The sequence below is a fragment of the Carex rostrata genome, chromosome 11 (genome assembly GCF_964058835.1).
Source record: "Carex rostrata chromosome 11, lpCarRost1.2, whole genome shotgun sequence".
Lineage (NCBI taxonomy): Eukaryota > Viridiplantae > Streptophyta > Magnoliopsida > Poales > Cyperaceae > Carex > Carex rostrata.
The window spans coordinates 1,750,170-1,806,708 of NC_135928.1; the positions used below are offsets into that span (position 1 = coordinate 1,750,170).

Sequence of the window (56,539 nt, forward strand, 5' to 3'; positions counted from 1 at the left end):
CAATAGGATAGACAAGTAGAATAGCATAGTCTCTATTATAAGAGAAAGGAGGTGCAGGAATTGAAGATGGTGTGCATGAGAGAAGAGACCATCTAGGCGTACCCCTTCTATTTCTCTCTTTTGTTGTTTTTATTCATGTCTCTTGTATCTTTTGTTATTGAACCCACCATGAGCGACTAAGCAACCCTTTTCTAGGATGAAGACGTGTAATCTTAAATTCTTATGAGTTTAATCTAGAGGTTTATTTATATTTATTATTTGTGTTTGATCTGAATTCTTTCTATGATTTATTCTTTATATTACTACCTAACTTGGTGCATTTAACCTCGACACCATGGAGATGTACACTCCATGGTAGGCGTAAATAGGATTGACCGATAGAAATATGGTACAATTATCTTAGATTCAATGAGAAAAATAGACGTACATGTTGATCCCTTGTGATCCAACCTCAGTTAAAGATATATTGGAATATAGATCTGCAGACGAATGTCGCATTCTATAAACTAATAGTGGGGTAATCTCGATTATTTCAACTACGGAAGGTATAAATGAATGACGTAACTCTGAACTTAAATCCTTCTAGTCTTGGTAATTGAGACTTATCATTAATTTTTAAGCGATTGATTAGGGTGAGACTAGGGTATCATTCCCTTAGTAGTCCTTCTCAATTTGGGTGCTATAGCGTACCTGTGATTAGCACTAGAACATAATTAGCAATTCTCATATTGCACTTGATACCAGTACAGGTTGCACATGGTCCTGATCAAACCGCATGCAATTTTGATTGGAGTAGAAACCATAATTGATAGGTTTGCGCAATAGCATGTGGACAGTGACAAAGCCGCATGCAATTGCTCATTTGACCATAAACTAGATTAAAAGAGTATGAATGATAGAATGTATGAGCCTTAGAAGCTTATCTTCTAATCAAACATATTGCATTGTTGTAACTGAATATTACAACCAAACAACTAAACAATCAAACAACCAAAACAACCTAAAGAACCGATAACCTAGACTTGATTAGTGATTAGATCTCTTAATACACTATCCCTGTGTATCGACACCCAGATCTATAATATACGATAGATTTATACGATTGTGAATCAATTGTAGAGTAGACAATTAGAGTTATAAATATTATTAGCTCTGATTTTGACCCATTACACTACTCATGGCCAAAATACTCTAAAATAAACAAAAGAAAAACAATATTGCATGACAAGACTGTTGATGGTCAGAACAACTGACAATAACATATGATTAATCCCATAGAAAGATCCGTTGGACCCCCTTGCAATATATACTCCAGTTAATGCGTCTCTGTTTCTCTTTCAAAAGTAAAGAGGAAATGCTTGACCTCCAATTTACAAAATTTTTATTTTCAGAAAATTAAAAAATATTGATTATTTTTCTTTCCTTCCAAGATCAGTAAGGACCGAACCAATATTTTGGTCCAGGCATGAGGTGATCAAAATTTTAGTTTGGTCTCTCTCCTTTGATATGAGGTGACCGATACTTTAGTTCACCCTGGCTTTGAAACCCGAATATGAGAGGTGACAAAATATTTGGTCGGTCCATTCAGTTTTTGAAATACGGATACGGAGGTGACTGAATATTTGATTTGGTCCACTCAATTTTAGAAATCATGTATAATCCGTAGTATATATGTTGGTATGAAAAGGGAGAGATCAAACCAAAATTTCGATCAACTCATTCCTGCACTGAAACTTTGGTTTGGTCCTTTCTATTTTTAGAGGAAAAAAAAACAATCAATATGTTTGCTAAGAAAGTAATTTGTTATTTTCTAAATATTAAAAAAGAATCCAATTTACGTATGAATGATTCCTTTGTTAGAACGGAGTAGGTCCATCCATTTAACAGTTCTAATTTTAATAATAGTACAACAAAATAGAGTTCTAAGTCTTGAAATTCATTCACATCAAAACAAGCATATTTACTATACGGAGTACGAACACCACTATGTTTTATGAGGAGGGTTCAAATGCATTCAAATTTTTGTGCACCCAAATGCACCCTATCCTTTTTCTCCGTTTTCAAAGTCCGAATAGTCAATCCGAACCGTTAGATGCGATATACATATTAAGATGTGCTTGGAGACCAAATTTTACATTTTTTTGGAATTTTTTTACTATTTATTAAGCCACTTTGAAAATTACTGATCCAATGGTCCAGAAAATGTAAAATCAGCGATTTTTAAAGTGGCTTAATAAATAGTAAAAAAAATTCAAAAAAATGTAAAATTTGGTCTCCAAGCACATCTTAATATATAGATCGCATCTAACGGTTCGGATTGACTATTCGGACTTTGAAAACGGAGAAAAAGAATTTGAAAGATAGGGTGTATTTGGGTGTACAAAAATTTGAGTGCATTTGAACCCTCCTCATGTTTTATATAATAATTTTCATTGTTATACAGTTCTTTTTTTTTAGCGAAGCTAAAATATCAAATAGTTACCAGGGTACAGATGAAGTTTGCAAAAAGGAAAGTCATGTTAATAAAAAAAATGGCAAAAAGAAGGAAGTCATGTTAAAAAAAAAAAAAAAAAAAAACAATCAAGTGAGTACTAACAACGGAAAGACATGCATCTCACTGAGCAATGAGCATTAACCACTAATGGGCATCTTTTGTTTCAGCGCTGCACATCGCTTTTGTTGTTTTCCTTGATTTGTCTAGACTCTTTCCCTCTCTGGGTCTGTGATGCCGTGGTGTGAAGTTCGGAGACAATGAGCACAAACCACTGATACTAAATGCTTAAATTTCAAAGTTTGGGTGATTGTGTCGACTATTTGTTTCATAGATTCTAAAGGCAAAAAATAAAATAAAATGAAGAGTACCTGTTTCATTATGATTTAGCCCCTTTGTTCTTATATCATATTTCTTAAAGTAAAGCTAGGATTTCACGTGTGCATGCACCGAATTTTTTTTTATCTGTAGCATTTAAAAATAAATTAATATTGTACTTTGTAACATCAAATCAGTTCCGATGCTGCAGATAATTATTTTTTATAAATTGTACATGTAAACGGAACTTATTTACTTCAAAGTGTTTTTCATTTATAGACTATGGTTATATAAATAAAAACACTTTGAAGTAATACTAGTACTTATTATATTGTTAATATAACAATTAATGATAATGATATATCTTTGAGGATATAGGCTATAGGGTGCGTTTGGATGGAGCAAAAATAACACTATTCTTTTGAACTATTTGATGTTTGAATGGAGCAAAAATAACACTATTCTTTTGAACTATTTGATGTTTGAATGGAGCATAAATAGTACTAACTCACTATTTTTTGTTTGTTTTATATGAATTAGCTCACTATTTTACTAATTTAACCAAAAGTTAAATTAGCTATTATTCTCAAACTTGAGATTAGCTCTATTCTTACTCTATTCCTTGTTTCACCCAAACTTAGAATTAGCTCTATTTTGACTGTCAATGGAAAGACAAACAAAAAAAGACTAGAGAGAGAAGCACCAGATTCCAAATTCTGAAACGAGAGTTGGAAATTGAAGTGTCTGCAAGTGATGATTGTGGATTTCCAAGTACACACTACACAGGGCATCCGGCATGCATTATGCTGCACATTTCACAGCAGATGCTAGCCCTGCATGCACAGTACTGATGAGATTCCACCACTGCTTTATTTTCTAAAAAGAACCAAAACTCAAGATGCCTATGTCTATATTTGCATTTGATCATGGATTGTGCTTGTACTTGACCTGTATATTGACCAGTCATTTGGATGCTCTCTTGTTGCATCCTTCCATGAATGCAAAATGCTTTGTACAATTGTTTTCCTTCCAACATTTATATTTTTTTTTTCATTTTTAATTTTCATATACTCTATTCCTTTGTTTCTGAATGTTCTGGTAGTTAGCCAATTCTTGTTCGGGAGAGGTCTACATATCAGGCCATCTGATATGATCATATGATCAGATGATCGGACAGCATATAGCAGCATCAACAACAATTAGTCAGCTTTCGATTGAAAATCATGAAAATATTAAAGATGATGAATCTGTAGTTAAATCAGAAACAAGCAAAATAAACTCCAAAATCTAGTGAAAAGTTGATACTTTGGTTATATTTGTGTCAATATGGTGCCAAAAAACTGGCCGGTAAATTGAGTGTGCAATGCCCAGTTTGAACCAAAAAGAGCAAACATAAACAACGCATCAAGGCTTTAAACAGAGTTTACATTACTAGGTACAGTACACAGCTATACATATTATGGGCAAAGCAGCCATTGTAAGAATATAATATAATGAACAAAATGGCAAAAAAAAATGAGAGAACTTGAAATAAACTGATGACATCATCCCAAGACAATAACTTCAGTTCCTATCCTGTTTTATTTTACTCAAGTTTCTTCAGTTCTCTGACTTTCTGAGGCTTGAGAGGCTCAACAGGGAAGTACTTGATTCCCACAAGATCACCAACTTTGCTTATGACCTGCAAAGTATTTTTCAGAAGTACCCACATTAATCAGAAATGTTGAGATCAAAACTTAACAACTTGAATAATAAAACCATGTGCTGAAAATATTTATTTTCATTTATTGAGGGCATGCTTGATTGTCCAACGCTAGTTCCACCAGGAGAAGGTAATGTTCCCAACTATATCCCAACCCTGACACTGTTGAGTTTTTCTGCTTGGATATAGGACTTATCAGACACTAATCACCATACCAGTCAAATCTAGTACTGGGAAAAATTGCATAATAATTTTATTAAAAAATAATTATATTAAACTAAAAAAATGAAAACTGTTCACTAGTAGTCTGGTACTTGGAAAACTAACATATACCAAGACAACCCCATCAATGAGATAACTGATCCACATCTGAAATAGGGAAAAAAAATAAAAAGATACCTCCAATCCCTTGATGAGGTCCTCACGAGTATGTGCAGCAGATATGCATATGCGGGCCCTTGCCAGAAGCAATGGTGTGGCAGGGAATGCAACAGTCACAACCGCAACCTATAATGTATTTTAAGAACATTAGAAGCATATCATATTTTAGCATTTAGAGAGAGAGAGAGATGGTGTGTAGTGTACATTTTGGTTGAGGCATTCACGGGAGAAGGCAGGGATCTTGGCAGGGTTGTAGAGCATGATGGGCATGACAGGGGAGTCGTTGTCCCCCAGCACCTCAAACCCCATCTTCTGTAACTCCGACCTGAAGAAGTTGCTGTTCTCCCTTATCTGTGCCAGCTTCTTTGCCCCTGTTAGAATTTCAGTTCCATATCAGATAACAGTATGATACTAATTTGAATTTTGAAAAGTACAAACTTTGGTAAGGGGAATACATACCTCGGTTGGTGCCGTCTTCACCAAGGATTACTTGAAGAGCAGAGATGACTTGCTGAACAGCAGGCGGTGACATGGAAGTTGCATACAGATGTGCAGGGCATGTCCGCTTCAGGTGTTGGATTATTTCCTATAATAAATAAAATTAAAAAAAGACAACCAAAATTAATTTAATGACCACCATTCAGTTTATGTTTTTTGTTAATACAATAAATTAATAATTGTTATTATTCCAGCCTAACTGCAGACATCACATGATCATCCACACCAAAATACACCCATAACAGTCAATAAAACCAAAGCAACAGATAAATATAAAGCAAATCTAGAAACCAATCAAGGTTTGTTCCGATTGAGCTGACTGGTACAGGCTCTGCACCAAGCAACAGTCACCAGTACCTACAATTACCAGGCTGGGACACCGCAATACCAACCTCCATGAAAATAAAATAAGTGATCTTTGAAATTATTTATATGTTGCAATTTCACTCCGATAATTCCAAGTGATATACTGACCATTGAAAATTTTATAGTACTTCAGAGTTGAGACTAATGTGTAGTACAGTACTTACTTTTGATGCAGCAATATAGCCTCCACAGGAGCCAAAAGACTTGGTGAAGGTGCCCATCATGATGTCAACATCAGTGGGGTCCACACCTAGTAGCTCACAAACACCTTTGCCTGTTTTCCCTACAGCTCCAATGCTATGCGCCTCATCCAAGTATGTATAAACCTATTAACCATTAGAAAAACAGTTGAGAGAAATGATATGTATGCCAAATTAGACATCTTAAAACAGACCCCATATACCTTTTTCTTCCTTCTGACTCAGCAATACTTCTGATCTAGTATACTATATAGTTTATTGAACTGATACAATTCTTTTATCTAATATACTGTCTTCCAAATTCATTCATATGCCCATTTCTTAACTTGATATATATGGTGCTGGTATTGGACCTGACCTGTGCTGTATCCAGTACCAAAACACAATCAAGCTCACTTATTTATTTTGGTGGGTACCCACACAATACAAGTAAAAGCTTCACAGGACCTCTGGCAGACCAAGCACACTACTAAAATGAAAAGAAGAAAGAGATAGTTGGAGTAATTTCTCAAAAAATTGAACCTTATATTTCTTGCAAACAGCAATTATCTCCGGTAAGTTGCAAAGTTCCCCTTCCATACTATAAATGCCCTCTATTATTACAACTATTTTCTTCCAGGGCCTGTGTGTTCGTGGCTGCCCATGTGCAATCTGCTCTCTCAACAAGTCTTCCAAATGTGATGGGCCTGTAAAATATTTTTTGTAAAATTAGAGGTCCAATTTGCAAAGAAACAAAAGTACAAAACAGCAGGTACTTTTTGTTAAACAAATGTGTCCCATTGGTTAGAGAGGAATATAGTATGCTTTTAAGTCTAATACTCCTAAATCAGGAAGATCACTGGCTGCATATTTTAGATCACTAATTCATTTTCAGACTGCTGGATTAAGATTATCATGGATGCAATTGACCAATTCTATAGTGTCAGCTGGTTTTGAAGGCATTACTATGCAGATATTTGACGTAGGAGCTACTGGTACTGATAAGAACATGGAGGGAGACATGCTTGAGTACGAGTACTGCTCAACTGAAAAGAACCAGAGAGGCAGGACTGGGTGTTATGCAGGCTTGAGGAAAGGGGAAAATCAGACAAATGGTGGGCTGTGGCTTAAGTGTTAAAAAAAGCAGTCACTATATTCTTTTCATAGTGGTACTAACTTGGGTCATTGCAGGTAGGAATATTCTGTGTCAAAGAGGGTTGGTTTTTCATTATTGAGACTGGAACACCTCCCTTGAGGAAGGTATGTTAAAGGTTTGCCAAGTTGATGAAGGTTTTTACTGAGACATAATGGCAGCTTGTTTTAGGGTATAGATCATAGGTGGTAAGATTGTTCAGTTGGTTCTTGTGTTTGCTTTGTCAAAGATGGGTGTTTCATTTATGAAAACAGGTCCTATCTGTAGTGAGGTGTATCATCTACCTTAATCGGAGTTCCATTTTATGAGTTATTAAACCAAGTACAAGCTATTATTGTTACCAAGAAGTATTGTCATATAAAATACTTACTGTTATGTTGGAAAACCCGAACTGTTGCGCCAGATCCCCTTGCACCATTAACAATTGAATTATGGTTCAAGGAGTCACTAATAATAAGACTTCCCTGCATTTATCATAAATTAAGATCATCAATTGTGACTAAGTTTACTGTACCATTATTTTCTGCTTGCATCTTTATCTTCAAAATCAGGATACAAATTACTGTACAAACCTTGCTAACCAGAGCCGGAATAATGGCAGAATTTGTGACATAACCCATGCCAAAGAGAATAGCTGCTGGTTTCCCTACAAATCTCGCAACCAACTCCTCCAGCTCATTGTGCAATTTAGTTGTACCTTAATAATTCAATCCAGAGTTAAACTCGTGTAAGATACTAAAAAATTCAGTACTTAACATCAGTTTGATCAACTTTTCGCTGTATCTACTTGCATTCTGTTTAACTACATAATAGGGGCTAAGGTAAACCCTAATTCAGTCAACATATTAATATTTAAAAATAAATAAGGCCAGTGGTGTTCAAAATTACTAATGCTTATATGCATGAGAGTTTTCGGGTTAATTGGAGCCAAACAAAAGGAGGACAAAGTGGTTCAGGTTAAACAGGCATGGTAAAAGTGTAGTTGGTAGCTAGTTAACTGTGCATCTATGTAAAATACAATATCACGATGTATTTTGATTTAAAGGCACAATTTATAGTAACCTGATGCTTACTGGAGAGTGGTAATTAGTTTCATCTAAATTAGAAATATGAGTATTAAATGAGGCTAAGATGCTATTATTTTCGGCTTAATAGATCAGGTTTGACTGACTATAGCTTATTCGTCTGACTGAGGCATAACTTCAGTTTAATTGCAGAACTTTGGGGAACCTAAAAACAAGCTGAAATTTGAACTAACGATACCAAATCAGTACCCTTGTATATTTTTTCAGAAGTCAACTGCATTAGATTGATAAATTGTACCTCCATCAACTCTAACACTGCATGTGCTAACCGAGTATTCTTTAAGAGTCTCGATGACACGAGGAGTGCAGTATTCATCTGCTGCGGCAAATCCAAGGTAATTGTATGAACCCAGATTCAGGCACTTGGATGTCTTTTCAGTACGCCTGTTTTCATTAAAAAAAAATCATAATGTAAGGATTAACCACAAAAGAGCACAAAAAAGAAAGGATCTAACTAGAGGCAAATAAGAAATATCCTACACCCTACAAAACAAGAAAAAATATACCACTGCTTTGTGTGACAACTAGAATCTATGCCTAATCTTATTTTTCCAATTTTCTCACAGTTGTCCAAAGTGGACCTCTTTGTCTCTCATTGAAAAAGGACTGCCATGGCAGTATAAAGGAGATGAATATACTCCCAACATTTCAGTTTTAAGGGGGTACATCAGACAGTTTCATGTTCTGGATTTACACACCAAAGTATAATAAAAAAATATGTGCAAGCATACTAACTGGAGAGTCTTGTTATTGTCGTTGGAGTAGCGTTCAACCACATCAAACCAGGCATCAGGCGCGCTGGAAATCGGCCTCCCAAAGCAGTCCTGTCATGTCATCACTCCGTTAATTCCATTACTATATCAGTGATGAATTTGTGTAGTGGCCCAACATATTTGGTAAAATTATACAACTCTGAAGCATTTGCATATGAGGTTTTTGATTATGTAAGAATTAAATGAAGGTACATATACCAACAGCAGCAGATTAGCACAGTTCTACCATTATGAAAGGATAGGGGCACTATTTTTAATACTATTCACTTGTCACTAACTCCACAATTCCGGAGCAAAAAGTGGTACAGTTTTCGGAATAGCAACTTCAACAGGAAACCAGTATATAAAACAAAATTAGAAATTAATAACAACAAGCCTAGATTGTAATAAAAGCCCCACCTGAATTCGGAGATAGAGACGTCTTGTGTAGAAATCTTCTAGTCCTAAACATATTGGTGCATAACCCTGTGTCACAAGTAAAAAGCTAGTTGATACATCTAGTTTGCAAAGATATAAAGATATTGTGTATAGGCAAGGTAACATCAACAAATGAGTTGATGCATCTAGCACAAACATAAAGCATTTTCTATCATAACCACTAATGCCCACAAAATACTCCTCTCTATTACATTATTTGGGACATGGATCTCTACTGTTTGTTTTGCGTCACCAAATGAAGAAACCCTACATAAATTACGCAAAAAACGTGGTGATACCACAAAAGCAAGTTCGTATTGAAGTGTAAACATGAGTTTTGGGTATTTTACGAATTATAGCTCTATATACTTTAAATGAATTCGCTCTTAGATAATTTGTTCTAAATTCTAGTAAAACGGAGAATCAATAGATGATTCAGCATAGGTACAGGTAATGATAACTAATCGAATAAAAAAGGTAGGGTCACAACAGAAAGAAAATTGAACCTGAAGATTGTTGGATTTAGACGAATCAAGGAGCTTTCGAAAGAGATCTCTCAGCTGACCAAAAACGAAGAGGATTCCGTAACTGAGCAGCGTAGTCAAAGCGGTAAGATAAGGTAGCCTCACCATTTTCTCGATTTTCAAAGTTTTGAAGTTGTTTCACACCTTCTCTCCTCTTTTAACGAGATCTTTGAAAGTGTTAAGTGTTGCCGAGAAGGGATGGAGCGAAATGGCTTTTAAAGGTACATTGGAAGCGAGGATTTTCTCCTCTTAGATTCCTCGGTCGTCAATGGCGTTCGCAGGAGAGAGAAAGAGGAAGTGGCTCCGGTACAAAGACAAATTTTTGAGCCAAACAAAATTTCTTATTTAGCTGATGTGTAGCAGTAAATTAAAGAAAACCCATCACTCGTATTTCAGACTTGTGAGCATCGAATGATAGACCAGGAGCAACCAAAAATTTCCCAGTGGTGATGGGCTTGAACATTGACCAGAGAAACGCGGTAGTAAGGTACCTCATTTTTTATTGTGAATCAGATCCGTTCTGCATATACAAACACGAATCTTGAAAGTACCGTGTATTACAAGTTTGGTCGGATTGGTCCAGATTGAAACTTAAACAGTGTATTATCTCAGAGGATCAAGACTCAGTGGATCTACGTACTGGTTTTGTTTATTTCCTTGTGTCAATTGATTTATTAAATTTGTTGACGCTACACAAATTTGATTTCTCCGAGTCCGACGCTCCGACGTAGTAGTCCCGGTAAACTTTACTCTTTTGCACATTAGCCCACAAAACTTTTTTATTGTCAAATCGACATTTTTTGTCCGAATTTAAGAAATAAGAATCAATAAGAACATTAACAGGAATAAGAGGGTTAGCTATAATAAGAATTAATAAGAACATTAACAGGTTGGATTTTTAAGAATCGAATTGACGATCTTCAATAATAAAATGCAAGCGGATCTAACCCAACCCTTTAGTAACAGATTAGAAAAAATAAATGCATGATTCGGTCGAACATCATTTGTATAGATCAAGGATCAACATGATTCAATTTGAATAGATTAAAATTAGCATATCTATAGTTTCTTTTACTTTTCTACCACTTGTAATTTATTCTTCATATCTGAATAAAACATTTGAGTAGCAAAATAGTTAAAGAGTATTTTAGTGTGCAGGTGGAAGGTGGAATTCAAATCTCACATTTAAACTGTTTTTTTTTTCTTTTTTTTAATTTAAATAAGTCAATTATGTGCTAAAAACATATCATAAATTCCAATTTGATCTGGTTTTCAGAACATGAGAAATCTAAATTCATGATTTGATTCTATATGGAATGTGAGATTCCGAAAATAATACAACCAATGACACCAAAAAAAGAACTAGCATCGTCCAACTAATAAGAAAATTTTCTCTTATTCATCCGAACTATTGTTTATTTTATTTTATTTTTGAGATAAAGATGGAGTTAAAAGTTTTTCACTTTGAAATATTCATAAATAATTCTCTTGTTGATTTACTCAAAAAAAAAAAAGTATATGCAAGAGATCCAGAGAGTATACACAAATAGTATAAGGGTCAAATCCAACTAGCCGGAGATTTCAAGGGAATTTTTGTTAAATGACACAAGAGAATCTGCCCCAATAATTTGAAATATGCATGTGAACAAGGATTTATGAAATTCAACGATTGTTTATTATATAATGAATTTCGCATACTTTCATAGACAATATAAGTTAAAATATTCACATGATCTAAACAAATATTTGAGTCAATACTGATCTGCGTAACTGCGTTCTTGTTAATTTTGTTTGACATACAATTCAAGTTAGTCCCGGTAGACCATTTTGCTTACTTGACCTGTTATTGAATAAAAAAGAAGACCCAGTAAAACAAGACGCACTATGGAATTAATTAATTCCTATTTGACGCTCATTGACATGTGCTCAATTTTGCTTCGTTTATCGGTTTTTTTAAGAAAAAAAGGATAAATATATGTTTGTATTTAAAATAAGGGAAAATTTCATGTGTACCTCTAATTTTTGTTGAAATTATAATTTCATATTTACCCTTCTAAATTTCAAAAACATACAAATTTTCCTAATTTATTGTCTTTTCAATTAAAATTCATTTTAAATATATAAAGTACCCCATTTATCCTTTATTTAAAAATAAAATTATATAGATTGTGTAAGAAAAATGTATTGTCTTCCAACTGATCGGTTTCAATGTCAAAATATTATTTCTCTACTTGTGACACATACACAGTGACATTTAGAAATATGATTATTTGTACGTTCACAAGTAAGAAAATGAACTATTTGCTTTCACAACTTTTTTGAAAGTTAGAGGCTTTAATGCCTACTAATTAACAATTCAATTGATAAAAAAACGTATTTACAACGAGTCAAGCGACTATAATTCCTAACAATTCGATTGATAAAAAACGTATTTACAACGAGTCAAGCGACTCTAATTCCTAATTCTACTTCTTTATTCTCACGAAATCCTCTAAATTACTCTAATCACCATCTAAATTCTTAGATCTACTTTTTAGCTTAGATCTACTCTTCTAATCCTACTTATATACACTCATAATCACTCTAATACCTTAATTTATTCCACGACCAGATCGGCTCTTCCGACCACCGTCACACTCCGATGACCGGATTTATTCACCGGGGGTGGCGGCTGGCTCTCCCAAAGAGCGAACTTGCTTTCACAACTTAAACAGACTACTTTTTTTTTATAAATAATAAAATGTGTACTATGTAAATTTAAAATAAGTTTTAATATAAAAGACAATTAATTGGGTAAATTTAAAATTTGTGAGTTTTTGAAATTTTGAAGTATAAATATGATATTATAAATTTAGAGCGAAAAATATGTAATTTAAGTTTTTGAAGGGTATACATGAAATTCCTCCTTTAAATGATTATACAACTATGTGCTATTTTGAAAAAGAAATGCCGACTCTATTTTATTTTTTGACTTCACTCCTGAACATGCAAACAATAGTATGTGTCTATATATTTAAAAAGATAAAATAATTTAATTTCAAACAGTTCTGAAATTAGTACGGCCACTAGCACAAATCAGATTCAATTTTTAATATGCGTCTTATATTATTCAAGATAATGTTGATTTTCAAAGGAAAGGAAACAAAACGTACCATATAAAGACAAATAAGATGATGAATTGAAATGAGGACTAGATCCTTATTGTTTACTAAAAAAAAAAAATAAGCTGATAAATCGATAGAATAATCAATTTTTGATCTAGTAGAGAATGATATTATTTGTGTGAGAGATTATGAAAAATTGCAAGTTTGAAACTTAATTAAATGAAAAATCTTTTATACACATTAATTAGAAATTTAATGACTAGACTTCTATCTTTTTATCTCAGAAAAAGTTAAAGCTGGAAAATCAATAGAGAATGATGGATTTATTGTATTTTGTAGTATTGAAAATAGTTGAGTGTGTATTTTTAGTATTGAAAAAAATAATTCTTCATTCTCAAAAAGAAAAAAAAAATCAGTTCTCAAGACAAGTGTTGCGGTCATTTTTATTAAAACCCTAAAAAAATAGTTTTTACCAATCTAACTATCGTTCTGATTTTTTTTTTAAAAGTACTCAGACCGCTGGACATGGGGGCGGTTCACTATTCATAGCAGACTGCCTGACCATGGGGCGGTCCACTATGCATAGTGAACCGCCTGTGATAGGGGCAGTTTGCTACTCTATCAAGCCAATTATTGATTTGGAAGGTAAAACTTGATTTTTTTAATTGACTTGTTTTATGGAATTGACTGATGAGGTAATATTTTGGGATAAAAAAATGCAAGTTACTGATGAGGTAATTTTTTGAGGTAATTTTTTGCTACTCTATCCACTATGCATATTGAATTGACGTGTTTTACAGTTTACTTTTGCCAAGAGAAAAAAAATGCAAGACATTTCATTTCAGACTGAATCAAGATTTTTAATAGGTAGGTAAAATATTGAGACATAATTTTATAATTATTTTGAATATTAAGTATATATTTGTAATTTATTTATAATAAATTATAGAAGTAGGTGTAATATTTTGGGGGAAAAAAATTTAGATTGAGGTACAATTTTTAAATTTTTTAATTTTTTAATCTTATATATATTATTATATTTTTCGTTGAAATATTTTTTACAAATAGAAAATTAAAAAAAATGTTAGGGAGGTTGTCTCAATTGGAACAATAATTTTGGCATCTGTTCTTCTCTTTATTGTTGGATATTTTGTATCTGTTCTTGTCTATTTTCTGTTTAAAAAATCACAAAATAGTAATTTTTCTGCTTGCAACACTAAATACTACACGGTTAGAGAACAAAAATGTGTACATGAAATTATTAATATTTTTTTTTATGTATATATATTGAACACTAGATATCAAGTTGTATATTATATAATATATATACAACTAAATATGAAATCAACATCAATATGTTTTTTTTATATATATTGAACACTAGATATTTATTATATATACAACTTGATATCTAGTGTTCAATATATATATAAAAAAAACATATTGATGTTGATTTCATATTTAGTTGTATATATATTATATAATATACAACTTGATATCTAGTGTTCAATATATATACATAAAAAAAACATATTAATAATTTCATGTACACATTTTTGTTCTCTAACGGCATAGTATTTAGTGTTGCAAGCAGAAAAATTACTATTTTGTGATTTCTAGACAGAAAGTAGACAAGAACATATACAAAATATCCAACAATAAAGAGAAGAACAGATGCCAAAATTATTGTTCCAATTGAGACAACCTCCCTAACATTTTTTAATTTTCTATTTGTAAAAAATATTTCAACGAAAAATATAATAATATATATAAGATTAAAAAATTTAAAAATTGTACCTCAATCTAAATTTTTTCCCCCAAAATATTACACCTACTTCTATAATTTATTATAAATAAATTACAAATATATACTTAATATTCAAAATAATTATAAAATTATGTCTCAATATTTTACCTACCTATTAAAAATCTTGATTCGGCCTGAAATGAAATGTCTTGCATTTTTTCTCTCTTGGCAAAAGTAAACAGTAAAACACGTCAATTCAATATGCATAATGGATAGAGTAGCAAAAAATTACCTCATCAGTAACTTGCATTTTTTTACCTCAAAATATTACCTCATCAGTAACATCTGTCAATTCAATAAAACCAGTCAATTCAAAAAATCAAGTTTTACCTTCCAAATCAATAATTGGCTTGATAGAGTAGCAAACCGCCCCTATCATAGGCGGTTCACTATGCATAGTGGACCGCTCCATGGTCAGGTGGTCTGCTATGAATAGTGAACCGCCCCCATGTCCAGCGGTCTGGGTACTTTAAAAAAAAAAAACAGAACGATGGTTAGATTGATAAAAACTATTTTTTTTAGGGTTTTAATAAAAATGACCGCAAGTGTTGACAATTGTAAATATTCGTTTTGACATAGTCAAAATACATGACAGTTACTAAAGTGGTGTTCTTTTAAGTTCATCAATCCTATTTGTAAACTAAACTTTAAAATTTATTGAATTGTATTCAAATGATAAATTCGAACTGTTGAAATTCATTTATCTTACGAGTGATGTGTCTACATGACAAAACTTTAAACTTTCGAATTAATTTAGTATTAAGTTAAGCGGTAAAAATTAAAAATATAAATTAATTTTAATGCATCCATTTTTTGAAAGTTTTTGACCACTTGACTCTATACATAATTAATTCGAAAATTTAAAATTCTGTATGTAGACGCATCACACACGTAAGATAAATAAATTTTAACGGTTCAGATTCGTCATTTCAAACTAATTCAATATATTTTAGAATTGAATTGACAAAAGAACTTGATAAGCTTAAAAACATTCTAATTCTCCTCATTTATTTTTATTTAGAGAAAATATATGTGTGCGCGCGCACGCGCTATCCACCAGTGTTTTTTGAAACTCAGATAAATGTATATGTACTAACGACTTGATTCCTCGCTTCGATAATGATTATAATAATAATAATAATAGCTTAATACATATTGAAATCACAAATATGGATGTCACTATTTTTATTTCAATATTATAAAAGTTTGTCACGATAGCGTAAAAATTTAAGCATAGTATCTAATTATATTGGCTTAATATATATTACCTTGCATTTTGAACTATGCTAAGAGTTGTCTAGGACTCATGTACTAAGGTCCTCTTTCTTTTTGGGTAATCATTTAGCTTTCAATTTTGATGATCATGCAATTCTATTAAAAATCTCAATTTATTAAAGGCATCAAAAGAGAGACAGAACGCATTATAAATGATGCATACTATTTTTCATTGTATATATTTGTGAACAGCTCGCATAAATTTACACTGGTTAGTAAACCACCGAACATATTCTCAATTTCTGGATAATCGGACCATTTCTCCAAGTCCGGTCCCCCAGTCAGCAGAAAAAAGGGCCAAATCCGGTTATTTGGTAACCGGATTGGGTAGATTTTGAAATTCAATCGAAACTGGGGCATGTTTCGTAATTTGTTATTTTTTTTGGGCATTTATAAAAATTTCGGCTCTTTTGCTCTCTAACTCATATTAAAATACATATTTTTTTCTTATATGTAAACATTAATCAAATTTGTATTAATACTACTCATATTAGTAGAAAGTCTAGAGAATATTTACAGAGATTTCTTCAAAAGAGAATTGCGAGAGATGTATTGAGAGTTACCCTTTTTTAATCAATTTGGAGGATAGCAGATAAGCAGATGCTCGAGATCATACTCTGCTTAAGTTGTGGTTTTTCAGACTGTGAAAAACATGATGTGGTTCTAGTAATATATATCCACCAGCAATTAATTCTGAAGGAGACACGTGTGCAATTGAGGCTATTGAGCACTGAAGCAAATGGGACATCACTCAATGATAATTTCTGGTACAGTGTGAGTTTGATTTCATATTCATTTCTTTACAAACCAACTCAAAATCAATGGCATGATCTTAATTATACTCTCAAGTTAAGACAGATTTAATCTCCCCATGCAAAAAGAACATGCCATTGATTTTCAGTATAAAACTAGCTAGAAGTACAACTAATTCATAACTATAATGAGCGATTGGCCATGTTATTAGAATATAATAAACAATATGAAAAAATAATGAGGGAGCAGTTTTAATAAGCTGATTACATCTTAGAGAGCAACCCAAGACAATAACTTCAGTTCCTATTCTATTTTGATTAAGTCAAGTTTACTCAAGTCTTTAGCTTTGCGATTCAGAGGCCCAACAGGCAAGTACTTGATTCCCACAAGATCACCAACTTTGCTTATGACCTGAAAATTATTTTTTGAAAGGAATGTTGAGAAATCCACGAGTTACAACTTGAATAATAAAATCATGCCCTCAAAGGATTTCTCATTTATTGAGGGCATGCTTAAATGTCAAACTCTCGTACAAAAGTTTGTTTTTAGCAAACAGAAAATTTACTAGGAAAAAAAAAAAATCACCGTAACAGTCAAATGTAGTTTGGTAAAAAATTCATAATATTTTGATGAAAAATGTTTTCAAATAAAATTAAAGAAAATAAAAAATTGCATTTGAGTAGTCTGGTACCCAGAAGAATTGACAATACCAAGACAACTCCATAAAATGAAAATTAAAAAATTACCTCCAATCCCTTGATGAGATCCTTGCGTGTGTGCGCAGCGGATATGCATATGCGGGCCCTTGCCAGAAGCAATGGTGTGGCAGGGTATGCAACTATCACAACCGCAAGCTATATATGTATAAAGAGCATTAGCAGCGTATCATAAATTCATAATTATAATACAGTTAATACAACTTCCTGCACATTGTCGACCCAGAGACATCAGAAAATTCGCAAAAAAAATAAAAGAGGCAGCATCAACAGTTTTCAGATCATTTTTAGGCAGTTAGGTTTTTTCATATCCTTTTAGTTATTGTGGCAGTATTTGCTGTAATTGATTCATGTTTGTTAGTTAGATGTTGATGTTGTGAGTTTATGTGGCTTGATGCATGTATTGATGTTATTAATGCAACGTGATGGATGTAAATTTAATTTTATTAATACAATTAATTAACTTTTATCTATATGGTCAGCGTAGTCACAAATTTGAGGATAGGTACCTTTTTCTCGTATTGAATATTTAAGAATAGTAGAACTTAATTAACGCTAATAGATTAAATTTATTAAATTTTATAGAAAATGAAAACAATTAAATAATGATTTTAAAATTAATAGTGGCAGGGGTGCAGTGTACATTTTGGTTGAGGCATTCGCGGGAGAAGGCAGAGATCTTGCCAGGATTGTAGATCATGATGGGCATGACAGGTGAATCATTGTCACCGAGCACCTCAAACCCCATATTCTGTAGCTCCGACCTGAAGAAGTTGCTGCTCTCCCTCACCTGTGCCAGTTTCTTTGCCCCTATTAGAATTTCAGTTCCATATCAGGTAACAGTATCATACTAATTTTAGTTTTTGAGAAGTAAGAAGTATGGTGACTTCATTACCTCGGTTGGTGCCATCTTCGCCAAGAATAACTTCCATAGCAGAGATGACTTGCTGAACAGAAGGCGGTGACATGGAAGTAGCATACAGATGTGCGGGGCATGTTCGCTTCAGATGCTGGATTATTTCCTACAATATTTAAAATTAAATGGACAAACCAAGAATTAATTGAATTATCATAATTCAGTTTGTCAGTTTTGACAATACTATAAATTAGCTGCTATTACAAATTTAGATACCAGCCTAACAACAGACATCGTCATCATCCACACCAAAGTACATCCATGTCAGTAAACAAAACCAAAGTAATAGATAGATAAAAAGCAAATCTAGAAACCAATACAGTTTTGTTCTGATTGAACTGACTGGTACGGCCTTGCAGCAAGCTATACTCACCAATACCTACAATTACCAGGTCGGGACAACACAATACTCACCTCCGATAAAATAACATAAGTAATCTCTGAAAGTATCCATATGTTTCAATTTCACTCCAATAGCTCCAAGCGTTGTACTGAGCATTGGAAATTCAGTGACACTTTATATTTGAGACTAACTGTGTAGTACTTTACGTACTTTTGATGCAGCAATATAGCCTCCACATGAGCCAAAAGACTTGGTGAAGGTGCCCATCATGATGTCAACATCAGCGGGGTCCACGTCCAGTAGCTCACAAACACCTCTGCCAGTTTTCCCTACAGCTCCAATGCTATGTGCCTCATCCAAATATGTATAAGCCTATTTTTAAAATTAGAAATTCAGTTGAGAGAAATGATTTGTTCTTCAAATTGAACATCTCAAGGAGACCCCATCAACCATCTTTTTTTTTTCCTTTTTTTCATTTGACTTGGTAAGTCAGTAATACATGCTCTTTTATCTTATGTGCTGTTTTTCACCTCCACTGATATGCCTTTTTCTTAACTTGATATCGATGCTGCTGGTTTGGACCTGACCAGTATTATATAATCACATACCAGAGATACTATCAAGCTCTTGTAATTATGTTTGTGGGTAGCCGCACGATCTAAGAAAAAAAAAAAACAAGCTTCACAGGGACTCCAGTGGACCAAGCACAAAACTAAAAAGAATAAAACAAAAGAGAGTTGGAATATTTATTCAAAAAGAAATTGAACCTTGTATTTCTTGCAAATAGCCATTATCTCTGGTAATCTGCAAAGTTCGCCTTCCATACTATAAATGCCTTCGATTATTACAAGTATTTTCTTCCAGGGCCTATACTTGCGGGGCTGTCCATGAGCAATCTGCTCTCTCAACACCTCTTCCAAATGAGATGGGTCTGTAAAATAATTTTTGTAAAATACGAGGTCATATTTGCAAAAGAGATGAAAATAAAGATAAGCAGGTAATTCTTCCATTATAAAAATGTTGTAGCATTGGTTATAGAGGAAAATTAGTATGCTTTAATTCTAGTACTCCTAAATCAGGAAGAACCTTGCCTGTGTATATTATATCACTAGTTAATTTTGGGATAGCTGGATTAAGATTTTCATGATGGGGTTTGATCAATTATATATGTCAGCTAGTGTTAAAGACATTACTCAAGTGACAATACATAATTGTTAACTACTAATGTTTAATTGTTTATATATAAATCTAAAAAAATGTATATAAAATGATTAAACTTTGATAGTTAATAATTAACTTATTATAATAAACAAATAAGAAAGTGGACAGTAAGCTGAGCAACTGGTGGACCGACGGTTCATGTTTCTTTTTTGTTAATGAAAACAGGTCATACCTGTAGTATACCATTTTTTTTTAAGAAGGTGTACTATACCTGTTTATTAGGTTCTATTTTCAGGGTTTATTAAAACCAGTCAGCAGCTATTTCTGGTTCATATAAAATACATACTGTTATGTTCGAAAACCTGAACTGCTGCGCCAGATGCCCTTGCACCATTAACAATTGAATTGTGGTTCAAGGAGTCACTAATAATAAGGTCTCCCTGCATCCATCATAAAATTAGAAAACTAATTGTGAGCTTAAACCGTTCTTTTTCTGTTCGGATCTTTATTTCCTTTTAGAACCAGTAACAAAATTATTGAACAAACCTTGCTAACAAGAGCTGGAATAATGACCGAATTTGTGGCATAACCCATGCCAAAGATTATAGCTGCTGGTTTTCCTACAAATCTTGCAACCAGCTTCTCCAGTTCAGTATGTAATTTAGTTGTCCCTGAATAATTAAATCTAAAGTTAGACCTAGGCATGATATTCTGAGAAAAGAAAATCTCTTGTATTATGAATTTCTGTACTTCGTATCAGTTTGAGCAAATTTTTTTGTTGTATCTACATGCATTCTCTTTAGCTGCATGATTGGGACTAAGGTAAACCCCAATCCAATCAACATTTTTAATTTTAAAAATAAATAAGGCCAAACAATTGAACTTTGCATCTGTTTTTAAAATTTAACATCACCATGTATTTTGGTTCAAAGGCACAATTTACAGTAACCTGATATATCTAAACGGTCCTATCTAAATTGGTTTTATGTAAATTACAAATATGAGTGTTAAATGAGGCTAAACTGCAATTAATTTCGGCTTAATATGCCTGGTTTGACTGAATATAGCGTATGAATGTAAAAATTTCGCATCGTTTTATGTATATTTTAATAAAAAAAAAATTTCTTAAATGGGTTGGACCCGATCTGTCCTGAGGCTGGGTCCTACCCAGGCTGACCTGTCGGGTACTATCTAAGTGTTTTATTATGGTTAAGTGTATTTAATACTTCAACAGTTCAACCGAATAAATTTGTTACTTGTCTGGTGATGAAATTAAGGTTTTTGTTTTGACAGGATAGTAAAGTCGGAGTTGGAATCACAGCACCAGTAAATTTATAATAATTTTTAGAGAAATTTAGATATATACCCATCATAACTTCATTAATTAGATATTTACCCATCAAAACTTTAAATTTAGTTATTTCCCCATTCAAACTCATTTATTTTATTTATATACCCATTTTGTGATTTAACTAATTAAAAACACTACTTAACACTGATAATCAAATTAAATGACATTTTTGTCCTTATCCGACATTTGCTAATAACCGGCTCTCCTCTTTTCTCCATTACTCATTTCTTTTTGCAAAAGAAAAATGTCCTGAGTCACAATCAAATTCGATACCTAATTAGCAACGTCAGTGTTGCTGATCGTGCTTGCATTTATCCAAATTATCTCCGATTTTAAAAGAGTTCAATCAAGGTATAAAACAAAGAACCAAACAATGCCTATTTGAGTTCCATTTATCTCCGATAACCCAATGCATGCCAAGTAGAAGAAATAGTGTGCTGACAAGTAGAATTTAAGATAAAGAAAAGGCTAAACTAGGATTTGGGTATTACTTGAAGCAAGGCGATATAATCCTAGTATCCATCAAAATGAGGTTATCCCTGTGGAAATAGCGACTGGGATAAAATCTTAGCATCTGTTCGATTTCAATCCAACAGGTCAAATCAAAATGGAGTTGCTCCTTGAAATAATTTCCTCCATTTCCATTGATGACCTGTGCCCTTCAGCTTATCATATATCAGTTTATCATGACATTGAAAGGGATGTGAGGATTCCAACCATGTGTTGATGTGTGACATTTTGAGGAGAACCGTTGATTAAATATTTTGGGCACATAGGCAAATATCATTCTCTCTTAGCTCTATAATTTAGCCACATTTTTTTATCCACTTCTGAAGTTCTTTTGCAAAAAAGAAATCAAAGAAATAACTAATGGAGAAGAAGAGGACCGGTTATAAGCAAAGGGAATGAAGAGATAAGGGCAAAATTGTAATTTTATTTTTCTATCAATATTAATTAGTGTTTTTGATTGATTAAATCACTGAATGGGGATATAAATAAATTAAATAGGTTTGAATGGGAAAATAACTAAATTTAAAATTTTAATGGGTAAATATCTAATTGATGAAGTTATGATGGGCATATATCTAAATTTCTCTAATTTTTATAGATTGCGTCACATAACCTTTCCAGTCCGTGTAGTGCCAGACATGTCCAGTTTTCATGAAATTTTTGAAAAATGAAAAATTAGGAAAACGGATTGGATTAAACAAGTCATGACATAATACTTGGATTAAACATGCACGCATTAAGCATAGCTTTGGTTTATTTGCAGAACTACGCAAAAATGTTATAAAATATGGTATGCGTTCAGCGGACAATCTAAGTTCCGTAAAGCGGTTAATTGTTACATACCTGATTAGTCAAGTTTTAGAAAAACAATTCACCAATTATTATTATTATTATTATTATTATTATTATTATTATTATTATTATTATTATTATTATTATTATTATTATTATTATTATTATTATTATTATTATTATTATTATTATTATTATTATTATTATTATTATTATTATTATTATTATTATTATTATTATTATTATTATTATTATTATTATTATTATTATTATTATTATTATTATTATTATTATTATTATTATTATTATTATTATTATTATTATTATTATTATTATTATTATTATTATTATTATTATTATTATTATTATTATTATTATTATTATTATTATTATTATTATTATTATTATTATTATTATTATTATTATTATTATTATTATTATTATTATTATTATTATTATTATTATTATTATTATTATTATTATTATTATTATTATTATTATTATTATTATTATTATTATTATTATTATTATTATTATTATTATTATTATTATTATTATTATTATTATTATTATTATTATTATTATTATTATTATTATTATTATTATTATTATTATTATTTCATTATTCAAGTAAATTAACAAAAATATTTAAATATTTGATAATAGAATATGTACATTTTTTTTATCTAAGATAGAGAAAAAAAAAGAAATTTAAATGGCTTAATCAACGATATCTTGGTCATCCTGATAAAAGAACACTCCTACTATAATTTTTTTTGTTAGTTTAATCAGATAATATGCTTTAAAACCCCATCTCCAGTTAGAGAGAGAAAAAAATAACTACTCTCAATAGTCCACATTTGGGAAGTATTTACAATGTAAAAACATAATCAACCACTTTAAAAAAAATGTTAAATTGTCTGGAGACATCCAATTAACAAACAAATAACACTTGATAGAAAATATATTAAACTTTCAAACATTTAATTAAGTTTAAATATTTATACCATTTAAAACATTTAAAATCAATTATTTAATGAGAGAGAAAAGATAACTGAATAATTACTCTTCAAAATTTGTTTTTATGCACTAAATTATAGGAATTTTTACGAATGTACCCAAATGAGTGAAATTAATATTAAATAAAAGTTTGCGAAGTCTAATTTATATAGACTCAAATAAAATCAAAATCATGTTTTGAATGAAAAAAAAATAAAATCCTAACATGCAACGCTATGAAGTCGAAAATTTTATTAGCCGATTAATCCGTTTAACATCTACTAATTGATTAATATTGACAGCCAATTAATCGTACGGATATATTATAGGTGATGATTTACTCATCAAACTCAAATAGTTAATCGACTAATTGATCTCTTTTTTTTTAAATAAAAAATAAGGATCAAGCTTTAGACTAATTGATTTTCATGGTCAATTTTTTTTTTTTTTTTTTGATATCTAGATAGAGACTATCCAGTGTATTCATGGTCAATTTTTACAGCACTACTTTAGCTTAGCGAACGGAATTAATTGCATGCTAAAATTTCAGCTAACAGTACGACATCAGAACCGTTGTATATTTTCAGAAATCAAACTGCAATTAGTTAGTTAATAAATTGTACCTCCATCGACTCTAACGCTGCAAGTGCTGACTGAGTATTGTTTAAGAGACCGGATGACACGTGGAGTGCAGTATTCATCTGCCGCAGCAAATCCAAGGTAATTGTATGAACCGAGATTCAAGCATTTGGTTGTCCTTTCAGTGCGACTATTTTCATTAACAAATTGTACAATACAATTAATTTAACTTTAAAAGAGCGAAAACAAAAAATTTAAGATACTCTTCATAATTCCGGTTTAAATCTTAATTAAGACTAACTGGAGAGTCTTGTTATTGTCATTAGAGTAGCGTTCAACCACATCAATCCAAACATCAGGCGCACTGGCAATTGGTCTCCCACCGCAGTCCTGCCATGTTATTGCTCCATTAATTCTATTTAATTACTATATGAAATTTGAAAAATTAGTCCAAATTTTTTTGGCTAGCTACTTCATACAAATGGAGGCAAGAGATATTAGTAAACACTGATCCGTTCTGACATTACCTTTTACAATTTAGGTTTTGCTGGTTGGATTCTAATTATAATTTAGGTTGATTTTGTTTTACTTTGATGCATAGCTTATCGAAGCTAAAACATATATAACATTTGTCATTTTTTTTAGTTTTTCAAAAGAGATTTATATATATATGCAGACAAGAAGAGTACTTAAAACTTAAAAGACAGTTGTCTATTTCTTGATTTTGATAAATAGGACATGGAAACTGGACTCAACTGAACTGGGCCTACCTCTAGACTAAATCACCTACCCTGTTTAAATTTGTCTACCTCTAAAAATTTGCTGGGTCCTTCAATAATAAAGAGTTATTTTATTTATGAAAGAACTTTTTGCAACCTAAAAATAAAACAAATGATTAATTCATTAAATAAATGAGAAAAGTTTGGTTATGGGTCTTGAGCTATTCCACTTGATACAGTTTGAAGCTATTTCCTTTTTTTTTTTTCTTTTTTTTTTTTATTAGGTCATCAATTCACTGAACTATTGTACTACTTGGTATATATTTACGCGGTTCTTCCTCCAATTAGACATAACAGCGTCACATTGAATCATAGACGATCCGAATGTCACGTAGGCAACATTTTCATTGAAGGATTACCATGTTGGCATGCTATGAATTAACACAATGCTTTCACCATACATGCCATCAACCGCCATGATGAGCCCGATAATACCCCTGTGCGATGCATATATACTTTCAAATGTAGTGCAAGGGAAGGCTTCAACTCAGGAACCATATATGCAAGCTGACATTTACCATTGTATTTAGAAGGATTGGATATTTCGTTGACAAAGAAAGTATAACCTAGTTCTGTTGCACCGGCAACCGCAAACTTCATCCCATGCTGGAAGTTTCCATTATAAGGAGAGCAATAAAATTGCATAGATCCACCTTTTAATTTAGAATTTGTTGCATTATATATTAATTTGGATTAATTATGTATTACGCGAATAATTAGCTAATATTTTGGACAACATAAGACGAGAATAAAAAAAAACAATCATTTCTTTTTGCTTCTGTAAGGAAATTAGGAAGGAGCTAGGGAGACAGGGTAAGGGAAAGGGAATATGTCAAAGGATATTTTATTTGATTTTTTTTTCAAAGGTTAATTTGTAAAATTTTCCGAATATGAATAATTTACTGAAGAAAGTTTGCTACTGCAAGAAAAAAGAAAAGGAAAAAGAAAAGAGTAATTTAACACTGATCTAGAGTACTGTTGCCAAAGACCCACCTTAGCTCGTTGATACATACGTCTTGTGTAGAAGTCTTGGAATCCAGAACATATTGGTGCATAACCCTGTGTCATCACCAGTATAAAAAAAAAAACAAATTGATATATATATACATCTAGCTAGTTAGCTATAATGTAAAGATAATTTTGGACATGAACCTCTAATGTGTATTATGTGATCCTTAGAAATCACCACAATAAAATATCCAACATAAATTAAGGCATTTAGAAAGCTGATGCAATATATCAAAACGAAAGAGAACATATTGAACTACCTGTGGATCGTTGGATTTAGACCAATCAAGGAGCTTTTCAAAGAGATCTCTCAATTTTCCAAAGACGAAGAGAATGCCATAGCTGAGCAGCGTAGTCAAAGCAATCTGGTAAGTTAATCTCACCATTAATTCTTCAAGAATTTCAAAATCTTCTTTTCTGCACCTTTTCACCTTTTTCTTTTCAGCGAGATTTTATAATGCTGCCCAGAAGAGATGGATTTGGGTTTTAAATAGATATCTATATGTTGACTGAATTGGTCTGGTTTTAAAAAGGTTAATTGTCAATCCAATTCTTTAATTATACGGTTGTTATATTTGTATTTAAAAATTAAGTGCATGTACGACGTTACATGTAAATCAGCATTGTCAATGCAATAATTTATACAATTTTAAATCATGTGATATTCTACTCTTTGGTTGAAATTGTTATAGCCAGAAGTGTGCGCATAAGATACATGTGTTTCATAATTTTTCAGTGAGATGTAATTCATGACTGTGAAGCTGATACCGACAATGTAATAGATTATATTATTGGTTCTCATTTAGAGTAATAGTGAAAATGTTAAAAATTTATGAGGGCATTGATTTAGTGGTCTAATCATGCTTTATATTCTTATTTATTTATTTTTAAAGTTTAAACAGACGATCTGAACCGTTCAACATGATTTGCATAGGATCGATCTTTTATCATCTAATCAATTGTAAAGAATAAAATATAATATTTTCATCTACAATTATTTTAAATTAAATTCATAAAAAAGGTGAGGTGCATATGGGGGAAAAAAAAATCTGGCATGTATAGTTTTATTTTACAAACTCTAAATAAGAAAAAGTTATTACATAATATTTTATTTTAGTTATGTGGTCAATTCTGAAGCACCCTCTACTTTATTATTTTTCTTGTATTATTTAAGAATACCATAGCATAAAGAAGAGCCTTCCTTTATTTTAATAGATATAAATTCTATATATTACAAGCGGCACAAAATATATGGATGTTTTTGGAAAATATTTTATTTTCTTTTTCTTTTTTCCTTTGGATTGATTGGTCAAGAAAAAATAATTGTTGACATCCTGTTCTCTTTGTGAAAATTCAATAATTATAGCATGATTGTCTCTCTGTCATCAATAAATGCAAATCATGCAGCATGTTGTAAGTTGTAACCAACAGAACTACATATACAAACACAAGTCAACCACTTATACATGCAGTGCTTTAATGAGTCTTTAAGGCCATCTTAAATAGAAATTCATACATATTCTACTAATTTCCCAACTTATTGTGGCACTAATAAATTCTAGAAGCATTCTGACAGTCATTTGAAAAAAATTCGCTGAATTTTTTTTTTAACATAACAGTTATTAACTTTATACAACGGACTATAAAATCAAAACTACACTACCATATGATTCGTGTGGTGCATAAAAACCAAAACTGCTCTGTTGAAATCTTTACCCAAGTCTTTGATTCGCCACCATCAAGAAAGCAGTACATTTAGGGCTGCTCATGAGCCAAATTAAATCCGAGTTGAAGACAATTTGGATTCAACTCACAAACTCATGAGCTGAGTTGAGTCTAAACTGCTAATTCAGTTTCGAGTCAGAAACTCCAATTTGAAATCAACGCACGAACAATTCGAGCCGAGATGAGTCGACTCGTGACTCATAATGTAATACATAGTGAGACAATCTAATTTAATTTTAACAAAAGAAATATTAATTATATAATTTATCAAAATAATACACAATTAAAGACAATACATAATGAGACAAAGGCCAATACATAATTAAAAATTACTGAACATATAATGTTTAGTCGTTTGAAAAACGATTATTTTTTTTTAAGTTTCAAGCAGCAATATAGAAGATTGTGAAAAACATGTATAAGGTTTGGGGATGCAAAAGTTATGAATATATGGATTAGGGTTTGGTGTGAGTCCACCCGAGTTGATTCCAAACCGAATTGGAGGTAACTTGGATTCAACTCATATATCTATCGAGTCAGTAAACTTGAGTCAGTTTTGTCTCAAATTATTAGTGAGTTGAATCCGAATTGATTCCGAACTGAATTTCAATTTGTGAGCTTTTTATGCCCCCCTAAATACATTGCACAACATATTTCACAAAAGTATTAATCAAGCAAAAATTCAAATATATAAGACATCAGATTTTTTTAATTACACATTTAATATTACAATTGTTTTTTTTTTTTTTTAAATCATGGGTTGGGATCAAGCCACCCAATACATTTTCAAATTTCTATGTATATTATAGAAGATTTCCCCACTTGTGGATTTCGAACCCATAACCTCCTACATGGGAGTCATGTGCCTTTGCCACTAGATCAAAGGCAAGTTCTTTATTACAATTGTTATATACATTATATTTTGTTTGGAGTATGAGTTATTCCTGTCACCAAAAGGTTCTTATCCAGATACTCTTTTCTAACAAATTTATTTTCTGTTAAAGTTTAGTCCTAGAATACTGTCAGATTCGAAAAATTGCACTACAACCCTCATATATACCAGAATCCATCCAAAGCTGTACATAGTGGCGAAACCAGTATATACCAGGGATAGCCAGTTGTCTACCCTTGAATTTTAAAAAAATACTTATAAATCCGTATAAAATAAGATTATTATCTACCTCTGTTTAGGTTCATTGCCTACCCTTGTGATGATTCTCTCTAATTGTGGCTTGATTTAGTTTTTTTTTTATGTCAATTTGAATTTATGAGTTCCATTGATTTGAGAAGAAATTAAGAGAATGTAGCTAGGTTCTCTCGAGAAGAAAGAGGTTCTTTGAAGAAGAAAGTTAATGGAATACTGTTTTTTACATACACTTAGTGCATTGGTCCATTAAGTCTAAAGATGAAAGTTATAATTGGTTCACAGTGAACCAGAGGTCATAAGAAGTTTATTTGGGTTCTCACATCAATCAAGACAATTATGCATTGCTATTTGAACGTTTTTAATATGTAGTGAGTCAAATTACTTTTTGTCACAAAAATTGTGTAAATCACATATTATGGTGAAAATTTTAACTGTTATTTTTTTTTTCAATTATGATTTAATGTTTCATACATTTACATTTGAAATTAAAAACATATCATATATATTATGTATGGTAAAACTTGTAAATGTAGTAAACTTTCATGCTAGTTAGTATGAAAGTAATTTTAATATTTATATTTATACCAAATTATTTAGAAATAAAAATGATCTTCGTTTTTAATAAAGAGTGCGCTGACAATTTTAATTTTATTTAAAAATTAATAAAATAATAATAAAAATTTAATAATAGTTTGTTTTTTGCCTACCTCTAATGAAATTTCTGACTACGCCATTGATGTACAGACTAGAACTGATTTTTCTGGTACTAACTGGCAGCAAAAAACTTTAGAATGCATTAAAATATTTTACAATTAATTTCACATTCACATTTGATGGTAATGTTACCTAGATCTAAAGGACTTTAAACATCCAATGGATGGAAACTGAAGCAAAGAAAGAGCGATGTGTAGACAAATGTAAAAGAGATTTTAAAAACTTGACTGTATTAAATAAAAAATGAGTTGGGGGGAATAAAATAAATTTTCAGTGCTAAACCTGATTAGAGCTGAACTAACAACAGATCACATCTATTTTACATAAAGATATCCCTGAAATATAAAAATAAGTACCACAATTGATGACTCTCGCTCTGTTTTTCGTAATAATTCCACCAACACAGGCTATATAACCAGTCGGTAATTGTTAACAGTGCATAATTGTCATGTGTAAGTAACTATTACTTTTCTGATCTAATACAATATGATTATGATCTTAGATATCTTCCAACTTAGTTTGCAAAGCTACAATGAACTTCAACCAGTAATTAAGGATACAAATTTCCCTCATGCAAAGCCAAAATTAATTATTAATACCACCAAAAACTGATTGTTTTTTAGGAATTGTACTTGATCAATGCACTTTAAGTACAGACATGCACACATGTAAGAATTGAAGGAAAAGTAATACATAACAGTTGGATGTCTCTAAATTAATCAACCAAAAATTGAAAGCAACTATCTAACCAAAGAATTAGATAATTGCCTAACATAACTGCGTACAGGAGGCAAGCTAAAAAAAACTGCTGCAAGCTTTGCTATTGATTGACCTTGCATTATACCGTCAATATTGATCGGACGGATGAAAATAGCAAATTTAATGTAGGTGAACAATAACAATAACAATAACAATAATAATAACAATTCCTTCCAAACCTTTTTTTTAAAGTCCCTAATATATCCCAACATCTTTTAAATATTATTATCGAGAATTGAATATGTGACTTCTCTGTAGAAAGAGAGCTAATGCCAATGCACTAGATCACATTTCCATTCCAAAATTAAATATATAAAACAGATTAGATATGATATATTCGGTTTAGTCCTCAAACTTATGAATTATCATAATTTCAGAAAAATATTTCTTATGTAAGATTTTACTAATTTAGCGTGATTAATTGCAGAATGACAATTTGATTCTGCTGTGCCCTTTGATTATTTAAAATAAAAAATTGGGATAAATATCCTGAAGCAAAAATGATAAGAATAATAGCAAAGACCAATGTATTTAATATATAAATCCAATCCGGATTACAATAATATATGTAATAAGTGTAGACATATCTTGTTGTTGTTGTAATCCTCTAATTAATTAAATTTTCCATATATTAAGAGTAATACATAAATATGTAATAAGAAGATCATATAAGAAACAACAACAACAACAACAACAATAACAACAACACGATATATATGACATAAATATAGTCAAATTGGTATTCTTGTTATCTTATATATAGTAAAATTGTGACTTGTGAGGGTATAATATTTATTGAATATTAAATTTACCCACGATATCTATGACATAAATATACATGAATATTATTGAATATATGTCCTTAATTTTATGAGACATTGATAAGTTCGATAAGAAAACAAAATGTGAGGGTGAATAAAGGTGCTCATTCAATTGATCATGGTGACTACTATGTATTTGATTATGATGTTATATTTAAATAATATGTATTTGATTATAATTTTATATTAAATAATTAAATGAGATAATATTATAGTTATTTCATATACAGCATAAAATGTGAAGATTTAAATGCTCATTGAAATATATTAAGAATCTTATATCATGTATTGCATGAAAAATAATCAAATGATTATTCGTTGACATAAAAATGTTGATGATGGACTAAAATTAAAAGTACTTATATAGATTTTACTGAGGAGGATGGATTTTGTCATAATGGTCTAGAAATTTTAGGTCAAGTGATTTTCTACCTATCTAAAAAGTAGGAATTTTTTATATAAAAAATATAATATATGACTTACACGTATAATTTTTATATGGAGATCTTATTGAATGATTATAATCAGTACTATTTGGATTTTGAATACGTAGATATTGATCCCTAGTACGGACCAATTCATGCTATGCATAACCCTCACTCATATTTTTTTGAGGAAAATTGCCCTCACTCATGTTAAAAACAATATATAGATGATTGTTAATTATATCGTAACTGAACGGCATTCACGTGCATTAGTTTAATAAAAAATATTATGCACTCATATTAATTAACCGCTATCTTAATTTCAAATAACATATGGGTTGAGTGAGTCTGTTTCTTATATTTTTGCATTTGACATGCGCGTTGGGGACCTTTTCTTGTATGGTTCGGTTTTTAATTCACGGGAGTTTAATTATTATGTTAATATTTTTATTTATTTATACTCTGGTCAATGTGATAAAAGTAATTAATTAATAGCCCATATGGCATTAAACATGTATAGGTCATGTATATTGTGCATTGCCATTTCAATATATCAGAATTCAGAAAGATGGCGACGATTTCTTTTGAGTTATCGTTAATTAATTGTTAATTATTTCAGATTTATTTAAAATGAATTGTTAGAAACAATCCAATGGACGAACACTAAAAAATTTAGATTGAGAGAATGAAACGTAAAAAGCATAATGTTTGGCAGCTAAAATTTGAACTTAATTTTTTACGATCACAAAATTAAATTTAAATCCAACGATTTCTTTCAATTATCACTTATCATTAGTGTTTTAAAATGCGGTTTTGTTCATGTATGTGGAAGGCCACTGCATACCGCATATGCGGATTTTCATGCGGATTTATATATGCGGATTTTAAAATAAAAATTCACGTATATATATATATATATATATATATATATAGAGTGTGGCTAATTTGCTACCGGAAGCACTTCGGCCGAGGTGCTTCCGGGGTTATATTTTAGTGTGTGATGATGAAACAACAAATCTAAACCGTTAGATGTTCAATCTATTATAAAATGTGCTTGGAGACCAAATTTTACATTTTTTGGAATTTTTTTACTATTTATTAAGATGGTATGAAATCGCTGTTTTTTAATGGTGCAGAATTTTAATAAAAACAGTGATTTTCAAACCATCTTAATAAATAGTAAAAAATTCTAAAAAATGTAAAATTTGGTCTCCAAGCAGATTTTATAATAGATTGTACATCTAATGGTTTAGATTTGTTGTTTGATCATCACACACTAAAATATAACCCCGGAAGCACCTCGGCCGAAGTGCTTCCGGTAGCAAATTAGCCACACTCACATATATATATATAGAGTAAAGCTTGGGTGCTATGGATAGCATAGAGGCATCTATGCTACGGCTCAATATTCGAGTTTTCAAAATTCAAACGGTCGATCCGAACTGTTTATCTTATTCTCCATATTAATATCTGCTTGGAGACCAAATTTTATAATTTTCTGAATTTTTTTACTATTTATTAAGTCACTTTGAAAATCGCTAATCCAACGGTTTTACTGTTTTGTGCAGCCACCGTTGGATCAACAATTTTGTAAAATACTTAATAAATAGTAAAAAAATTCAGAAAAATGTAAAATTTGGTCTCCAAGTAGATATTAATATGGAGAATAAGATGAACGGTTCGGATCGACCGTTTGGATTTTGAAAACTCGAATATTGAGCCGTAGCATAGAGGCCTCTATGCTATCCATAGCACCCAAGCCTTACTCTATATATATATATATATATATATACTCATATATATATATATATATATTCATAGAGGAGGGATCAAATTACAACATTTTTTGAGTTACATCTAATGGTTTGGATTGTCGATCCAAACCATTAGATGTGATCCAAACCATTAAATGTGCTTGAGACCAAATTTTATATTTTTTGAAATTTTTTTACTATTTATTAAGACGGGTACAAAATTCAATGGTCTGAATTTGACTAGTTTTTGTACCCATCTTAATAAATAGTAAAAAAATTCCAAAAAATGTAAAATTTGGTCTCCAAGCACATTTTATTGTAGAGATCACATCTAACGGTTTGGATCGACGATTTGGACTTCGAAAATGTAGATAATGCTTGTTGTAACTTGATCCCTCCTCATATTCATATTCATATATTTGAATTTATTTTCACATAATAACATAACTAACAATAATTTTTTGACTTTTTTAATATAAATTTTAATTAAAATACAATCAAATTATCCAAACCGCATGGGAAGACTGCATGGCCACATATTTCAGTCTGCATGGCCACATATTCAGACCGCATGGCCGCATATTCGAACCGCATGGCCGCATTTTTAATCCGCATGACCACATATTCGGACCGCATATGCGGCCGCATGGTCAAAACAGCATGGAAAAACCGCATGGACATTCTGAGCACGGCTGCCGACCGCATACGCATATGCGGCCGCTTTTTAAAACACTGCTTATCATTATTAAATATTTATTTGAGTTGTCAGAAGGATGCATCACTAGAAAAAGGAGACCTGAGTTGAGATTTTTTAGAAAGAAAATAGTGACCTCACTCTGCATCATATGGAGCGAATGTTTCTCCTCAAATTTAATTTTGTGATCTTATGGTTTAATATTTTATGATAGATGAAATTTGAGGGCAACTTACATGCAGCATTAAAAATTCACATTGGCATGTTTGCATATATAAATCAGTGTTTGTTTTTCTAATTGAGTTTAATTTTATTTTAATTTGCGTTTAATTTTTCCAACAAGTATTACATGGGGCAGATTAATATACCCCGGAGATCGATTCAACAAAAAACATAACACGTTGACGCAAAAAATGTACAGCTAATAAGAAAAGTGTGCTTCTAATCTGAAGTCTTATTATAAGTTTTTATTTATATAAAATATATATATATATATATCTCCATTATATTATTAAGCATGTTGGGTGTCCGATCCCCCAACGGTTACGATTGAAAGATGAAACTTCAGATTTGATCTCAACCCTCCAATTACATAATTGGTCTTCTTTTGATTAAATGCATTGGTTTTATGTATAGAAGTCTAAATTTAGTTAAAAACATACTCACCACATGTGCTACTACACGATACGTTACAATTAAAAGTGAACAAATTCTGAAATTTAGCTATATATTTATTTGTTTCCTTATTTCTTTGTTTCCATATTTCTCCTCTTTAATTGAGAAGACTCCACATTCCATTTTCTTATTTCTTTGTTTCCTTACTTCTTCTTCATTTCTATATGGATCACAATGGAAATTATTATTTTTTATTTCCTTATTTCTTTTTCTTTGTTTCTACTTTCTATACATATTGTTGTGGGCAGTTTAGAATATATTTCCAATATATAACATATCAATGTGTGTATATTCTAAATTGGAAACAAAGAAGAAGAGAAATATAAATTGGAAACAAAGAAAAATATAAATTGGAACGTGTGTGTGAATATATATTTCTCTTATAATATGTGTGTGTGTGTGTATCCTATACATACACACGATAACACTTTTTATTTATGTTTTTTGATATCATATTATATGTCGATATTAAATTGTTGTACGATATTTAATATTAGATTCGAATCAAGCTATTAACATGTGTCTTAATTTTTGGATAATTATTATTATTTTCATTGATATTTTTTTCTTATAGTATGTCCTCGTTGCAACGCACAGGTATGATATTAGTATATATATATGCATGACAAACAGGAATTAGAGGAAGTGCATGAGAGTTGATCAACTGATGGAGGTTTGACAGCACACAGGGGAGAATTATATTTTCAAAGAGGCCACAAATAATGATAGGAAATATGCGAATTCTGAATTTTGAATTTTCAGTGATGCAACAAACAATTTGTCATGCAAAAATTCAATTTTATATATTGTAATGAATTTTCGTTGTGAAGAGAGAAATTACAATTCATCAGAGGCAGATGTAATACATGTTGATTAGAGATGAAGCCATTCCTATAAATAAATAAAAATAGTAATTTGCTCATCTATATTTTATAAATTTTTGTAACTAATTCCGTTCATGCTATATATATGTCCAGTACAACGTATTCTCAAAGTGATCTTCAATGATTACTTCAGAAATGAAACAACGGTTGATCTCTTTTTATAGAAACAGAGGAAGCCCACTCAAACAATGTGATAAAAAAAAAAAAGATTGAAAAAAAAAAACTCGATCTTTCCTAGCATTCTTCTATCAGGCGAGATATATTTATGGTCGCTGTTTATTCAAACTAGGCCCATTGAATTCATGCAATTGGCCCAATAGTATTTGAAATAGGCATTGTAAACATTGAATGGAAAACATAAACCAACAAATGAAATATGAAAATAAACTACCAGTAACATTAATTGAGACCATGAAACTGGGAATAACTGCATTTTATATTGTACTGTGTTAATGTAAAATCTATCCACCCATTAGAAAATGTTATCAGCCTTGTTATTAAATTTGGAATAAGATGATATAGTGAACTATGAAAAAAGCAAATTACCATTACATGGAGATACTATCTGTTTTTTTTTTACATAATATAATAAAGATAATATTGGGTAGTTGATTCGCAACATTAAATAAAAACTTCTGTTGCGACCAACATATATATTATTTTCTTTTAAGAGATCTCTTGCAGAAATTAAATCGAGAAGCTTATCACCATTTGTGTTAGGATTACAGATCCATTATACTCTCTCGTATGGTACCTGTATAGAGCTAGAATCTTATTAATATGATACACTTTTTGTTACAATTTACAATATATACTCTTTTAATTAAGAGGATAATTCAAATGTCTCAAGTCTTTCATGTATAAATGCCTCACATCTTTATTCTTATTTTTCAAGTTTAAATATTTGATCTGAATTGTTCAACATGATATGCTTGTAGATCAAATTTTATATTCTTTTTGAAAATTTATTAGTATTTTTTAGATAGATATAAAATCACTTGATGGTCAAAAAACAGATATTTTATACGTACCTATCCAAAAGACATAGTATAATATTTCCAAAAAATATATAAAATTTGGTCTCCAAATTTTTTTTAATATAGAGATCATGTTGAGCAATTTGGATCAACTGTTCAAACTTGTAAACAGAGATAAAAGATGTGAGGTAAGAGATGATATATTTTAATCCACATTTTTTAATATAATGAAAAAGAGATTCTTGCGAACACTAATTACATCTTCATTTTTTTTTTCTGCATGCATTGCTCAGGCGTGTAGCCTTTGAAATATATATATTGCCCACATGTATATAGGATTGAATAAAATATCGGAAATTGTAGAAGCAATATTTGTTGCCGATAGAATAAATACAAGTTATATATATTACACTAGATGACGATCGAGAACGCGCGTAAGACATTGCTACTTTTACAGAGAAATACATAATGTCTAAGATCGAGCTAGTGTAAATGAAGCACTAAAATATGCATGACCTTCTTTTTATATTTTAGGAAAAATATGAAACAAAGTCACTTATTTATTTGATCGATGATATAAACGAGACTTGGGTTTCGAAATGAAACCTATTACAATTTTCATAATATGCATGACCTTCTAAATCATGTTCCAATACACAATACATTATTATAGAAATTTGCATTAATCTGTAGGCAGTAATTCTTGAGCGAAGACAGTGGGCCAATCATGGGCCTGGTGCTTGTGGGCCTGGTGCCTGTGGGCCTTGTGCTTGTAGGGCGAGAAGCCTGCTTGCATATTTTTTTTTTTTTAAAAAGGAAAAAGGGTAAGCAATCTCAAATAATTTAGAGGGACCACTTTGACTCTTTATTTTTGAAAAAATTTTAAAATTTTAAAATAAAATACAGATTTGAAATCCAACGGTAATAAGCATACACGATCAATATCTGCTACATGCATATCTTGTCAAATAAAAATGATAAAATTTGATGTAGGATTTTTACTGTAGATTAAGTGACTTAAAATTTAAAGTCTAAAATTAGCAGTACTTGATGTATTATCAAACAATACAATAATTGTATGCGATTTGATTGTTAGACTATTTGTTTGTCCATTAACATATTTATAAATTTACATTTTAAATTTCAATTTTATTTGATTTTTTTAAATAGTTATTCCTTAAAAGCTTAAGAAACAAATTACTGTTTAAAAACTGCAATTACGTACCAAAGTATCAGTCTTTTCATATTCAAAGTATCATATGCTATTAATTTTCATAAAACAACATTCACGAAATGGCCTTAATTTATATATACTCTTTTTTTTTGAAAATTTGGTAGTAGCTACCAAGGTTTGTGAGGGAGAATCGAACTCTCGACTTTTGAGTATAACAACTCTAGGATATTTTTCTAGTCAATTGTGTTACCTCCCCTTTCTCTAATTTATATATACTCTCAAGGAAAGACAAAACCCCAAGACTCAGAAAAGAAGATAAAAGAAAAAAACCACCGGCCCATCCCCTGCCCACATGATAAAACATAAAGAGTATTTATTATATATTTCCATCTTATGGATCAAATTTCCTTTTGCTACTTTACTGTTGCTAGTTTGCTAGTTTTCTGTTTTTGTGCTAAAGGGAAGGGGTCCCTATTCAATTCACTGTCCCTTGATGTAGATGTATAAAGTATAAACTGATATTTCTTTCAATAAATTCACATGGCATATTGCCAGGTTCTTAAAAAAAAAACTAAATTAAGAAAGAATCTGGACAGCTTCTGCCAGTTATCATCTATAATTAATATGACAAAGCTGGAATGGAAATTAACTGGTGTTTGGTTTGTGCAAATAAATCAGAAATTATAGTTTCACCAAAATATTATTGGTATATTTGTTTCTATCAAATTTAATTAAAGTTAATGAATATGGTTTATTATCGAGTGAACAATAGATATAAAAAGTGAGGAAAGGCACCGTTTTTTACGCTTCTCGATGAACCTTTGTAGGGACATCTTCCTTGGTACTAGATGATCTGCAAATTTGGTTTTATCACATACCAGTTACATCATAAGAATATATAAAGTCAAACAAGATTAATTTTTTTTAGTAAAGGTTGAAGGTTAAGCCATCCAATCATTTAATATTATTGTTATTACAATAAGAAATTTCTCCCATCTGAGCTTCGAACTCATAACCTCTCACATAAAAACCATGAATTTATGTCTCTAAACCAAAGGTTGGTTCTTGTAAAATGAGATTAATTAATATCTATTAATTAGTTTATATGTGCAAAAATGAAACCATTATCAAGAGCTGGAACCAACCTGTGTGGTTTCCTTGTCGAGGTTGAAGGTGGCCATGCACCTCCACTCCAACAGCGTGCTGAGGTTCATCCATTGAAAACTTGAGTCAATTTCACCTGCAGGCAGCATTAGAATACTGAATCAAGTAACACACTATTCATCTCACTAGACAAAATATGGTCTACAATTCATCACATTAAGCATATTGAGGGATTGATTTTCACATTCCAAACCACAAGCAAAAAGCAAAAAGCAACAAAGCAACAAAGCTCAACCCACAAGATCGAAAATGAAAAGAAAGAAATCAAAGCCCTCGATAACTTACCGGAAATTTCATCAACCTACTTGACGGCACAAAGCTCAACCCACTTGACAGTAAGCAACAGGGACAAAGAATCCTTAACGTGTTGTGAGCAAAGTCGCAACCCAAGATGAAAGAGGGGAGAAAACTCTAACCGGGTTTGAAATTGGAAAAATTCGAACCCACAAGAAAGTGTGACAGAGAGGTAAAGAGATTGTTCTCATCCGAGAGAGAGAAAACAATGGTTTTAATCCGGAAGAGAGAAAAATCTGAAGAGAGGGAGAGACAGGGGTGACGGGACAGAGGGAGAGAGAAGCTGGAGCGAAGGGATTTGAGGGGTTTACATTTCCTTCTCTGGGTAAAATGGAGGGTAAAATGGTCCGTCTAAAATAATGTTCTGTAAAAATTGAAAGGTGTTATGTATAAATTGCCTCCCAGAAGTATACGATGTGAGATAAGACCATAAGGGTAACAAATATAGACTCTGATGTGATATTCTAATTTTTTAAGCTTTTTGTAATCACGGATGTCAGGGGTATTAATTAACTAGAGACTAGAATTGGAGGAGTTCAGTATGATTGAAATGAGATTATTTTTGTCTTAAATTTCAGTAGGTACTTCATATATTATAGTAACAGCAAAGTAGAGGGTATTTTAGTCATTAAACAGCTTGCTTGCTTTGTCTTGCTCGTCTGTACTGGTATAGTAACAGCAAAGTAGAGGGTATTTTAGTGCCTGATTATCACTAAAATATATGGCTTGTGTGTTACAAAAGATATCACTAACCAATGCAGGTACAAGTAGGTTTTTGAAGGGAGTTGAAGTGTTCAATAGCCTTCGTCATATATATTTTTGAAGTGCAAAGCAAAGGCACTAAAGACAATTATGAGTAGAGATGTACTTTTTAGTTTCCAATAAAGTTTGGTATATGTTTGCAATAACATTTATAGGAGTGTGTGTGTGTGTGTGTTTTTTTTTTTCTTTCTAAATTTGCTGAATGTTCAACTTCAATGAAACCCATGTGCAATTCAAAACTGTCAACAGGTTTCACAATAATCCAAAAAAGCGTGAGTATGCTAATCTGTATGCAATTAATGGTCTTGTTTGTAAGATGCTATGATGTTGATGTCCACTTGATTGCTTCACTAATGGTTCCATGGTTTAACAGGTCCGGCCAACGAAAAAGGTGCCTAAGCATGTCTTACTTGAAAGAACAAAGGTGTTACCTGAACAAGAACCTGACAGTGTTTTTCATGGATTCGGACCTCTTGCTACTCCTGAGTTGTGAGTACTTTTTCCTTTTGTAATTTGTATGTTACTTTGTCCTTTTTCCTTTTGTATGTTACTTTTTCCTCTTCAAGCTTTCAGACTTACAACTTGTGTTCTTTTATATACAAGTTATTTTTAATGAAAGATTGGACTATTTCCTATTTTCATGCGAAATAATATTTTTCTTCTTTTTTGCTAGTATAGGCACAAGGCTAATAGAGCAAAGAGAGTACGTACTACAGAAAAGAGCAGATTTAAAAGAACAAAAAAAGGTAGCTGCTATAGCGTCTGGATTAATTGGAGTGGCATAGCGATGATTCTGACAAAGAAGAGCCCCAGGTAAGGGATCCTTTCTCAAAATTTGACACATAATTAACTGTTACCGTTCTCATTTTATGTACACAACGATTATAATATTTTACAAAGCATGGTATTCTCTTAGTTTGTTTTCTGCTGTTATTAGATTGGGTTTAAATTGGATATATTTTGGCAGTAGTAGAATTTTCATTTTTATATTATATATATCAGTGTTGTAAATAACAGTATGCGCTTGTTGGACGGATAGAGTACCGTCAAACAATTAATCGGAAATAATCAGGAATAATCGATCGGCTATAATCGGAAATAATCGGCCAATTAATCGGAAAAATCTGTAATGGTTTGATCGCTGTTAACGACTAATCGGCCGATTTTTACAACACTGATATATACAAAAGGCACTTCAATACTGACAATCAGGTTGAATGGAAAATAAATATTCTTTATTTCATGCATAATATGTGCAACTAACCCAGAAAAAAATTGGGTCTAAATTTGCATATGAATTACAAAGTCTGAATAAGACGTCAGAGGGATTTCTCGAAGGTGGAAGAGCCATTGCATATAGTCTTTTAACAGTTAAAACAAAATACAGAACATGCTAGTATTTAATTAGTAACCGATACATTTATATATGCCAATTAAAACTACAAGAAATAAGTCCAACCGATACACATATATACCAAGCTTGAACAGATGATTTACATGCAGGTACATATATACCAGACGCTTCTTGCGAACACTATAGTTACATCTTCATTATAGTTACACTATAGTTATATTTTCTTGCGAACATGTACGTACAGAGGGTTGAATAAAATAACATTGGGTAATTGGCTCGCAACGTTAAATAAGAACTTCTGTTAATACCGACATATTATTTTCTTTTAAGATATCTCTTGAAGAAATTAAATTGAAAAGCCCATCATCATTTGTGTTAAGACTTGCAGATCCATTAATTATACTCTCTCATATAGCTCTTATAGATTTATACACTTTTTAAGTGGTACATAGAGGCGGACCCACATGTAATTAGAGCAATTGTTCAATTCTAGATTTTGAAAATAAATTTCCCCGAGTAAAACTAGAGTGTTTTTAAGTTCACTAAGGTGTTGGTAAGTTTAACTTCAAAATATATTATATTGGTTTCAAACGATAAATCTAGGCCGTTGAAATCTATCTACTTAACAAGTGATGAATTTACATGCAAAAATTTTAAGTTTTCGAATTATTTTAGTATAAAGTCAAGCGGTCAAACTTAAAAGATTTATAAATCAATTTTAATTAGTTCATTTTTTTAACACTTTTTGACTACTTGACTTTATACAAAATTAATTCGAAATTCTAAAAACTTTACATGTAAATTCATCACCTGTGAAGTAAATTGGTTTCAACGATTTTGATTTATTGTTTGAAGCTAATCTAATAGGTCTTGGAGTTAAGCTCACCAAATACATTAGTGAGCTTAAGAACACCCTAGTTCTACTCATATATATGTTATTGAATTTTTGCCCTACTTAAAAAATAATTTTGTGCTGCTCTGCTGAATCCAAAATACATCATGTTATGCTCATAATAAAAAGAATTATAATGCAATCCATAACATATAGTACTCAATTAGAGAGCGAGTTTAAATATAATTAACTATTTGAATCCAATTACTCTTAATCTCTTTTTCTATTCTGACAAAAATTCCGAATCCACCTCTAGTGGTACGTACAGATAACATGATACACTTTTTGTTACAACTTACAAAATATAATCTTATCATATACTGCAAAAGGTTTTCTTGGGAACACTAAATCTTTTTTTTATATTGCTCAGGCTGATAGCCTAAATAAAATTATTGCTCACATGTACAGAGGGTTGAATAAATTATCAGAAATTGTAGGAGCAATGTTTGTTTCCGATAGAACACGTACAATAATGCAAATTTATATTACACGAGAACGCAATATTTGTTTCCGATAGAACACAATAATGCAAGTTATATTACACGAGAACGTGTGAGACATTGCTACTTTTACAGAGAATACAGAATGTTTAAGCTAGTGTAAATGAAGCATTAAAATAGAGTGAGTCTATCGTACTATGCACATTACGATTTGTTACCGTGCTACAGCTCTATATTCGAGTTTTTAAATCCTAACGGTCGATCCAAACCGTTCATCTTGTTCTCCATATTAATATGTGTTTGGAGACCAAATTTTACATTTTTTGAAATTTTTTTACTATTTTTTTAGATTTATTGAAAATCACTGTTTTTGGATGGTCCAGAATTTTCAGATCAAGTGATTTTCTAAATATCTAAAAAAATAGTAAAAAGCTTTCAAAAAATATAAAATTTGGTCTCCAAACACATATTAATATGGAGAACAAGATAAACGGTTCGGATCGACCGTTAGAATTTGAAAACTCGAATATAGAACCGTAGCACGGTAACAACCCGTGATATGCATAGTACCATAGACTCACTCATTAAAATATGCATGACCTTCTAATTAACAATCTCCAATGCACAATCTATGTAGGCAGTAATCCTTGAGCGGAGATCGACAAATATACGAAAGTGGGCCAATCATGGGCCTGCAGCATTTAGCCTGCTTGCAAAGTTTAAAAAAAAAAAGAGGATAATAAATCTTAAATAATTTAGCTTAATTTGTTACTCTACCACAATAGAGTAGTGCTATAGTTGGAAATACAGTAAACAACAATAGAGAAATGCATTATCATAAAAAACCACAACATTCACCAAATGACCTTTATTAATATATACTCTCAAGGAAAGACAAAACCCCAAACTTAGAAAAAGAACAAAAAATAAACAAAAAAACAAAACTAAACCCCACTGGCCCATCCCTACTCACATGATAAAAACATATAGATTAATTATTATGTATTTCCATTTTAATGATCAAATTTGCTTTTTCTACATAGGGTGTCTATATATTAAATTAAGAAAGAACACCACGTGATGAAGCTATCATTGATAATGACGAAGCTGGCAGGCAACTGATGTAGTGGTGTTTGGAAAAAAAAATTGGGTAGAAATTAATGAAAAGGTAGAGAGAGGCAACTGGTGTTTGGAAAAAAAAAAATGGATAGAAATTAATGAAAAGGTAGAGAGAGAAATAACAAGACTTCAGAGGTTTTAATATTAGTAAAAACAACGGTACAAATTATACTGATTTTAAAAGTCAAAAAAGTTTAGATAGGTAAGAATTCTATCGGTCTTACCATACATTTTTTCTATTTTACAAAAGTTCTAGAATTGAGTAGTTGGATTTTAGAACGGGATAACTCGTACCGATCTAAAGTGTGGTTTTTTTTATTTTTTGGAATTTAGATATGTAATATTTCTACAGATCTAAACATTGGAATATTTTGTTATATTAAAATATTTGTATTGTTTGAATCGGTAAAACTATTACTGATCAAAACAATCTGCTATTTTTTTTTCTGATTTAGGGGAAGGGACGGACTGCTCCCAAAATTTTTAAAAAACTACACGGTACGAGTTATACTGTTCTAAAATCCAACTACTCAATTCTAGATCTTCTGTAAAATAGAAAAAATGTATGTTAAGACCGGTGAAATTCTTACCTATCTAAACTCTTTTGATTTTTAGGATCGGTAGAATTTGTACTGATTTTTCTATCAATATTAAAATCATGTACTCTTTTTGTTTCTCTCTCTACCTTTTTATTAATTCTATAAAAAAAAATCTCCTTGTGTTTGGTTCGTGCAAATATATGATAAATGATATCTAGTTTGCCCAAAAATTGTTTTAGTATAAATTAATATAATATTTTTTCTATCAATTTAATTAAAGTTTAATGAATATGGTCTGAGTAAATTCGATAGTTATAAATTATAAGTCTGTAAGTTGATAAATTAGATATTTCATTATTTTTTTGGGCATGCGTTCGGAAAGGGGGGAATACTGTAAAAGGTTATATCTGACACATAGACACAGACACTAAAAGAAAATATATATTTGGATTCCTTGTTATAATTAAGCACCTAAAAGTCAGATTAATTAATTAGAGACAAAGAAGTCAACAAGGCACGATCGACAAGGTATTCATTGTTAAATTTAATAAGTTTTATTCCTTTTTCTATCATCACAATTTTATGAAGGAATTGGTTTCACCATTTCTCCACAGACCTACACAGTTTGATGAAGTCCATAGATCTGCAATGGATGCCTCCAGTCTATTTAGACTTGAGAGGGAGAGCTCATTAACTTGAGTTTTTTTTTTGTTTCTTGTTTTTGAAAGAACTTTAGGGCTTGTTTAGTAACATGGAAATTTTGTAGAAATGAGAATTTTTAATATGAGAATAGGAATTTCAATTTGTCAAGACCAAAGTCATTTAACCAATGGGAAATTTTAGAATATAGGTGTTCGGCAAATGCATGAAAAATTTGTTATGATGTTGGTTTGTTTTTCTTTTTATAGTAGATGTAATACTATAATTAAACTATATTAAGTGTATTAACACTAATTACTGATTATGATCAATATAATGGTATATATCATATTCTAAAAAAAATGAGTGAATTGACTATACACTGCAAAAGAAAAAAAAAATTAGTGTTGCTAGTTTAATTATGCTTGTTTAATAATTTCTTGTATTATTAAATTGTGCTTGCTTAATTAATTTTAGCCTTTGTATTATTAAATTGTGTTTGTTTAATTAAGTACTTGATTGTACAAGTTAATTTTAATTTAATTAATTCAACAAGCATTGATGAGTATAATTCTTATTTTAATTAATTAATAAACAAGTTAATTTTATCTCTTAATTAATGGACCGATAACTGCTAGAACTTGAGACATGCCATAAAAAAAATTGAAACAAAGCTGCAGGAGTATATGAAACAATATCACATATTAAATTATGCTTTGTTTTATTGTTAGTCTTGTGTTTCAACTTCTGTATCTATGTATTTAAACTATTTTAGCTTAATCACAGTTTATTGATATAAATGGATCATATCGTTGATGATTCCATGTGCAGTTTAATTTTAATTTAATTAATTTAATAAATATTGATAAATATAATTTCTCTTTTAATTAATTAATAAGCAAGTTAATTATATCTCTTATAAAAACATAAATCATGTAGTTTAATTATTAAGCAGACACATAGTTTAATTAATGAACAAAAGATATAATATATTTTTCTTTTTGCAAGAGCTGTGTCATTTGGGGAAAAAAACGGAGCTCCCAATCAAAAAAAATTTTCCTCATAAAATGTGAAGCGGACAAGGATATAAATCCATAGGAACTGTGAAATGAAAACTACGATAACTTCAACAACGAACACCCAATAGGAAAAATACCTACGAGTCTACTTTTCTCAGAAAAAAACCATGGTAATGGAGCCACCGAGCAGGTCCTGAGTTTGTTTGTGGGTAAGCTTGGTTAGATATTTTTCACGTGCCAAAATGAAAAGTTATGGGTGGACAAATAGAAAAGGACTTATCCATGCTTTAAAGAGGAGCAGTTACTAATTTACTATAACAATCTTATAGCTACTCTATTTCGTGCAAGCCCTTGTGAAACCTGCATTTTGTATTACTATTGTCCAGATTTCATGCACAAATCTTCATTGATATTTTTGGACATGTAACAAAAATGGGTTTTCATCAGAAAAGGGAGCCCTTCATTATTCTGACTTCAACACATGTTTGATTTAACTAATATTAATGTACTAAATATATAATAATGATGCAATTAGGTTACCAATGAAAAAGATTCCCTGGTTTCATTTTACACGTTTTGTGTTTGTAGTTTGAATTCTCAATAAAAAAAAAGGTGGGTGTGCGTGTGGGTTGGGGGGGCTGGGGGGGTCCACATCGTCCGCATCAACTCAAAAAAGTTTCTTCGGATTTAATGCATTTTAACCATCTGATTTAAACAAGAGGAGGGTTCAAATGCCTCCATGTATTTGTGTCTCCGTCATGCCTCCATTTCTCTCTATCATTTTCAAAGTTTAAATAGTCGATCTGAACCGCTCAATCTAACCTCCAAACTAAAATATGTTTGGAGACCAAATTTTATATTTTTAGGAATTTTTTTACTATTTTTTTAGATAGGTACAAAATCAGTAAATCTGAACCATCTAAAAACAGTATTTTTGTACCTATTTAAAAAAATAGTAAAAAAATTCCTAAAAATATAAAATTTGGTCTCCAAACATATTTTAGTATGGAGGTTAGATTGAGCGGTTCGGATCGACTGTTTGAACTTTGAAAATGATAGAGAGAGATGGAGGCATTTGAACCCTCCTCTTTAAACAAAGTACCCGGCTACAGCTTATAAATCAGGGTTTAATATTAGTGTGTGTGTGGGGGTGTGGGTGTGTGTGGGGGGGGGGGGGGGGGGGGGGGGGGGGGGGGGCAGACAAATAAAGAGTGAGAAAAGGCACCGTTCTTTACGCTTCTCCAAAAATATTTGCAGGGACCTCTTCTTTGCTATTGGTAGATCTGCAAATTTGTAATTTTTATCACATACCGGTTACATCATAAGAAAAGATAAAGTCAAACGAGATTAATTAATAGCTAGCTATTAGTTTATATTTGCGACAATGAAACCACGTACTATATATCAACTGCTCGTTAATTGTTTGAATTAAAATAAGTGAATAAAACAACATGTGTTAAACATAAATTCATGGTCATTATGAACTTGTACTTTTCTAATGAAAGTTCCAGAAACTTGATTGAAAAAACCTTCAAAAAAAAATAAAAAATTTAAACTTGATTAAAAAATGGTCACCTTCCCTTAGCTTCGCCAATAGCTCCTCTTGAGAGGAGTTGCCATTATTTGCCATTAAGCCCTCTCCATTGCTAGCTCTTTCTGCCATCTCCATTATATGTTCAGCCTGTTTAATCAGAACTTTAATTATAATCATCCCCTTCTTCTTCAAGAACATTACAACATTCTCAAATTGAAGTAGGGTTTCAAATAAGAAGTCATTTATATTTTAATTTCAATAAGTTGTGTGGACTCTGGAGTACTCTGGACAAACACTTTCATGAATCTCTGTGGAACAATTTATCGTAGCACATTTCGTAGTGCTAAACTTTTAAAATCATTCAGAAGAATCTCAAAAAACAATCAATCATGGCCATTCAATTGTACAAATTAAGTCACATTGAACTACTAATATTTTCATGATTTCGCAGTTCATCACACCCTTTTTTCAGAGGATTTTGGATATTGATCATGTACTATAGTTATGCCAAATAGATAATAATTAATTTTTCTTAGAGGTTGAAGTAGGCTAATTATTAAAACCAAACTAAACCAATTAAACTACCTGGTCTGCAGGGAGATGGAAGATTCCAACTGTCCCATTAAAGAAAATTGTCAATGGTGGTCCAGGGTTTTCACATGGAGTAGCAAAGGGTGGTCCAGATGATGTAGCTGAGTGATCAAATTAACAACATGTAAAGAAACTAAATTGTATGTAATAGAAACACGATTATTGGCTACTTTTTGTTAATATTAGCACAATAATATTATTACACAATGAGCGCAGCAAATTAATTGCACTCATACATATGCAAATAATCACGAAACTACCAGTGTCAATTATTTAGTAAGAAACCAACGCTAATATATATATCCAAAATATTTACAGGATTTCTACAATTGATTACAATGTCGATTTTATAGAAGAACCGACACTGATTTCCAGACACTGACCGTACTAGGATATATAGATAAATGATACATATGTATGTATGCATCTGTGTTTCTGTTCATTACGCACCCTCAGATAGATCATAGATATATACAAATATAGATAAGTGTGTGTATGTAGTGAGAGAGAGTTAACGAACCTGGAAAGGTGAAGTTTCTTTCAATAGGTGGACGGGGTCTAGACATGTTTTGATAACAGCCGGCAGTGCCTGTTGTGTGTTTTTCCTTCTCCATGGTTCCTTATAGGAGGAGAGAGAAAGGGAAAGAGATGAAATAAAGGGAGTAGGGGAGGACAGAAACGTGAAGGAATTAGAAAACTTTTTTTAAGATAAACGTCAAAGACCACGAAAAACATGTGCAACCGTTCGTGGGATGCTTTGAGGTACATGCTTTTGTGGTTCATTGTGTTTCCACCTTTGTACAGCTTTGAGGAAATGAAGAAGTGAGAAACAAATATATATTTTCACTGATCTTAAACTCTAATCTCGTACATATCCGTTCAAATGAGAAGTATTTAGCAGGCTCTTTTACCACCTGTGAGATTAATTTATATATATTAGTAAAGTTGAAATTAAGTCAAGTCACTCAACTATTTAATACTCTTGTCATTACAAGAAATGATTTTTTTCTATCTGAGTTTCGAACTCATGACGTCTCACATAAAAATCATGTGCCTTTGCCACTAGATTAAAACCTAGTTTTTGATTAATTTATAAATTTTATTAATACATATTTTGTATTTTGATGTTTGAGATTATTATTTATTATGTTATCTATTTACTTGTCTGTTTGTTTGTAACGGGATTGTGCGTGTGACATCCTAGTTTTTAAACACTCGGAGATTTACCTAATATGAAGTATGTTTAATAGCAATATCGATTTTCAAGTATATTAATAAAACCTTTGTATTGCAATAATTTATGTATATCCTAGATTTTAAATAATAAGAAAATTTATTTTGCATAAAGAAAAAATGTAATTGCATGAATTTTGGTAATGTCATGGCACGTTGAGACTCCTATAGTAAATTTTTTTAACAAGACTAATTGGAATAATTTTATTTCAAGGTCATATAAGTTCTATATATATTTTCTAATCATTGAAATATTTTATAGTTTGCTTTTCAATATAATGTTAGAAACTTAGTACATTATGTTCAATACATGAAATAAAATGGGTCTTAGTGTAAATTTACAAATCATTAAATATAAGAAGAGAATTAAATGAAATTTATTTTTGTTGTTAAAATCATTTTAGTGGAAGACACTTGTCATCATCTTGACATCTAATTTTTTTTATATATATATTTTTTCTACCTAACCCCACGGCTCAATTTCTCTCCTCAATTCTATTACAATTGATAACTCCGTCCATTAACATTTTGATCTTCTTAATTATTCTTCTTCCCTCGACTTACTCTCACGGCAGCTCCAATGCTTGAGCAGCAACCACTAGTGAAAAATATGGAATCGGGATCGGTTATATACGCATATTAGTATCAAAATACAACAAATCTTAATGAAGGCGATACTGATACTACACTAATCTGGATCGGTTAAATAACCGATCCTAATAGTTACTATCAGGATCAGTTGTTTCAAACAACCGATCCTGATGTTATATTGGATCTAAAAAAAATATTTTTTTTTAATTTGGCCAGCTTCCATATATATTTGCTGGCCAGCATAAAATATTTTTTTTATTTATCATTGATTTATTGGAGCTCAAAACCAATTAAGAACACAAAATAAAATTCATGAAACACAAAAGGAAGTACAATAGTTGAAGAAATTTGGTTCAATAGCAAAATAAAATTCAGCCACATGTGTATGGCACTCCCTCTTTTATCATCTCCACCAGTGCAAACTTCAAAATCTGAAACCATGAATTTATATCATTAATTGCTTGCTTGTGCATCTTCGATACATGTATTATTTAAATTGAAAGACAAGGAAAACCTAGCTAGCATACCTCAAAGTGTACCTCTTCACCGCCGATGGAATAATCTCAAAAAGCCTTGCTCAAATGAAAAAAAATAAAAAAAAATTGAAACCATGAACTGTACTACTGCAATTTAGTGTAAATTAAAAATACAAAAGATGCTCAAATGTACATATATAAGAGATTTGAGGAAATAAACAGTATGTACCTTAAGTATAATTTAAGGGCATAAGCCGGGGCATCATCCTTCATCTCATTCCATGAACTTGGAAGAGATGGATGACACATCCTTGTCAGTTTTCGTCTTCTTCGCCTTTTTTTGACATGATCGAGACAGAGAGAGATAGAGATCGCTAAGTTGAGAGGCGCCGGAGACAGAGAGAGAGAGACGGACGAGTTGAGACGGGTTTGATTTTTGCTAAGTTGAAAATGAGAGGCGCGAAATGAAAATAAGAACCCTAGAAGAGGGAGAGACTGAGACGGAGAGAGAGAGACGGAGGAGTTGAGAGGCGGGTTTGATTTTCGCTAAGTTGAAAATGAGAGGCGCGGAATGAAAATAAGAACCCTAGGGAGTTATCAGGATCGGTTGTTTCGAAATAACCGATCCTGATGGTAGATAGTTATACTATCAGGATCAATTTAATTTTTTGTTTTGCTAATTTCATAAAATTATATAATATGTGGTATAAATCAATCTTGTCATAAATTAATATTTTTTTATAGAATATTGTATAAATAAATGTCATCATAATATTAAATATTATATAACTGTATGTACAAATATAAAATTTAGTACTATATATAATTTTGTATATATCTATACTGTCTGGACATTATCCACCTAAATTAGGTATATGAAAGATGCTGACTTGAAACCTTCAAATACAAAATATTATATTTTTGGACAGTTGAAAATTTAGCAAGTACCCTGGAAATCGTACTCAATTGTAAAATTGAAAAAATGTCAAAGAAAAACCTTTCCATTTTTACATGAACTCTCTATATTTATAACATTATCGAATTCCTAAATGTAGTTTTCCAGTTTCCAAAATAAAATGTTCCCAATAAAAAACCCAAATTAAGAGATGATTCTCAAGCTTATAATGTAGTTTTTGAGATCATTAACACAAGTAACCACACTTTTTGTTCTTAGAGGGACCACATTTCTGCTCATAACACCTGGATTTGTAATTGGTGGTTTAGTAGACTTCATTGCGAGCACCTTCAGCACAATCGGCGAATATGTAGTTAGGATAATCTTTTATATTGTAGCTTCTGTTATCTCTACATTTTTCAAGTTTCTTAGCACCATTGTTAGGGGATTTTTTGGGCTTATATTCAGTGCAATTATGGGGATGATGCATCTACCTAAGAGCAGGATTAGGGGTGCACAAAAAATTCGAGATTCATGATTCGATTCAAGTTCGATTCAAAAAAGTTCGAAAAAAAATCGATTCGAAAGTAATTCGGTTTGAAATTAATTCAAACCAGTTCGATTTGAAATTAATTCAATTTCGAATTCAAACAAGGGTTGGTTCGAATCGATATGTTTGCGAATTGTTTTTGGTTCGAAATACACGGACCGTCCGATTAAGTTACGATGAACAAGGTTACAAAAGCCGCTCTTTCTTCACCTCTCCCTCTCGCTCTCACTGTCGGTGTCTAAACCTAGCCGACTTCACCTCTCCTCTCGCTCTCACTGTCGCTCTTTCTTGCCGTCACCTCTCATCTCCGGCCGTTCTCCTCCGCCGTTTGTCTCCCTCTTGCTCTCACTCTCGCTCCCTCGTTTACTAGTGAAGAGTTTACCTCCGCCATTTCTCTTGCCGTCGCCTCTCCTCCGCTCGACTTGCTGTCTCCTCTCTCCGGCCGTTCTCCTCCGCCGTTTGTCTCCTCTCTCCTCCGCTTTGATATTCAATTATTTCAGGTTTTTTTTTATTCAATCTCTTGATCTCGCAAAGAGGATCTCATGAGAGACCCGTAGTTTTTGCTATCTTTGTTAATTCTTTTAAATTTGAGATATGTAACTTGAATAGTTTGCTCAATTCCCTGAAGCTAGATGTTTATTTGAATTTCCTTTGAGATCAGTAATAATTTTTTTAGTTCAATAAATTTCTTTTGTAGGCCAAGAAGATTATAATAGGTTAAGGCCGCTCAGTTATCGAGGAGCCGATATGTTCTTGCTAGCCTTTTCGCTCATCAGCAAAGTGAGCTATGAGAACATCTACAAAAAGGTTAAAACTCTAAAATAATGACCTGTTTCTCTCTTGTACTCGTAAATTGCGATGATTTTGATTTAAGTAGTTGTTCATAGTGGATACCAGAGATGAAGATGAAAGACCCGTAGATTTTGCATTAAATAAAAAACAAGGTCTACAAATTTGTATTACATTTTCCTACTTTTAGTGAAAATAAAATTAAAATAAAAACATTGAAGACTTATAAATCGCAGCCCATCATCTAAGAGCCTATTTTAATACCTCTGATTCCCGCCCCTTCTGTTTTGCGAATACTGCATAGATTAGGGGTCCAGCTGTAATTTTTCTTCAAAATTTTGACAACCTTCTTCCTTTTTACCAGTATATGCGAAAAAAGCTAGAAAATACTGGTACGAGGCTGCTCTTCTGGTACATAATTCTGACAACCTTCTTCCTTTTCAGGTTGCTGATTAATATCTGATCTTATAGATCTATTTGGTGTCACACAGTTGGCAATTTTGCTGGTCTGATGCAACTGTCGCTGTTGTTTGTTGTATTCTAGATTAGGTATGTCTAAAAATGTTTATCATAATTATGAAGAAATTTTATTAGATAGCTGAAAGTTCAGGATTGAAAAATTAGGCTAGAGTAGAAATCAATGTGTAATTAATTTGGTAATATATGTTGCATGTTATCTTTGTGATTTGTGAAACTTTGTATTGTTAATTTGTATTTATGAACGTCCTTTTTTTGACTGGAATGTTGTATGTTATAATTGACTTGAAAGTTGAAGCGGCACAGAACTTGTCTGGATTTTTGAATTTTTTTTGTAAACTATAAATAATTAAATGAATTTTACGGAATCAATATGATATTTTTTTTTTTTTTAAAATCATACGGATCGTGGGAACCATTCGGTCTCACAATTGCCTTTTCTCCAGACCGTGGGAACCGTTCAGTCTCAATTTTTTATTTTTTATTTTTATAAAACAAAAAAAAATTAAATTTTTTTATTTTTTTGTATTAAAATATTAGAAATGTTAAATATATTTCTTTGAAAATAAATGAAATATAATATAATTTGATTTATTAGAAAGACTGCAAAAAATAATCCAGATCAATATTTTTCAGATCGGGTTTTTCGCGGCTGTAAAAAAAATTAATATATTCCTTTATGTGTTATTGGAAAAAAAAATGCTTAGATTCTGAGTTATTGATCCCGGTTCAAAAGTTACTTCTAGGTAATTCAGAAAATATTATGATCCTTCTAGGACATTTAATTTATAAATGTATCTATTTTGAGAATTATTTTTGTTTTTAAAAAAAAATTATGTCTTATAAAAAAAAAAAAAATTGAGACCGAATGTTTTCCACATGGTGTACTTTAAAACTCAATAAAGGACGCAAAAGATAAATGAAAAGAAGAACATGAGAGCGAGGTTACGCATCCTTTGGCAGCGTACAATGTTCGTCGTGGTGAAATAGTGAACTCGACTCTTGCTGAAAAGACTTGTCAATAGCAATGTCCATTTCTTGTCCAAGGAGATGGAGATACGAATCACAAAGTCTGAATATGAAGCCAGAGGGATTCCTCGGAGGAGGAAGATCAATTGCACAGTCTTTGACAGTTAGTCACACACAAAAATTACAATTAGCTTGATCGAATTTGATCTGACTTATCATTAGCGAGTTCAAATTTAATCCAGTTCGGCTCGATTTTGAGCTTGTTTTATTTTCATAAAGATTGAAAGTCAAACAACCTAACTATTTGATATCCACAAAGAATTCTCTTTTCTAGATTTCAAATGTTCAACCTTCTATACAAAGAATGTTATTTTTATCACTAGATTAAAAGTTGTTTGCTCGTTTTTTAGCTTGTTGTTAGAAGAAAATGAAATCGTTTGCTATCTTTTTTTACTATATCGCTTTGTGCTCATTATGAAATGATCAAGCTCGTTGTAAGATAAAAAATTTCGACTTGTGATTTATAATCGACTCACAATATCAAAGTAATAAAAATCTTTAATGTATGTGCGACACAACATGAATGAGATATTAACAAGCTGGTTTGGCTCGACTCGTAATTGATTCGACTTAAAATCATTCTGGCACGAGCTGATTTCAAGTTTTGTCTAGCTTGATTTTTCAGCTTGTTGACAGCCCTTACTTGACACTAAGCTCTCGGCCTGGGCTTCTGAGTCCAGACCTGTGTTTAAATGGACTAGAACATTTGATTTGATAGGTTGCAAATGTATATTTTGGGGGCCCTCGGAATCCAGATAGGCTTATAATGTCGAAAAAAGCTTTTTAAATTTTGGGCTGTGCTTTCCAGAAGGATCCGCTCCATCACTACTGGGCTCATTCGAGAATGGACCCTCAATACTTTAATATCTAGAGTTTCATCAAAATTATAAATCTGAATATGTCGCAATACTGAACCAGCAAACAACATTTGCGAGCTTAACTCGAAAGCAATCATAAAACAAATACCAAACATCACATGAATAACACAATCATTTTTATTTTATTTTCTTTTTTTGAGATAGAAAGATGCTGGTTGAATCTTTTAATTAACTTCCATTTAATTGCCACAAAAGACCACTATTTAGGTTTCAAACCCACAACCTCCCACACTGTCACACGGAGGAAGGGTGTTGTCGTTTGTCACTAGACTAAAGGTTGGTTCTTAATAACACAATCTTTTGCCACGGAAGTTTGACCTAATTACTCACTGATTGTTGATATAAATTTTCTGACAATACATTATCAGAAGAAACAAATATATATCTACAATATTACTGCTCAGAGATACATAGGAATTTCACACCGCAAGAAGAAAATCCAATGAAAATGGTTTCATACCTGCAGATGGGGCATGCACAGGGGCGGATCCAGGATTTCCGTTAGGGTAGGGCACTAAACAGGTTCAAATAATTATCGGGTTGAAATCCATTAACTAATTGGGTACTAAATAAAACAATCACCATGATAAAAGGCAAAATAATAAGGTAATACAATTGCATGCATCCATGGTTTTTAATAGCGCTTGGAGTATCCAGCCAATACAATTGATAAGACCATGTATCAAAGCCTCATAAAAGTCCTCTTAAAAGCCCACTTAAGCAAAGCCCAGAAATAACACATCCAGCCTCTCCCGGCCCCCGGAAAACAGGCCTACCGACTAAATTCATAAAAGGCTTAAAAATCGGAACCGACTAAAGACAAATTCCGGCCCGCCAGTCAAACCTATAAAAGGCCTAAGAATCGAGAACCGACAAGGAGGGCCCTATAAATATCCCCGAGGTTCCCTGAGAAGGGGGACCGAAAAAAACAGAGAAGACACATACGTAAAGGATAGAGTAAACGTACCCACAAAATCTAGATTGGTTGGAAGGAAGAAACACATACGTAAACGTACCCCCCGCTTAGGACTCGCTAATCTCATTTACGCCTTAAACTCAGGATAGTTTGGGACGTATCAACAATGGAGGCTAGCTATAATATGGATGCTCCGCCTATTCCTTCACCCCGTATATCCAGGGCCGGCCCTGGTGCTGGGCAACCAAGGCGACCGCCCCGGATCCCAAGATTTATGGGGCCCCAAAAGAAACAAAAATATTTTGCATATATTAAAAAAAAATTAATCTGTATATATTAAAAATAAATAAAATATTAGGGCCCAAACTTTGAATATTCGAAGGGTTCAAACTTTTCTATAAATAGGTATGATCTATTTATATATCAATAAAAAATTGTGTATATCAGTATTGTAAATAACGGTATGCGTTTGTCGAACGAACGGGATACTGTCAAGCAATTAATCGGTATGTGGTCGATTAATCAGAATTATGAGGACAATTTTGTATTTTCATTAAAATTATGTGTATATATTCATAATTTATTAAAAAAAAATTTATTTAACTCATCAAACTTATCAAATACACTTA

The 56,539-nt window shown here is 31.5% G+C and overlaps 3 protein-coding genes and 1 long non-coding RNA gene across 4 annotated transcripts; 1 reads left to right on the plus strand and 3 right to left on the minus strand.

Annotated features, from left to right (window-relative positions):
* Nucleotides 1–4,161: 4,161 nt before the first annotated feature.
* LOC144561537 (long chain base biosynthesis protein 2d) lies at nt 4,162–10,357 on the minus strand. The gene is made up of 12 exons (XM_078310506.1): nt 9,870–10,357; nt 9,346–9,411; nt 8,909–8,997; nt 8,412–8,557; nt 7,661–7,785; nt 7,459–7,552; nt 6,479–6,642; nt 5,921–6,082; nt 5,352–5,478; nt 5,097–5,263; nt 4,911–5,018; nt 4,162–4,490 (listed from the first exon to the last, which is right to left on the minus strand). The coding sequence occupies exons 1-12, from the start codon at nt 9,993–9,995 to the stop codon at nt 4,395–4,397; spliced, it is 1,470 nt and encodes a 489-aa protein (XP_078166632.1). The 5' UTR covers nt 9,996–10,357; the 3' UTR covers nt 4,162–4,394.
* A 6,611-nt stretch (nt 10,358–16,968) lies between these two features.
* LOC144562347 (long chain base biosynthesis protein 2d-like) lies at nt 16,969–26,455 on the minus strand. The gene is made up of 12 exons (XM_078311560.1): nt 26,241–26,455; nt 25,966–26,031; nt 24,495–24,583; nt 24,238–24,383; nt 20,509–20,633; nt 20,309–20,402; nt 19,569–19,732; nt 19,012–19,173; nt 18,438–18,564; nt 18,186–18,352; nt 17,573–17,680; nt 16,969–17,237 (listed from the first exon to the last, which is right to left on the minus strand). The coding sequence occupies exons 1-12, from the start codon at nt 26,364–26,366 to the stop codon at nt 17,130–17,132; spliced, it is 1,482 nt and encodes a 493-aa protein (XP_078167686.1). The 5' UTR covers nt 26,367–26,455; the 3' UTR covers nt 16,969–17,129.
* Nucleotides 26,456–43,249: 16,794 nt separating this feature from the next.
* On the minus strand, nt 43,250–48,776 carry LOC144562182 (protein TIFY 9-like). Its single transcript, XM_078311354.1, has 5 exons — nt 48,597–48,776; nt 48,071–48,177; nt 47,527–47,632; nt 47,177–47,234; nt 43,250–43,341 (listed from the first exon to the last, which is right to left on the minus strand). The coding sequence occupies exons 1-5, from the start codon at nt 48,688–48,690 to the stop codon at nt 43,320–43,322; spliced, it is 387 nt and encodes a 128-aa protein (XP_078167480.1). The 5' UTR covers nt 48,691–48,776; the 3' UTR covers nt 43,250–43,319.
* A 3,246-nt stretch (nt 48,777–52,022) lies between these two features.
* LOC144562469 (uncharacterized) lies at nt 52,023–53,336 on the plus strand. The gene is made up of 3 exons (XR_013514091.1): nt 52,023–52,321; nt 52,519–52,628; nt 53,055–53,336. It is a non-coding gene; the product is annotated as an uncharacterized LOC144562469 (long non-coding RNA).
* Nucleotides 53,337–56,539: the final 3,203 nt, after the last annotated feature.

What these genes read in the sequence shown, in the direction of transcription:
- LOC144561537 (XM_078310506.1), bottom strand. Translation starts at nt 9,995, where the DNA reads ATGGTGAGGCTACCTTATCTTACCGCTTTGACTACGCTGCTCAGTTAC. An exon ending in GACAATAACAAGACTCTCCA is followed by an intron (nt 8,558 to 8,908) that starts GTTAGTATGCTT and finishes TAATGAAAACAG; the next exon opens with GCGTACTGAAAAGACATCCA. An exon ending in CAGTGTTAGAGTTGATGGAG is followed by an intron (nt 7,786 to 8,411) that starts GTACAATTTATC and finishes TGAATTATTAAG; the next exon opens with GTACAACTAAATTGCACAAT.
- LOC144562347 (XM_078311560.1), bottom strand. Translation starts at nt 26,366, where the DNA reads ATGGTGAGATTAACTTACCAGATTGCTTTGACTACGCTGCTCAGCTAT. An exon ending in GTATGTATCAACGAGCTAAG is followed by an intron (nt 24,584 to 25,965) that starts GTGGGTCTTTGG and finishes ATAACATGGCAG; the next exon opens with GACTGCGGTGGGAGACCAAT. An exon ending in CAGCGTTAGAGTCGATGGAG is followed by an intron (nt 20,634 to 24,237) that starts GTACAATTTATT and finishes TTAATTATTCAG; the next exon opens with GGACAACTAAATTACATACT.
- LOC144562182 (XM_078311354.1), bottom strand. Translation starts at nt 48,690, where the DNA reads ATGGAGAAGGAAAAACACACAACAGGCACTGCCGGCTGTTATCAAAAC. An exon ending in TCCATCTCCCTGCAGACCAG is followed by an intron (nt 47,633 to 48,070) that starts GTAGTTTAATTG and finishes CTGATTAAACAG; the next exon opens with GCTGAACATATAATGGAGAT. An exon ending in TTGGAGAAGCGTAAAGAACG is followed by an intron (nt 43,342 to 47,176) that starts GTGCCTTTTCTC and finishes CTTTGCAAGCAG; the next exon opens with GCTAAATGCTGCAGGCCCAT.